At 39.3% G+C, this 69040-nt stretch overlaps 1 protein-coding gene across 1 annotated transcript; it reads left to right on the top strand.

Moving 5' to 3' along the window:
- Positions 1-10636: 10636 nt before the first annotated feature.
- On the top strand, positions 10637-28107 carry ADAMDEC1 (ADAM like decysin 1). The gene is made up of 14 exons (XM_060653233.3): positions 10637-10770; positions 12512-12627; positions 14126-14202; positions 15144-15222; positions 16926-17002; positions 18097-18283; positions 18501-18563; positions 19234-19305; positions 19604-19773; positions 20133-20214; positions 20916-21046; positions 22510-22687; positions 26039-26124; positions 27400-28107. Exons 1-14 carry the CDS (start codon positions 10722-10724, stop codon positions 27404-27406), a joined length of 1374 nt encoding a protein of 457 aa, XP_060509216.2. The 5' UTR covers positions 10637-10721; the 3' UTR covers positions 27407-28107.
- Positions 28108-69040: the final 40933 nt, after the last annotated feature.

Consider the following 69040-nt stretch of genomic DNA (forward strand, 5'->3'; position numbering starts at 1 on the left):
TCTTGTTTTAAACCATGAAGGCTTTAAGATAGTTGGTTATACAGCAATAGGTAAGAAGAACCATATGAAGATTCAGTAAGATTATTGCAAAAAGGAAAGGAAAGGAGTGATGAACACAGAATTCAAGACAATGCTTAAATTTAGATCGGGCAGCAGGCAAATAGATGTGTCAACCTGATGGATGGGGTGAGAGGTACGTTATCGTCAAAGGTTGTAGATTTGGTTTTGGGTGGTGGTTTCTCAAGTACTGACACATTACTAAAAATGAATAACTGACAAACTAAATCTTAACCTTTATTTTAAGTGAGCTATGTGTAGACTGATAAGAATGTTATAAACCAAATGTTGCAATTAATCCAACTTTCATCCCATGATATCCAATAAAAAAAACCGATCACTATCTATGACAATAGTATATTAGGTTGTATAAAATTTCAAGTCTCGGATGTTATTAGGTCCTAGTAGAATTTCGAGTCTTTTTTTTTTTCTTACTCTTTTTGTCTTTTAGTACCTTTTTTCAGGGTCTTTTTATTAGTTAACAGTGCTTTCCCAAGGAAAATAAAATGCACACTTGACTTCCTTAGACTGAAATTGCAGAATGATTATAGGAATTTCAACAGATGGAGAATGTTGGCAGAATTTAATATAACTCTTTCTTGATATTAATATTTGTTTTATCAGACATGTTAATCTTAGGGATAGGTTAAATCATTATGTTCCTTCCAGGAATAAATCTGGATGAAGTATACACATTTGAAAAGATATAGTAATTTCCTTTAGTGAAAGCCTTTATACTAACAGCCTAAAGTGTGTAGAGGCTCATAGAAATGTTTTCTTTTTAAAGAATGAAGATTTCATAACAGCCTCTTTAAAATGCATTCTTTATTGCATAAATAAGCCTGTAGCAATAACAGTTTAAAAAAATTTTAATAAAGTACCCAATAAACCAACTGTCTTAAATTGTTGCTATCCTATTCAAGACAAATATATATACATAAATACAAATGTTAAAAATTTTATGGAGGTGAAATGCATATGAATATTCAGAAAAATACACAAAATTTCTCATGGTGCAGCTCAATGAATTTTTACAAGGCATATATCCCATGTAATAACACCTCCATTAAGAAATGTAACATTAGGGGCGCCTGGGTGGCGCAGTCAGTTAAGCGTCCGACTTCAGCCAGGTCACGATCTCGCGGTCCGTGAGTTCGAGCCCCGCGTCAGGCTCTGGGCTGATGGCTCGGAGCCTGGAGCCTGTTTCCGATTCTGTGTCTCCCTCTCTCTCTGCCCCTCCCCCGTTCATGCTCTGTCTCTCTCTGTCCCAAAAATAAATAAAAAAACAAAAAAAAAAAAAAAAAAAAAAAAAAAAAACGTTGAAAAAAAAAGAAATGTAACATTAGAGCTGCCTCAGTGGCATAGTCAGCTGAGCCTCTGACTCTTGATTTTGGCTCAGTTCGTGATACCATTGTCTTGGGATCAAGCCGTGCATTGGGTTCTGCACTTAGTATGGAGCTTGCCTAGGATTCTCTCTCTCTGCCTCCCTCTGTCCCTCTCCCCCACTCATGTGCGCTCTTTGTCTCTCTCTCTAGAAAGAAAACAGAAAAAAGAAATGTAACATTAACATTGCCCTGGAAGACTCAGTCATATATCTTTGCAGTCACTATAGATCTTCTTTCCCAAAGGAAACAATTATATGATATCTAAAAACTGATTTTTGCTAGGTTGGGAATGCATTACAGTAGAATCATAGAGCCTAGCTTTTTTTTCAAAACATGTATGTGATATTTACCCATGATTCTGCATGTGGCACTTGGTAGACTTTCATTGCTGTCTGGTATTTCACTGTGTGGATATATCAAACTGTACCTTTCCTTCTCGCAGGCGGTTAGTATCAATGTAGATCACTCTTAGTACAACCTGGGACTAAATTGACCAGAAGCTAGTTTTCAACCTCTGTAAAGACTGGAGTATTTTTTGTTTGCCTTTACTAACATGGTGAAGTCTTTCAGAGATCCCAACTAATCCTGGGAAGTTTAGTAGACTCCTCTCCTTGGGGGACACCTAATTCCAATTTTTGCTTTTTTTAGTACTTATAAGACCACTGAGAACTCTGCTCAGCTTCTTAATGTCTTAGCTGAAACCTATGAATTGCCAAGTGCCTGGCTATAAACAATATACTATAGTTTATATATATATAAACTATAAAATAGTATATACATTATATATATTGTATATGATCGTATATAATATATATTATATACGATTGTATGTACTATATATTATATACGATCATATATATAGTATATAGTATATCTATAAAATAGTTTATATATATAAATGTATATCATATATGATATATATACATATGATATATATGTACATATGTGTATGCTATATGCATATATGATATATTATATATATCATATATACATATATACATATGTATATGATATATGTGCATATATATATATATGATATATATATATCACTTGTGGAGGACTGGTCTGATTCAAGTTCATCCACCAGAGCTGGAAGCATTCCTTCATTGATACCCACAATACCCCCTCTTCCCCAACTTTATATTCTCCCCTTTTGTGTTGTTCCACTTACTGTTCAGAGTAATTTTCTCCAAATTCTACTCTTCAATCTCACATCCCCCAAAACACTTGCACAAAACCTGGAGTATAAATAGTTCTACATACTTGTTGACTAAATGAGCAAACCCTACGGAACCCTCTCTCACTCCTTTTACTGAAATATCTAGAGATCTTTCTTCACTGCAAACTTACCCCTCATCTTCAATTCCTTTACCATCCATAATACCTGAAATCTCACTCTCCATGCAAAGACCCTGTTACCTTTCAGGGATGTTTTTCTCACACTCTGCTTATTTCCCACATAAGCGGGAAAACTGCAAGTTCGCTACAGATGGTTTTAAAACTTGCTTTTTCACTTCTATTTCTCTTGAGTTTCACATTGCTCAGCTATATCACCTTCTGTTCTTCCTCATCTGTGGTACCTAACAACTTTTTATTTAACAAACACACATTAGAGCTCTGTGGCATATTTCTTCATCAAACCCACTTTCTTTTCCTCTGAGTCATATAGCTAGACTGTTGTCCCAGCCTCTCTAACTGCTCTGTGGGACCATGCATGCGACCGAGTCTGGCCAGTGGTGTTCCACGGATGTGATGTCATCATTTTCAGCTGAGCCTCGTAAATGCTCTATTCTTTCTCTTTCCCCATCTTCCAGCTGGGTATTTATTTCCATAGTAACATTGCAACTTACATGTGGAAAATGGCACCCCCTTCCCCCCATCATCTTGTGTCTCTGAATGACTGTGTGGAGCAGAGCCCCTTGCTGCTGGTTGGATTTTCAATAAACTATAATCTGTATAATCACTGGGATTTGAAATTTACGCGTCCCTACCCTTAGAATTACCTTTGGTTATGTACCATGCTACTTCTCCATATTGATAAATTCTGCTATAATTCTAGAACTTTTTAGGATTTTAAGACCAAAAAAACACACTAGCATTATAGTTCTTGGACCTTACTCTGGGAAAACGTTCACTCTAATGGTAACAAACTTTATTTCCATTTCTGAAAACTAGAGAACCTAACACATTCTCTAATGTGAAGCTCCTATACATCTAATCCTTCCTGTGATTTGTAACCTTAGTTATTTTATCAATACTAACCACTCCTTTCACCTGTCCTTAGCTCTCCTTCCATTGTTCTCAGCAATTATTCTGAGTTCTCTCTTCTCATCTCAAAATTTTTACCCAGCCCACTAATTCCTACCCTCTCATATTTTCACAATAGGCTTCCTGAGGCATTGAAACCATCATAGATCTCTCCCACAATAAAATAAATATTTGAATGACTTTAGTTCTCATACCAAACCCTCTTCTACCTCCGTGACTTGGGAAATATATTGCAGACTCTGTAAATCATTTGAAGTAAGTCACGTAATCTCTTTGACTCGTCTGTAAAATGGGATCTGAAATCTTTGAACTGACCACTTAGATCTATTATGATGACCAAATAAGGTAATATGTATGAAAATCATGACTTTTTAAGGGATTATTGCAATTTTTATCCGTGATACTGTTCTATTTTCATTTCTAGTTAGACAGTGTTTAAACACGCACCTCCCATTATCCAATATGCTTTATTATGAAAAATTCCAGAATGTGAGTTGTAAGTTTTATGGGAACAAAATTCTCTGTGGTCAGGAAGTGGATCTGATTTCTTAGTTTTATCATGATAGAGTAAGTCCTATGTTTAGTCATTCCTTGGATATTGTACTCATAAGGGTACACATATATGTCATTCCTCATTGCCTCCAGATGCAGCAAATAAACAATCTCTTCACTGTTGTTTTCACAGTTTGAATTTATAGGGTGGTAGTTAACTGTCTAATAAACAACATTCGTATTCCAACCAGAAGGTTCAGTTTACAAACCTCTCTCATGATGTGTGTGTTCAATGAACATATTTGAACATCTATTATCATTGAGGAGATGCACTTCCAAAGGATATGTCTTTAGGAGATATAACTGTGGGAGATATAACTAAAATGAAACTCCCATCAACTGACCAGACTGGAGGATGCCATCTATAAGATTCATACAGTTGCTTCGGCCACCCTTAGAACCCATTCCAGATTCCTCTAGCTCCCTCACTTGCTACACCCCATCAGTGAGCAAGTCTGACACTTTTATGAGCTAGATGTTTCTCAGATGTGTTCCTTTTTAAGGTCTTCATCATTTGTCTCCCCATAACTTGACCCCACATGTATCACAAGTTTTATGCGATATGCCTATTATTTCTAATGTTATATCCAAGTCATGGAGAACATATTATAGTCTACAAATATAATATGATTTTCTACATACCCATGGCTTTGCTCACATAATTTTTTCTCACCAGAATGTCTGTTCTCCTATTTGTTTTTCAGTTAATATTATTTGGTTCTTTCCACCCACCAAATGAAGTGCTTCTAAAATCTACCTGTACACAATGCACAAACCTCAATCATCATGTTTACCATCTGTATAAATTGTATCTGTTTTAAGTTTATCTTAATTAGTAGACTTGGTTGTGGGGATATCTCAATAGTAAAGACAGTATCAGGATCATCTTGGAATGCCCAGAAATGTAGTATTAACTTAGTATGAACTCAAACTTAACATGGTCTCAATAAATATTTAACTTATCTTGTAATACTTAATAAACAAAATAATCTCAATGAATAATTAATTAATAAAATAAATTCCACTTAATAAATTGAAAGTAGAATTTTCAACTCTAACAATAGTTGTCAAAAGATAATAAAACAGCTCCCAAATACTGAAAGACATTAATTGTCATTCTAAAACTGTATTCCAGCTAAACTATCATTAAAGAAGAGGATGAAATAAATGTCCTCTCAGCAAAAATTTAAAAGGAAACAATTAAAGTGTTTCTCTAAGAAAATTTTAATGCAGTGTTTATCAAAGAATACAACTGACCCAGAACAACACAGGTTTAAATTGCATGGGTCCAATCCAAACGCTTTGGGTTGCAGCAAAAGCAGTCCTGAGAGGAAAATACATTGCAATCCAGGCCTATCTCAAGAAACAAGAAAAATCCCAAATACAAAATCTAACAGCACACCTAAAGGAAACAGAAGCAGAACAGCAAAGACACCCCAAATCCAGCAGAAGAAGAGAAATAATAAAGATCAGAGCAGAAATAAACAATATAGAATCTAAAAAAACTGTAGAGCAGATCAACGAAACCAAGAGTTGGTTTTTTGAAAAAATAAACAAAATTGATAAACCTCTAGCCAGGCTTCTCAGAAAGAAAAGGGAGATGACCCAAATAGATAAAATCATGAATGAAAATGGAATTATTACAACCAATCCCTCAGAAATACAAGCAATTGTCAGGGAATACAATGAAAAATTATATGCCAACAAACTGGACAACCTGGAAGAAATGGACAAATTCCTAAACACCCACACACTTCCAAAACTCAAACAGGAAAAAATAGAAAGCTTGAACAGACCCATAACCAGTGAAGAAATTGAATCAGTTATCAAAAATCTCCCAACAAATAAGAGTCCAGGACCAGATGGCTTTCCAGGGGAATTCTACTAGACGTTTAAAGCAGAGATAATACCTATCCTTCTCAAGCTATTCCCAAAAATAGAAAGGAAAGGAAAACTTCCAGACTCATTCTATGAAGCCAGCATAACTTTGATCCCTAAACCAGACAGAGACCCAGTAAAAAAAGAGAACTACAGGCCAATATCCCTGACGACTATGGATGCAAAAATTCTCAATAAGATACTAGCAAATCGAATTCAACAGCATATACAAAGACTTATTCACCATGATCAAGTGGGATTCATTCCTGGGATGCAGGGCTGGTTCAACATTTGCAAATCAAACAATGTGATACATCACATTAATAAAAGAAAAGATAAGAACGATATGATCCTGTCAATCAATGCAGAAAAAGCATTTGACAAAATTCAGCATCCTTTCTTAGTAAAATCCCTCAAGAAAGTCGGGATAGAAGGAACATATTTAAACATCATAAAAGCCATTTCTGAAAAGCCCACAGCTAATATCATCCTCAATGGGGAAAAACAGCTTTCTCCCTGAAGTGTGGAACAAGACAGGGATGTCCACTCTCACCGCTGTTGTTTAACATAGTGTTGGGAGTTCTAGCATCAGCAATCAGACAACAAAAGGAAATCAAAGACATCAAAATAGGCAAAGATAAAGTCAAACTTTCACTTTTTGCAGATGACATGATATTATACATGGAAAATCTGATAGACTCCACCAAAAGTCTGCTAGAACCGATACATGAATTCAGCAAAGTTGCAGGATACAAAATCAATGTACAGAAATCAGTTGCATTCTTATACACTAATAATGAAGCAACAGAAAGACAAATAAAGAAACTGATCCCATTCACAACTGCACCAAGAAGCATAAAATACCTAGGAATAAACCTGACCAAAGATGTAAAAGATCTGTATGCTGAAAACTATAGAAAGCTTATGAAGGAAATTGAAGAAGATATAAAGAAATGGAAAAACATTCTGCGCTCATGGATTGGAAGAATAAATATTGTTAAAATGTCAATACGACCCAAAGCTATCTGCACATTCAATGCAATCCCAATCAAAATTGCACCAGCATTCTTCTCGAAGCTGGAACAAACAGTCTTAAAATTTGTATGGGATTACAAAAGACCCTGAATAGCCAAAGTAATTTTGAAGAAGACCAAAGCGGGAGGCATCACAGTCCCAGACTTTAGCCTCTGCTACAAAGCTGTCATCATCAAGACAGCATGGTATTGGCACAAAAACAGACACATAGACCAATGGAATAGAATAGAAACCCCAGAACTGGACCCACAAAAGTATGGCCAACTAATCTTTGACAAAGCAGGAAGGAGTATCCAATGGAAAAAAAGACAGTCTCTTTAACAAATGGTGCTGGGAGAACTGGACAGCAACATGCAGGATGAAACTAGACCACTTTCTTACACCATTCACAAAAATAAACTCAAAATGGATAAAGGACCTGAATGTGAGACAGGAAACCATCAAAACCCTAGAGGAGAAAGAAGGGAAAAACCTCTCTGACCTCAGCCGCAGCAATTTCTTACTTGACACATCCCCAAAGGCAAGGGAATTTAAAGCAAAAAGGAACTATTGGGACCTCATGAAGATAAAAAGCTCCTGCATTGCAAAGGAAACAATCAACAAAACTAAAAGGCAACCAACGGAATGGGAAAAGATATTTGCAAATGACATATCGGACAAAGGGCTAGTATCCAAAATCTATAAAGAGCTCACCAAACTCCACACCTGAAAAACAAATTATCCAGTGAAGAAATGGGCAGAAAACATGAATAGACACTTCTCTAAAGAAGACATCCAGATGGCCAACAGGCACATGAAAAGATGCTCAACGTTGCTCCTCATCAGGGAAATACAAATCAAAACCACACTCAGATATCGTCTCACGCCAGTCAGAGTGGCTAAAATGAGCAAAACAGGAGACTATAGATGCTGGAGAGGATATGGAGAAACGGGAACCCTCTTGCACTGTTGGTGGGAATGCAAACTGGTGCAGCCACTCTGGAAAACAGTGTGGAGGTTCCTCAAAAAATTAAAAATAGACCTACCCTATGACCCAGCAGTAGCACTGCTAGGAATTGACCCAAGGGATACAGGAGTACTGATGCCTAGGGGCATTTGTACCCCAATGTTTATAGGAGCACTTTCAACAATAGCCAAATTGTGGAAAGAGCCTAAATGTCCATCAACTGATGAATGGATAAAGAAATTGTGGTTTATATACACAATGGAATTATATGGGGCAATGAGAAAGAATGAAATATGGCTTTTTGTAGCAATATGGATGGAATTGGAGAGTGTTGTGCTAACTGAAATAAGTCCTACAGAGAAGGACAGATTCCATATGTTTTCACTCCTATGTGGATCCTGAGAAACTTAACAGAAGACAATGGGGGAGGGGAAGAAAAAAAATGGTTAGAGAGGGAGGGAGCCAAAACATAAGAGACTCCTAAAAACTGAGAACAAACTGAGGGTTGATGGTGAGTGGGAGGGAGTGGGTGATGGGTATTGAGGAGGGCACCTGTTGGGATGAGCACTGGGTGTTGTATGGAAACCAGTTTGACAATAAATTTCATAATAAATAAATTTCATGGGTCCACTTTACTAGGATTTTTTCCAAGAAATACAGTACAGTACTGTAAATCTATTTTCCCTTTCTTATGATTTTCTTAATAACATTTTCTTTTCTCTAGCTCACTTCCTTGTAAGAATACAGTATACAACACGTATAATATACAAAATATGTGTTCATCCACTGTTATCGATAGACTTCTGGTCAACAATAGGCTATCCATAGTTAAGTTTTTGGGTGGTCAAAATTTACACGCAGATTTTCGACTGCATTTAGGGGGTCAGTACCCCTATGCCCTGCATTGTTCAAAGGTCAACTACATGTTTTACTAGGAAATTTCTCTAGAAAAACAAACTGATGTTCAAAGGATTTGTGAAGAAATTGGCATATATGTGATTTCAAATAGCATCATCTGTATAAAACATACAGCTAATGATAATGACTAACTTGGCAGTGAGAATCATGTTGGAACTAAAATACTTGAGAACAACGCGTACGGAGGCAAGGGGTGGGCTGTGGTTAAGTGTTAAACACAAAAAGGCCTTGTGTCCTTTGATAGCGGAGATGTTAATTAAGGCTGTTAAATTTTAATGGCAACCACGCTAGGATGCATATAGAATGTGGACCTTCTGGACCAGCAAAATGTGCATAAAATTACAGAGAATATTTAAATGGCTCAAAAGGATGTAAGAGGACATAAAAGAGTATAGACATGGAGAAGTTTCTACAAAACTTGCATTCAGGAGCTAGCAAGTTCCCAAACCCATTGGTGCAAAGTAATCTCAGCAGTTAAAAAGCATGGCTTTTTAGATTGGGAAAACTATAAATGGAAATGGACCTTGGCAACAATTGTCTGAGAAGTACCAGGTCAATGGATACAAAGAATCTCACGTCGACTTCCCTATTTTAACTACATAATACTATTTCTAGTAATGTATCTGAAAGAAATCATTAGAAATGGTACTCAAAGAAATACACGCAGAGACGTACATGAATGCAAAACTGCTTCATGCTATGCAAAAAAATAACAGGTTCCCCGAGCCCTCTCTTACTACAATAAGAACTAACAGTTATAAATTTTAATTTTCCTTTATTTCTTTTCTTTTACCAGTACATAGAAAAGAGGTAAAAATGCCACAAGGTTAGCAGAAGTCCTTTCTTGAGAATGAGCCATTGGGTGATCACTTTTTTTCTTCAATATTCTCTTGATATTTGTGACCATGAAAAAGCATTATTTTTGTAATCAGAAGTCGACGGTAATTTTTCTGCAGTAGAACTCATAGTATGCTTCGAGTGTACTTCATGTGCAGTATAATTTGGTTGAGTCTAATGCTGCCAAGGGAATTTACATTTGCACATTTCTTTAAAGTCTTACATGTATACGTGTGCATGCACGTGTGTGTGTGCGTTGCCTCCTACAAATTTTATAAGAAGCTTGGGGTAGGTATTGTTATTACCCATTTTCACAGACAAGGAGACTAAAAGATCAGAGATCGTAAGACTTTGCCTCATGCTTGCTGTAGAGATGCTGTGTTCTCTGTGCTGATTTCTCGAAAATGTACGGACCACTAATGTATTTTCTAAACGTGTAGATCAATTTCTATAAGGATACTGAGCGGCAATTGGGATGGTTCCGTGTGGCGAATATGCAAATATGCGCACAGGCATCCCAGTCTCAGTGGGTTCTTTCCCACCACTACAGGAGCATGAGAGCCAAGCAGTTGTCCAGATGGAAATTCCTTCACAAGCTGTAACCACAGATATAAACACCTCTCTTAAATGAGGAACATTCTCATGATCTGGTCACTGCAATTTTTTCACCATTTCCCAACACCATTAGGAAACATTCCTCAATCTCACAGAGAGTACTTGAGGTTTTGTGCTTTTTTTTTTTTTTTTCAATTTGTAAAGAGAAGTAGGGGAAGATAAAGCTGGACAGCTGGGGAGACCACAGTTTCAGGCCGTGTGGGACTTCTCGGCTACCTGCAGTAGGCAACATGCCTTTGGTCCTACTTTCTATCCTCTGGCTCATCACTCCAACTCAAGGTAAGCACCAAAATCCTGACATTTTATACAAAAGTCAAATTGCTTAATGCATTTGAAAGTACTCTTGAGAAAATAACATGCTCACATGACCCAAAGATCACTGCATTTTGCTATATTTACTTAATCTACGTATACTCCACGCTCATCGTCAAGGTGTTATGATTGGTATAATAATTTCATTAGGATGCACCTCAAACTTTACCTCTTGGTCATTAATGCTACTGGATCTATAATTTTATTTTCTAAGGCACACAGCCTAAATGACACCAGAGAATTAACTTCCAGACCAGAAATGAAGAGTTTCCTCACTATCTCCAATGTTATCTGGAATAACATTGATATTTTCTACCCCATAAGGAGAAATCATTTATCCAGACACAATTTGACCAAAAACTGTGCTACAATGGATAACTCTTAAGTAAAATTAGCATCAAATTAGACATAATTGCAGCATTAAGCAAAATTAAAAATTAATTGGCCAACTGAAAATTTCCTAATGGAGTTAAGACTAAAATCTATTAAAATTTATTCTGTTCTAAATCCCACAACTCTTTACGTTAATTGGATTCACATTCTCCATTGTTAAAAAAAATTCTAGTAATAAATTTATAAATGTCCTGTTTTCCTATGTGATGAGTCCTTTCTAAGATAGCAGCATAGCAGAACTTTGGGGACTGGCTAGGAGACATTTTTTTACTTGAGAAGTTTCCTTCCGGTTCTTCACATCAGCCAGGTGTAAAACTGCTTGGAGTTCCCAAGGCCACGCTGTCTGTCAGTGGGAAATTGTCTTTAAGCACAGACATTCATCTTTGAAAATGGGAGCATTTAAAAACAAGACTGATCTTACATCGAACAATTAAAAGTACATAAGGTGTATATGTCATCTTCCTAGACTGGCGCTACATAATTTGGTATATTTTATGTCATTCAATGTTTACACCGACCTCCATTTTTTAAATAAGTAACCTGATTGGAAGGAAAAATAGCTTTTGCAAGGTCATTTGGCTAGGACTTAAGACCACATCTTTTGGCTCCAATATCAGTTCTAGGAAATGATCTATGTAATATTATACCAAGTGTATCAAGAAGGACACTAAGTTCATTTAGTCTACTTGCTATCTGGTTTTCCTACTTGCTATCTGATGCTTTAAAGTTGCTTCGGCAGGGATCACAAAAACTTTGTCTCCCTATGAAATCTGGAGTCTTGAGGGCAAATGCTGATGAGACAAAGAACGTAACGGTTTATTGTTACGCTTTGAAAGAAAATAGCGGTCAGTAGGGTCTTCCCTAAGAATGAAGTATTGTCTGTTTATAAAAATTTGATTTTTGGAAGGGGTAGTCTGAGGTTTCACCACAAAGAGAAAAAGACATAGAAAGAAAAAAGAAATCTCTGAGAACACTGAGAGAAAAATCCTCAATTTTGGACCAGACTAGAGAAGAGAAGAGGAGGGAACTGGACTACAGGGAAGGATTCCTGGCTTCCGTAATCTCCCACATATTGAGAGACCATCCAACGCACTGTCATATCTTTCCAGAATAGGTAGATAGAGCAAAAGAAAAATTCTTTGTTATCCAAGGTGATAAGGAGAAGGAGGAAGGCGTAACTTGTTTCTCCTAAGGTTTACTTTCTGGATGGGAATTCAGTCTTCCATACCATTTCAACAAAACTGACCAACCCAAACCAAAACAATACCAAAGACTTTAAATGTGTTTTATCAAAATTACCTCTCTCTCTTTCTAGCAATGGCCATAAAGCAAACACCTGAATTAGAGCTGTATGAAGTAGTTCGCCCTAAAAAACTACACATTTTACACAAAAGGGAGATACAAAACAACCAGACAGAGAATGGCAAAGAGGTAAGCAGTGTGAATGACTATGGGATTTTACAAAGAACCAGTTAAGAGCCTCTTCACCCATGGAAGCGATGTCTAATAGTTGACTTTTGAAGCCCATATCCACGGATCCCCTTTGCCCAGGAAAGAATGCAGGATTTCTCAGAATGCTTTTACAATTAAGCCGTAAGAAGAGAGTTAACTGTTTCACTTGCTCATAAAGAACAAAGCTGCTTGGACATCTCTCCAAATTTGGAGGACGGGGGAGAGCATAGGAAGGCAGTCATTTCTAGAAGGTGTTTCTTACCAAGTTCACCAAACCTATGTATTCCCCCTACCCTCACCTCCTGTCCCACTGAATTGCCTTTTCCATGGTCATCTTGTCTGTAATGGAGAACTCAACATTATCCCATTAAGTAGCACGATTTACAAAATTTATTAAAGATGGGCGCCTGGGTGCCTCAGTTGGTTAAGCATCAGACTCTTGGTTTTGGCTCAGGTTATGATCTCACAGTTCATGAGTTCCAGCCCTGTATGGGGCTCCATGAGGGCAGTGCAGAGCCTGATTGGGATTCTCTCTCTCCCTCTCTCTCTCTCTCTCTGACCCTCCCCCACTCATTCTCTCTCTTACTCTCTTTCTCTCTTAAAAATAAATTAACTAAAAATTTTTTTTAATTGATTAAAGACATTGACTCTTCGACTATTACGTTGTTGCAAATATTTGTAACTTTTACTTTTAAAATATTTTTTACTTTATTTAATTCTTAGTAGGTTTTTACTTGGTTTTCTTTAGTATATTTGGTTTGGTTTTAAAATAATAAAAATAGGGGCTCCTGGGTGGCTCAGTTGGTTATGTGACCGACTTCGGCTCATGGTTCATGAGTTCCAGCCCCGCGTCAGGCTCTGTGCTGACAGCTTAGAGCCTGAAGTCTGCTTCCGATTCTGTGCCTCCCTCTCTCTCTGCACCTCCCCTGCTCGTGTTCTGTCTCTCTCTGTCTCTCAGAAAAAGAAATAAATGTGAAAAAAAATTTTAAATAATAAAAATATTACCTTATTATTATACCATTAGTGATCAATTAGGCTACATAGGACAGTATAGTGTATAGTAAGGCAAATAATAAATCCTTACCTTACATCTTAGAACTAGTTTAACCTGTGAATATTATTGAACATTATTGAATAATAATAATATAGAATATTATTGCCTATGTTGAATAACTGTATTACTTATCACTATTATTGCATTATTGGACTTTTTGTTAATCCATCTTAATGTACAATTTATGTTTTGTTTTATATATTTTGTATAGATAAAAGAATTATTTTATCCTATATGCATTTGTAATTATTCTTCTATGGATACTACATGTATCATTTATTATAATATAATATAAATTGATATCATTTTTATATCAGACACATAATTGATATCAGAAATATAAATTGATATCATTTTTATATCAGACACATAATTGATATCAGAAATATAAATTGATATCATTTTATTATTAAATATTTTTAGGACAGATATGAACCTGAACTTCAGTATCAGATTACATTAAATGGAGAAGAAGTTGTTCTTCACCTACAAAAGAGCAAGTAAGTTGTACTGCCTGAGTCTAACCAATAGATTATATTAAGAGAATGTGGAAAAATACACCTTCTTGAGACTCTATTTCGTGTGATTTGAGATAAAAGGCATGAAGTATATTGGGTTTTAGATGTTATTAGACTGTGCTAATGTTATCTAAGAAGGTTGATGCTTCCTGAGGAAATTACATGCAAAGTATAAAGAAAGGGAAGAACACAGATAATGCCTTTCTTCCTTCATACTTCCCCTGATTTACTGAAAATCTTTTCTACCCAGATAAACTCAAATCTTTGATGTGACCTCCCATTACTTTTATAAGAACATATGTGGGGTGTCTAGGTGGCTTAGTCAGTTGAGTGTCCAATTCTTGATTTCAGCTCGGGTCATGATCCCAGCGTCATGGGATCAAGCCTTGCATCGGGCTATGAGCTGAGCGTGAAGCCTGCTTGAGATTTTCTGTCTCTCTTCCTCTGCCCCTCTCCGCCTCTGGCGCTCCTTCTCTCTCTAAAAAAGAACATATGGAGGAGTCATTCAGGACACACAGCCTTGAGATAGATCCCTGGGGATGGGGCTCTACCAAGTTCTACATCTGTCAGTAAACTTCTCCCTGAACACAATGGTCTTTTATGCATATTTGTGACCCGACACCCTTCAGAGACGCTGTGGCGACTGTGTCTTTGCTGTGAAGAATCTAAGAATAACCCATTTGAGGATAGAGAATTTGCAGCTGAAAAGTATCTGGGGATATTTCTTCCCTTGGATCTAGTGGGTATAACTAAGGCTTTGATTGGCTTCAGCAGCAGAGTTCCAATGTTAGAAAAGAATCAGTGGGTCACAGTGTTCTTTCTCATCATAGATATAATCATTCTTTTTGTGCTGCAATGCATTTCAAGAACATTAGCCCTTATTACCACCTTACGTGTATCATGCAACTTTTTGAACTTTGCAGACATCTCTTGGGGCCAGACTACACCGAAACGTATTACTCACCTGGAGGGGAGAAAATCACTACAAGCCCTCAGAACATGGTAGGTTCTGAATGCTTTCTGGGACTTTTTCTGGGATCTACTACTTATGTTGTACAATGCATAGATGCAAGGGCAAATAAAAAAGAAATCGAAGGACTAGGAACAAAGGTGCTCATCTATGACCAATGAGAGAACAAATGAAAAAATCATAGTCAGCTTTTTAAAAAGGTAAGGATGGGGCGCCTGGGTGGCTCAGTCAGTTAAGCGTCCGACTTCAGCTCAGGTCACGATCTCGCGGTCTGTGAGTTCGAGCCCCACGTCCGGCTCTGGGCTGACGGGCTCAGAGCCTGGAGCCTGCTTCCGATTCTGTGTCTCCCTCTCTCTCTGCCCCTCCCCTGTTCATGCTCTGTCTCTCTCTGTCTCAAAAATAAATAAACGTTAAAAAAATAAATAAAAAAATAAAAAGGTAAGGATACAGTAGGAGGCTTCCAAGTATTATATTTGTAGAAGCAACTACCAGTCCACTTTCCCTTAGACCATCTTATCAAAAAGTTAGAAATATCTTCCCCAGTAGTTGCTTGAAAAGTCGTGTAGCCATTTATTATTTTTGAACAATGTATGCATATATCCTGAGGTCAGTAATGGGACATCAATTATTTAATTCATATAACACCTGGTTAAACCACCATGCTGTAGATAATGCCAAGGTCTAGAGGTCAAACATACAAAATCAATGCCAAGGAAAGGGCAGGAAGAGAACACAGAAAGTCTCAATCATGGAGTATTAAGAAGTTAAATGAGTTTCCAGAGCCGCTCTCCTTGGGCACCCAAAACATGTCTCTATAAAAAGACAAAACTTCTGTAATAAAATGGCTCTTTGTTCCCTTCTCACATCAAAACTCTCGTTTCAAGGATATCTTGATTTTTGCTAATATTTAAATTAACTCAGGCTCAAATGTGAATGGCTGATGGCATATTAATTTGGTACTTTTTCCAAATCCTCTACAAGAAAATGTTTATGATGACAAGGTTTCTTCCAAATGCAAGAAAAACATAGATGGAATTTCAGACCCTGAGACCAGTTTATTTTGACCAAGAGTTTCTTCAATGGCTTTTTTGGATCGTTCTACATAAGGGACCCCCTACTTTGCTCATATGGAGCATGAACCATGTCTGAATCTCTAGTTGTAGACAGATTCTCTGTGGTTTTAATGCTGGTAAAGGGATTCCACTAGCACACAAATTAAAATGAGGGGTTGGACCAGCTAATATGAGGGGCTCAGGAGTGGTAGTGTGGCTTCTTGAGGAGCCTGGGATCTAGAAAAATGGGTACCTCATTTCATACACATGTGACACACAGTGTCTTAGGGACTCAGCACAGGGAAGCCAAATTCTCAAAAGTTGGTCCTCAAATTCGAGAGCTCTCTGGGAGCATCGTCGATCCCAGGGAGACTTGCCAGTGTCCAAGATGCAGTGTCCAAGTTCACCATGAGCCCACTTAGGTTCATACTCCCTGGACTTTTGTGCCATGAGTGCCAGAAAGAGAACATCGTCGTCAAAGATGGAGTTTCCAGGGTGAGTAGTGGAGCAGTTCCTAAAATCTCTGAAGTTCTCACTGTTTTTGTGTCTGGGAACTGGTCTGGCCACTGCCACTAGGTGAAGAATTTTCCTACATATTCAAAATAACAGCTTTCACCCCAACTGTGATACATTTATTCTTACAGTTTAAAAAAAATGTGTATATTTCTCGTTTCCAACTTTAGGAGCATTGCTACTATAAAGGACACATCCTCAATGAAAAGGATTCTGTTGCCAGCATTAGTACTTGTGATGGGTTGAGGTGAGAGCCATTTGCAAAAATATTGAACAGCAAGCACCATTCTAATGGCACAGAACTGAGTCTTCTTGGACATCATGTCTTCCTATCTTGGTAAAATCTCCTGCAGGGGTAAAACGCCATTAAAATGAAGAGTCAGGTATCACTCTTGCAATCATTTTATAATCGGTTAAAAATTATGCCGAGCGTAATTTTGAGAGTGTATGTGTGCGCACATGCACTTGTGTGTGTGATATTTCTGTTTGCAAAGATAATTCTTGCCAGTTTGGAAAAATTGGAGAAGTAAGAAAAAGCACCACCAAAAAAAAATAATAACCACTGCAAAATTGTGCTTATAAGTGACACTATCATTAACTATTTGTCATGCTTGCAGCCTTTGTGCATATAGGCGTATATTTTCATCATGTGATGTCACAAGCCTCTTCCCATATCACAAAATATCACATATCACCCATATCACGTATCACCCATATCACGTATCACCCATATCACATATCACCCATATCACATATCACCCATATCACAAGCCTCTTCCCATATGACATCTACATTCATAGATGTAATGTTTGATGACTATCTATGTTGTATTTGTCACATTCCATCATATGAATTCACTTTATGTTTCTGAATTGATTTTCTTACCAAAAAAGAAAACTTCTCTAAGTTACTACTCGTTCCAACCTGTTCCTCTGGCTGATTTGCTCATCATTTTTTCTCTTCTCTGGGGTTCTTAGTATCTCAATACTCTTTTACTCCTTCTTCCATTATATTCCTAGGAGCTTTCAAGAAATATTTGTTAAGTGGATAAATGAACTATGGACAAACATTCCCTGAGCTTATGCTCTGAATGTCAAATCCTTTGGGACAGCTTCATCTGAGCAATTCTTGTTTAGAATTTTCTAGTAAATAATATAACCCTCATTTGACGATTGACAAGTATGGATTATAATTTAAATTAGCAAAAGTTAGCTGGAAGGCCTATGAATGAAAACTGTGTGCGTGAGCTTAGGATTTAGGGAGAGGTATACTCCATTCTGGTCAGTTTTGTGACTTTGTGTGGCAGAGAATCTTGAAATACGATTCTCTGTGTTTCACAGAGGATACTTCTCGTATCATGACCAAAGATACACGATAAAGCCTCTGAAAAGTACAGACCAAGAAGAACATGCTGTCATCACATATAACCAGGAAGAGCTTGACCTGGATAATCACACCTGTGGTGTAAGAAGTGTTGGCAGGAAACAAGGCCATATTCGAACCTCTAGGTCACTCAATAGCCTGGAGGTAAGTGTAGCTTTCCTATGTCATCATTTCTTCCACTGTCTCAGCAATGATGTATGATATACCATTGTATTCAACAGTTACTGCTATAGGTAAAGGCAATAATTCACTTACTTATTCTTTGATGGAATTTCCCCCTGGCCAAAAAAAAATATTGTAAGTTTTTCCAGTCTTTAGGATAAAGATGTTTATTAATGATGGTATTTTACTCTTTGTAAAGCAAGAAGACTTTCTTCAGGCTGAGAAATACATTGATCTCTTTTTGGTGCTGGATAATGCCTTTGTGAGTATAAAATATGGGTGCTTCTGGGGCAGTTAGGTCAACTGTTAAGATTTCTTATCGAGTGAACACAAGCCATAAGCTATTCTAGCTGAAAACTCAGGCCCTGCCCACCTGAATGTCCTGTCTTTTCCACCTGCCTTGTGGGCAATGGTTTTCACTTACCCACCCCCTTTAATATCCACCTGCTGCCAGTATATTCAGATATTGGAAGCATACTCAATACCAGATAGCTCCAAGAAATCAACCATAATCATGAAAAATTTAAAGAATGGGTTATTAAAATATTTTTTAAATTCTCACTCCGTTATGTAAACATAAAGCAGATACAAAACTATATATATTTTACAAATTATATTTATATTTATACAAGTACTAGAATCTGTGATTCTGGCTTAGTCAATACTGCTTTATAGTCAAATTTTAATGTTGTTGAATTGGTTAGAAACATTGAAATTGTTCATTTGATTTCTTCATCCTTACAAATGAAAACCACTGAACACTAAAGAATTCTTACATTTAGAAAGAATTTGTTGAAACACAGTGTTATATAAGTCAGACATGAATGAATACACGTTTACTTATGTTGAAATTTGTAATTTTTCTTAAAATGTTAAATTCTGTGCCACATCAACTTTATTTTTTAATCGTGTTCGCATTTTGTATTTTACAGTACAACATATATAAGGGGAATCTAACTTTGATAAGAAGCTTTTTGTTTGATGTGATGAACCTACTCAATGTGGTAAGATATTTGCCCTGTAAACATGTATTTCCACATAGAAGCCTGGGGACTCACCACAGAAGGAGTTTTCACCAAAGAAGGAGTTGGGAGGGTCACAGTGGCTTGCCATCAGCAGTTTTGGGAAACTCAGCAGGCAAGGATCCACAAGGTAAAATCACATACACTGTAGCAAAGGCAACTTCTAGGATTTCTATTTTCAAAATAGGATACACTTATCCATCAGTGGTGATCAGCACAAGATCTAAGATAATAAAGAAACCGTAAACATTTTCATGAAAAAAAGATGCTCTTCCCACAGATCTATAAAACAATAGATGTTCAAGTGGCTTTGGTGGGTATGGAAATCTGGTCTGACGCTGATAAGATAAAGGTGGTACCCAACACAGGTGCCATCTTTAACAACTTTCTGAATTGGCATCGTTCCAACCTGGAGAAAATGAAGATACACGATCATGCACAGCTACTCAGGTGAGCACGTGCTGGCCAGGGCAAGGCGTAGGTAGGCAGGGTGGATAGTTATCCCAAACGGCTCTTGGTAGAGATTTCTGTTCAATTCGATCTCCCCAAGCCGTTGTCGGGGAACCTGAAGTTCTACCATTAGGAATTCACCTGTAAGAATGTGGAGACCCATGTCAGGTCACTAAAATGGACTCCTGGATGTGGGATAGCCATCTGTGATCGTTACAATGCTGTGGAATAGCAGAAGACTTTCTGGGGCCTACTGAATATGAAAAGGGTAGAGAAACAGGAAATCTAGAGCATAACTGACAAAAGCTAATGGTTCCAAAGACTTACGTTGTGACAATATGCCTGTAACTTTCACACAGTGGAATTGACTTCACCAACCGACGTGTAGGAATGGCAGCCACGAATTCCTTGTGCTCCCCATCTTCAGTTGCTGTTATTGAGGTTGGTAAACTCATAGTAAGGCTCCCTGTGGTTCTGTATCCTCTATGATAGGCCAGAATAATGCCTTCTACAGAGTTAGCACAACGAACATTTGCTGAGTCAGTAAATAAAAGTAGAAATTAACCTACTGGTAGATCATTACACTGAAGCTCCCTTAGATTATAAAATAGAATATTTCCTTAGACTGGCCCTCCCAGAAGTATTCATTCTTTAGTTGGTATTAGGGAATAAAAACAGGAAATTGGAACAGAAAGGGAACCAAGATGCCCTCTGTGGCCTGAGCCGACTTCAAATTAATCACCTTCAGTATCAATGGCCAGAGAGGTCAGTCAAGGTGCATTTTGGTGTCATTTGGCCAAGCATTACCAATGCCGACCATTCTGGCAATTGTTCTTGGAAACTTTGAAAACATAGTATTGTACTTCCTATGAAGAATGTAATTACTTCAATTTAATCATGGTTTACCAGGAACTCCTCATTAGCTCAGCAAACATTTATTGAGCACTGACTAGATGGTTGGATTCACAGGAGCCAACCAGTTCAAATGTCAGTTCAACATTTTACGATAGCCAATGGCAGGGAAAAGAGCTTAAAGACTCATTATTTTTCATCTGTCCAACTATTTTTTTTAGCTAGGAAATAACTAAATATCGTAAGTAATAGATGTTTCTGGTTTTTTTTTTTTTTTTGCTTCTTTCTAGGCTAAGAAAAAGAATAGTGTGTCTCTTGTAGGAGTGATGTCGCATGAATTAGGTCATGTCCTTGGTATGCCCGATGTTCCATATTACACCAAGTGTCCCTCAGGGAGTTGTGTGATGAATCAATATCTGAGGTGAGACTTTGTCACGCTTGAGAAAAAAAAATATATATCTCTTAATTCTTCAATTTAAATATTTCTTAAATTTTAAAGAATTCAGATACAGTCTATATAGTGAATGGATTCTTGTGTTTTGGGGGCTTTTGTTTGTTTTGTTGTTTTTTTGTTTTTTGGGGTTTTTTTTTGTTTTTTTACCAAGGGCTGTGAATCCCGTTAATTCACACTCCAACCTATTGATGCACAGGTTTTACTAGCTTATCGGGGCTCATTACTTCAGATTTCCAAATATGCCAAGTTAGAGATTATGAGTATGGTAACCATGTTATTTTAACTTAAAAGACTTTTTAATGGCCAAGATATGGAAGCAACCTACATGTCAAGCAATAAGTGAATGCATGGGGCGCCTGGGTGGCTCAGTCGGTTAAGCGTCCGGCTTCGGCTCAGGTCAGGATCTCGCGGTTCGTGAGTTCGAGCCCCGCGTCAGGCTCTGTGCTGACAGCTCGGAGCCTGGAGCCTGTTTCGGATTCTGTGTCTCCCTCTCTCTCTCTGACCCTCCCCCTTTCATGCTCTGTCTCTCTCTGTCTAAAAAACAAATAAATGTTAAAAAAAAATTAAAAAAAAAGTGAATGGATATATATACATATATATATATACACACATATATATATACAACATAATGAAATATTACTCAGACATTAAGAAGAATGAAATCCTGCCATTCATGTCAATATGGATGGATTTAGAGGGTATTGTGCTAAGTGAAATAAATCAAACAGAAAAAGACAAATATCATATTATTTTACTTATAAATGGAATTTAAAAATCAAAACTAATGAACAAACTAATAAATGAATAAACTAACAAACAGACAAAACCAGAAATATATTCATAAATACAGAGAACAAACTGGTGGTTGCCAGACAGGGGAGGGGAAGGGGATGGGAAACATAGATGAAGGGGATTAAGATGTACCTACTTATTATTATTAAATAGTAATATATTTTCTTAAAATATCTAAGTAAGATGATGACACCTAAGTAAGCCAGTAAGATGATGACAACATTCTTATATATCCCCATCACTAATCACTCCATCCATTTTTATGTTGTTATTAATTACCTTCTAATGCCAGGAAATTTGCAAGGACTTGGGATAGAAAAATGAAAAAAAAAAATACTTTGCTCTTAAAAGTGGTCATGAATAGGAAGAGAAATACGTTCATAGAATTGGCTCATTCATCACTCCTGCCATTTAGGACAGTACGGAATCCACACAGGAATTTAAATTCTTCCAGTTCTACAAGCTCCGTCTAGGAAAACAATTTTCCAACTAGCATAGTATTTACGCCCTTTTGCCCTTCACGTATAACATAGTACTGTCCTGAACAAATACTGAATTTGGAATTTCCATTGAACCCGGGGATATAGTTAGACAAATCAGTTTCTCACTATATATCATGACTTTTCTTCTGGTTACAGCTCAAAATTCCCAAAAGATTTCAGTACATCCTGCCGTGCACATTTTGAGAAATACATTTTATCTCAAAAACCAAAGTGCCTGCTACAAGCACCAATTCCTAAAAATATAATAACAAAGCCAGTGTGTGGGAACCAACTTCTGGAAGTAGGAGAAGATTGTGATTGTGGCCCTCCTAAGGTAGGAAAATATCCACGGTTTGAAATTTATTATAGAGTTATTGCAACATGAGAATTATGCTGTTTTCTTTTCCTTCTTTAAAAATGTTCTTTTGGAAAGACTTTCTAAAGATAAGCTTGGCATCACAGTAAAAAAGTGGGCTTGTGCTTGGGTTTATTTTTTTTATTTTTAGAAAAAAATTTTTAACGTTTATTGATTTTTGAGACAGAGAGAGACAGAGCATGAACAGGGGTGGGTCAGAGAGAGAGAGGGAGACACAGAATATGAAACAGGCTCCAGGTTCTGAGCTGTCAGCACAGAGCCCGATGCGGGGCTCGAACCCACAGACTGTGAGATCATGACCTGAGCCGAAGTCGGATGCTTAACCGACTGAGCCACCCAGGCACCCCTGTGCTTGTGTTTTTAATACCGATTTTAGACATGTTTTGAAAGGCATTTCAAAAGCCAGGATGCACTTATGACATGATTATATAAAGCTCGATGTAAAGAAGTAAATCATTAACTATAACATGTCATTTATAATCTTTCCTAGATATATTAGCCAGAAATCCTTAAATCACCTCAAGTCACAGTTGATCATTTGTTAAGCAAAAGCAATTACAGATCTAGACGTAACTTCTTTCCATAGAGAGAGCTGGCCTTCACTCAACAAGCCAGTGTATAAACCAAGCAGTAAATGAAACAGAGAAGGAAAAAAAAGAGAGAGAGAAAATCGCATAAGCCTGTAGAAAATTAGCTGTTAATATAAAATGTCTGAGATAATTACTATAATTCTGCTAATCTTTACAAAAATCTGACCCCTGTCGGGCATCAGTGTCTCTGAAAGACTATTTGCCAGCTATCCCACATTAAATCCCACGTTCCATTCATAAACACGTTCATAATCGCCCTATGCCTCTGCTATTAATGTAGACATTTTAAGCTGTTGAATTACATTAGAAGATTTCATGGTGTAGCAATCATTTGTAAAGGATATTATAAATATTCTTTTAATTATAATGAGAAATGAAATTTTACAAATAATGTGGTGCTTTATAATGAGTTAGCTTTAAGTTTATCTCATTCCCACCTTGCTTACACTCCAGTAAACCTGCTTGGGTAGAAGACAATTGAAATCAGGGGCACCTGGGTGGCTCAGTTGGTTGGGTGACTGACTTCGGCTCAGGTCATGATCTCACAGTTTGTGAGTTCGAGCCCCACACCAGGCTCTGTGCTGACAGCTCAGGGCCTGGAGCCTGCTTCGGATTCTGTGTCTCCTCCTCTCTCTACCCCTCCCCTGCTCATGCTCTGTGTCTCTCTGTCTCTCAATAATAAATAAACGTTAAAAAAAAAATTAAAAATAAATAAATAAATAAAAGAAGACAATTGAAATCATTTACGGTCTTAGGTGCTTCTAATGTCAGCAGGTGCATGGCATATAGTCAGTGCACACAGACAGATGAGAGAGAGAGAGAGAAAACACTGTTTATATTATGTGAAAGATCTAATATTCTTTAAGTGTATCAGCCAACTCCTATATCGTTTCCATTTTGTGTTGATTTTCTTCCTTAGGAGTGGAATAAAACTAGGAAGTTCAAGCTTATGAACAACTGAGTTTTTCAACAGCTGTTTTCCTATCCAAAAAGTAGTATATAACCTTTATATAGTATTTTTTAGTGGATAGTCCTATTTCCTATGATCTAATATGCTATTTCACTGTTTTGATCTACATATTTAAGCCTTTTTCTAGATCTTAAAAATAACCATAGTATCCATCGGTCTAAATATTATCACAGCATCATATTATTTTAATGACTGTGACTATGCAATGCATTTAAATACCTTCAGTGGCGAGTGTGTTTACTTTTTCTTTTTAGTTTATTTATTTATTTTGAGACAGAGAGAGACTCAGAGAGCACAACTGGGGGAGGCAGAGAGAAAGGGAGAGAGAGGGAGAGAGAGAAAGAATCCCAAGCAGGTTCCATGCTGTCAGCACAGAGACCGATGTAGGCTCGAACTCACCAACTGTGAGATTGTGACCTGAGCTGAAACCAAGAGTCGGACACAACTGACGGAGCCACCCAGGCGCCCCAAATGTGTTGATTTTGGGGGGTGGGATTTGTGTAGTCCTTCCTCAGTGTTCATTCTTCCATATAATTCTTGGTATTTTGTCAGTTTTCCCCCAAATAGAATTGGGATTCTGATTGAAATGCATGAAATTCGTATTTCACTCCGAAGGCCGCTGCCACTTCCACAGTATTATTGTTTAAACTGGTTGCGTTTTGAGTTTCTCAGGACAGTTAAATATAAAGTTCTTGTAGCTCTTTATTATGAAAGCTTATTCTGAAGTATTTTCTATTTTTCTTTTTTCTATTAGTATGTGTGATGTTCACTTTTTCATATTAGGTGATTTATTACTTTTTTAATGTTCTTTTATTATCTTAAAGAGTTATCTTAGTGACTCATCCAATGTTTTTAGAGTCGATTCTCTATTTTTTACCAGGTCAAATATTTTATTACGTACAAGAGATGAAAATGTGATTTATACTTTCCAATTATTGTTACATTTTCATATCTTTTCTTTCTCTCGTGGCATGTCAGAATTTCCATAAAAATATAGACTATCAATAATCCATGTCTTACTGTTGATTTTATTGGATATATTTTTGCTATTTATCAGATAGATTTTCTTTCTTTCTAAATTATCTTTATTTTCTAATCTTTGCCATCTATCACAATAATATTAGTTTTTTTCTACCCTCGGCCTCTTAATATGATGGATTATATTACTTTATTCTGTATAGTTGAGGCACCCTTGTACTTTTGGTGAAAAAAAAACCGCCCTGCATCGTTGTAATGGAGAGTTATTATATTAATAAACTGGTCTTTTACTAATATTTTATTCAAGCTTTTGTACTTCTATTCGTAAATGAGAATTGGGTGTGCATACGTGTGTGTGTGTACGTGTGTGTGTGTGAGTATTCATTACCAACTCTCATTACCAGAATTATGGAGGCTTAGTAAAATAACTTGAGAATTAACATTTTTTCCCCTACCTTCAAATAGTTTGAGTAGTAGAGAAGTATTCTCCCTTGAAGTTTTAATTAACTTACACGTAATACCAGCTAGACCAAATTTATTTGTGGTAATTCTTGGATAATTCTCTTTTTGTCCTTTTAAGAAGTGGTTTTCATTGGACTTAACATGTCTTTCTACTATGACATTTCTTTGGTCATCTCCTCCGTAATTTGTAGAGCAGAGTAATTTAGTTTAAAAAGTGAAATTTCTTTGCCATCTTGTACTAAAAATTGTATGAACCTAGTGTGTAGGAAGAAATGCTGAACCAACTTTCCCTGTCTGTGTGCTTTAAAGAAATGTTCCAATCCTTGCTGTGAGGCCATGACCTGTAAATTAAAATCTGAAGCTGACTGTAGAGGAGCCACTCTGAACCATATCATGTAAGACCCTTTTTTTCATTCTTTGTTCCCAAATATGTTCTCATTTTTATTTCAGAGTTGAGAAAGATGGGCCACTAAGTTCTATAATACAAGAAAACACAACTCACTTTATATCTTCGTTTAATTCATTTGTTAAAATTTTATTTATTTATTTTTTTTTTTACTGCACATTTTTCAAATGACTCCATTTCAGAAAGAGAAAAAAAACCCCACCATACTGAACAAAAACAACTTAGGGTTTCGTGTCTACTAATATGCTAATGAGAAAAGTGGCTATGTGGTCATCTGGGAGTTTAAGACTGCTTCAGTCTATGCTAAAAACTATGAATTTCTCTTAGGTGGTGATGAGTTTAATACAAACTAAGATGAGAGTAAGAAAAGTTCATTTTTAAGAAGCCTCTTTTATTCTTGGTAAAGAGCTGATAGTTGTAATTTACAAGGTAGTCAGAAAATTAATAATATTTAAGAACATACTACACCATTTGGTGATATTTCTTTTAAGGTGTCTCAATAAGCTATAATCCATGTATTATTTTTGTGTTTTATAGAACCCTACATGAGTTGGGTTAGGGAACCCAACTGGTCTGACTGAATATGGTATTTGTTTCAGTGAAAAATAGTCCCTGAACAATGAAAAAATCATAAATGGGGAAAAACTCAGGATAAAATACATGGAAAATAGTAATCCTGCCCACCCCCTTCCCTGAGTCTTTTCTGGAGTTAAACCTGTGGAGAGATTATAAAGGGAATAATCAACTCAGACACCATCAACTATCACTTCCTTAAGAAAAAAACCAGCGAGGTTCTAAGATCAGGAACAATACTCATTTCTTCAGCAAGCCTCATTTAACAAGGCCTGCTCAACCTGACATGTGATCCCCTAGGCAGGGAGTTCTGGAAATCATGCCCAGCTTCTTAATCTGTCACAGAGACCAAAAGCTTAGCATCTCAGAAGATATCCATTCAACTCCTCAGGGACTTGGGATGCTAGGTGGGCATGTTCCATTACTGGGAAGATTGACAATCTATTATCATGGAAAGGAAATTGGGTTTGGAGTCAGGAAACCATTTTTCTTAGTTCGGCCCCAAACTAGCTGTGGGACTTCAAGCCTAGTTACTTAATTTGTTTTCTCACCTGTGAAATGGACCTAATGCTCTTCTCACTCAGGAGGGTCGTTAGTATTACGTACATTTTATAAATGTTAATTATCAATTACGTAACATTTTATAATTTATAATAACCATGACTTCCAAATTTTTTTTTCTTTTAATCAGACAGTGAATCAAAAAATCTCCTTCATTGAGATGCTACTTGCTGGGACAAGAATCAAGAGATCTAAACTCACCAGAAATCTTGTGTATTTTCACTGTTGCATTTAGATATATTTTGCTTTCCATTTGGAATTGTACTTCTTCTATTTTTATCAGCCTAGCCAACAGGTAAATAGAGGAATTCAGAGAAATTGCCTGTTTTCTAAAGCCTGATCTTTAATGTATTTTTAAGGATGGTGAGGCTAACTCTGCTCTTTGGGGAACAAAAGAAATTAGCCTTTGACCAAAAAGCCTCAAGGTGCCGCCGAATTATACAGGCTCAATTGAGAACTGTGAACTCTACAAGTGACTGACATTTTTACCCCAATCTCATTTTGCTTGTATAACCCATGGCAAAGCAAGTCCACTTGATGAGAGAAGCTTTGGCAGAAGAAGGGAGAACAGAATTCACGTGTCATTTTATTACCCTTCAGTATTCTACTTATCTTGTTCTTAGAAGTGTGGTATTTGTCTATATCATGTCAAGAGCAATTACATAGAAATATATTTCATTTTATCATGTATGATCCTTTCTCACCATCACATGTAATGCTAATTTTGAGAAGGCTTCATGCTCACATTTTGATTTACCATCAAAGAATGTTTTATTCATCTATTGATGGAATAGACACCTTACTGTCAATGAATAAAACCGCAAATGTTTGAGACTTTTCTGTGTGGTCATTTTTTTTAAAGTTTATTTATTAATTAAAAAAAAATTTTTTTTTAACGTTTATTTATTTTTGAGACAGAGAGAGACAGAGCATGAACAGGGGTGGGTCAGAGAGAGAGAGGGAGACACAGAATATGAAACAGGCTCCAGGTTCTGAGCTGTCAGCACAGAGCCCGATGCGGGGCTCGAACCCACAGACTGTGAGATCATGACCTGAGCCGAAGTCGGACGCTTAACCGACTGAGCCACCCAGGCGTCCCGTAAAGTTTATTTATTAATTTTGAGAGAGAGAGAGAGAGAGAGAGAAAGCACACAAGCAAGGGAGGGGCAGAGAAAGAGGGAGAGAGAGAATCCCAAGCAGGTTCTGCACTGTCAGCACAGAACTGGACGCGGGGCTTGAACTCATGAACCAGGACATCATGACCTGAACCGAAACCAGGAGTAGATGCTTAACCGACTGAGCCACTGTGTGGCGCCGCTTTGTGGTGATTTTCAAGCATGAGTATTTTCAACCTTCCGTGTAGGTTTGCGTTAGGTGTTAAAGCCTCACGTATTTAGACTATTTTTTTCCTACAGTCCTCTAACAGTGTTGCCATAGGTAACCAGGCATCACAGTGCGGAGATGAGATGGGGAGATGTGGAGATGAGATGAAGGTCACAACATCTTTTAATGTTCACAGTGAAATGACTTGAGGTCAGTCACGTGAGATTCGACTTCTTCCTGAGGTTTCTGTATTCAAATGCTTTTTAACAGTTACTCCAAACATTCCTCAAAATTCCATTGATGCTTATACTAGGAGAACAAGAATTTAAACACACTTCTAAAGATTGAGCTTTGAAAAGAACAGCCTTCCAGAAAGCCCTGCCTACTGGTGTTGACTGTCTTGCCATTATTGGTGGGCTTGGCATTAGCTGGGCTACAGATAAAGCTGCATGTGCGATGTCACTGAAAGCCATGAAACAGTCCCAAGGCATGAATCGTCCATATTTTCATTGTCCGCTGGTCTGATACAAATTTCCAGCCAATTCCTCCAAGGCCAAAAGGGTTTTTTTTTTGTTTGTTTTGTTTTTTTGGCATACTTCCCTCCCCTACCTCCTACTCAGGTAAAGGTTTCTTATAGTAAAACTGCCTGAGCTCCAAAAATTAAAGACAGCGCCATGCTGGAAACAGCGAGTAGGTGAGTGCCAATTGTTAGATTTTCGGGACTATTATGAGCTGGTTATGAAACCCAGGCGTTACTCAAAAGCAACCTGTATAACCGTAACTGTATACATCTGCTCCATCCAGTGATGTCATATTGGTAGCTTGAGATGGACCGTGGTGGGAAAATTTTATTACAGAAAGAAGCAAATGCTACGAATCAATTGATTTGCTTATTGTTTATACTTAAGAAAGTGACGCAAAAGTGTTTGTAATGCAGAGTGAAGTTTTAAAAATGAGTCTTTGTAGCAATTATGATGTGAATCATACAAAAACCTGAGATAATGCTCTTTCAGTATTTGAAAACGATTGTCGAATTTGTTGCTCGCATCTTTGACATGTGAGTGAAATTCCAATATATATCTTTGTCGTTTTGATTTCACTCACTTACAGCGAAAGCATTCTGTGAGAATCTAATGACTGTATGGAATTTACAACAAAGAATTATCATATGTTTTATTTTCTTAAAATTGTATGCCACATATCCTTTATATTAATAACATTTATAGTAAACATATGTATTTATGTGCGTACATGCATTTGTTATTCCAGAGAGTCAATTATTAAAAAGTTACCAGCATACGACTGATTAGAGGACTTCAAACAAAGTTTTTAAGACATATACATGCAGCCATTTCTCCAAAGCACAACGGTGTATTCAGAATGGCCAGGTCATGGAATAGGTTGGATTCTATTAGCCTAGAAATATGATCACCAACCCTACTCCACTCTTTTCTACCCTACTGAGTAAATCCAGGTACATAATCGGGTCCTTGTCTCTCTCTCTTTTTTTTTTTTTTTTTGTCCAAAAGATCCCTTGTGTTTTTCTGAAATTTGTTTTAATCAAGGCTACTCCAGCCTATCCAACATGGAATTATACCTATAAATCTCAAACACAAGGCGTCAGGATTCTGATTCTTTTCCACCTTCAAAGAATGTTCTACCGCAGTTACTTGAGATAGTATAAGATATATGGGCTGGGGAGTGACGTACAGAGGGCACTTTCAAATTCTAATTAGTGGCATCCAAGCATCAAAAACTGGTGTATATCGGGGTGCCTGGATGGCTCAGTCATTTGAGGGTCTGACTTCAGCCCAGGTCATGATCTCGTGGTTTGTGAGTTCAAAGCCCCGCATCGGGCTCCGTGCTGACAGCTCGGAGACTGGAGCCTGCTTCCGATTCTGTGTCTCCCTCTCTGCCCCTCCCCGACTCATGCTCTGTCCCTCTCTCTGTCAAAAATAAACAAACATTAAAAAAAAAGAAAAAAAAAAAAACTGGTGTAGATCGTGGGGGAGGGGCAACACCTACTCCAAGTGGCTTCAGTGTCTGAGTCCCAAGCCCCAGCCTAGTGCCAAAGACCTATTACATTATTTTCAACTTCTTAATGACTCTGCCTTTGTCATGAAAAGATACGCGTCTTCAGAAAAATGGCCTAGAGGTTTGGGCAACTTTCAAAGCTGTGCATAACTGGCAGATCATCAAATAACCAGTTTAAATGAAACTTTTTCCATTGAATTTATCAGGTGTCATAGAACTTTTCAGAAAAAAAAAAAAAAGGCATTGCTATAATAAAGACTTAAATAACTCTTTTTTGAAAACCTCCAGATGGTTGACATATTGGTAGACCAAACATCTGAATAGTTTCCTTTTGGTGTTTGGCAACATGCAAACAGTCTAACAGTTAAATGTGATGTGTTTTTATCAACTGGAAATTACTTTCAAAAGCAGAATTCTGTTTCCAACCAGAGCAAAATCAAAAGACTACCATATATCTGCTCCGCGTTCTAAGTTTTTCAAAGTATGTTTACATCTTTTACCAAGTTTGAGTCTTAATGAAAACATTAAGAGACAGGCGTAACGAGTGGTAGTGTTTTCATTTCATAATGGAAGAATCTGTGGCCAAATAGGTTGTTAAGTGACTTATCCAGGGTTCTATAGAAAACATACGGAAGGCGCACAACTCACTCCAGTGCCCTGAGTCCTGAAGCAAGTCATTTACAAATAATTTAGGCTTCTACCATTTTGTTCTCCATTCTGATGAGACCGTCTCTTGAAATGGTCGAACCTCACGTCTTACAGCACTTTATTTATTGATATTTACAAGATGTCATAAATCCTAAGAGAACCCGGGATCGTGTTGGAAAGTGCACATGAGCACAAAGGACAAATGTCTATGAATAGCGCTCAGTAATTTGCTTTCTAAAGACACTGATTGCTTCCTTCCCTCCCCACCCTTGACTAAATTGCCTGGCACTAGGATTGTATTTTTATTTTTTTCAAAATTTTTAATGTTTATTTGTTTTTAAGAGAGGGAGGGAGGGAGGGCAGAGAGAGAAAGAGACACAGAATCTGAAGTAGGCTCCAGGCTCTGAGCTGCACAGAGACATGGGGCTTGAAGTCATGGACTGAGAGATCATGACCTGATGTTTAACCAACTGAGCCACCCAGGGGCCCCTGGGAGTTTATTTTTAAAGTGAAAAATATGGATTCTTGCAATTTACATATAAAATTGACAATATAGTAAGAGAAGAAAACTGAATTCATACAGGGATAAACAAATGTATACCTGTTTAGTCATTGAAAAACACATGTATTCAAATAGTTTCAACCCTAGTAATAAATAGATTTGTTATATAATGGAAGCTATTTGAGCTAGTATATATCTAGTACATTATACTGAGTATATTACTAAGTAATTAATGAATGTAAAAAACAGGTAAAACATAGTTATTTTTCTCCCTGGAAATTTTTTTTTCATTTTTTAAAATGTTTATTTATTTTTGAGAAAGAGACAGTGTGCGAGCGGGGAAGGGCAGAGTGAGAGGGAACCATGGAATCCAAAGCAGGCTCCAGGCTCCAGGATCTAGGTAGGCTTCAAGCTGTCAGCACAGAGACTCACATGAGGCTCAAACTCATGAACCACCAAATCATGACCTGAACCGAAGTGGATGCTTAACCGACTGAGCCACACAGGTGTCCCTTTTTTCTCCCTGGAAAATTTTAACTTTGTGAGAACAACGGGCAATCCACATAGCCTAGAAGAGTTGAGCTTCTGGAGGAGATACGGCTTGACCTAGCTGTTGAGGAATAACACGATTTGAAAAGTCAAAGTGACTTTTGGGGGTGTTGACACAGTTTCCAAAAAGGAGTGCAAACTTAGAGACAGAAATGAGAATACTAAGCATGGGACAAGGAGGAGCAATGTGTTCCCTCCTGGCCCATTTTCATCGTGGTCTTGAGTAAGATGCCACAAGGCAGAATGTAGAGTTAGGTGAGCCACGGATTGTATTTAGGATCCGTTAGGCAGGGAACAACATTTATTCTAAGTGCCAACAAACACTACATTAGGTTCTGGCCACCCATTGCCTTACTTAATTTTCATCATACGCATTCCAATTTCGTCATTTTTACATTTTGCAGGTGATCGCATTAACATTCAGAAAGATTTAACCAACGTCACACAGCAAATAAATGGGTAACTGGGGTGCACCCCAGATATGACATTCTAGTTCCATGGTAGCTTGCTGAATTTTCAGAACTTGAAAGTTATTCCTTGAAATTTATTGAAATTTATTTATCGTGTATTTTAGACTTTAATAATAAAGTGAAAGATCAGTTAAAAACGTGGCATGAAGGAAATGATTCACGTATTTAGTTGTTGCACCAAATCACCTTTTCAGTGTTTTGTAGAAATTTAAAAAGACAAGAGAGCAGCATATAAAATATTTCTGTGCAGAGGATGATGACTAATTATAGTTTTTCATCCGTGAAGAGGCAAAGAAAGAAATAAGGAGTTAGATATACCAAGTAGCTTTAAAGGCTTTAAAATATTTTGTCCCCTAGAAATCAGGAGAGAAAAGTAGGTTATTATAATGTTTCTTCTAATCATCTTATTCCCTGTAGTAGGGAAGAGATTTAAAATGAACAGTAGAAGCAATGGCACTTGGTCCCTGAGGGTCCCCTCAGTGTTGGAAGGCATCCAGGTACTTGGGCCTGGATTTCATCCAGTTCCTAGGATTCTCTGGAAACGTTCATGTCATAACAGCTGACCAGGAGAAAAGTAGATCTAAATGGCTCTTCATTCATATCATAGTTTTTTATATGTGGTTACTTTCTTGGTCTAGAAACAAACCAGCAAAATGACCTTACTAACTAGACTGGATGAAAAGAGACTGACCTAAGCAAGCCATAGACATCACTAGAGCCAAGGGACTTATCAGTTGTGTGTGTGCGTGCATGCACACAGGCTCATACATGCATAGGGGCGTGTGCATGTTCTCAGAGCATTCCATTCAAACATGGAAAGATCAGGACACAGCCAGACAACGGAGAACTGAGGGACAAGCTGTCCCAGGACATTAGAGTGAGTGAAGACCACAGAAATGATCAAAGCAGAGTACAGTCACCCATGAGAAGAACGCAAGGGCCACGTGGGACCAGGGAAGGGAAGTGGCATTGCTGCAAAGATTTTACTGATCAAAATGATTTCCTGTGGAAGGTGACAGATGAAGAGAGTCCAAAGTACAAAGACAGGGAGAGGTTAAAGAGAGCTTCCTGACTCAAAATGGCACTGCATGGCAGATAAGGAAACAAAGTCAGAGACAAGGCAAAGACCTTTTGGCAAAGGAAGTTGTATGATAGATAGATAGATAGATAGATAGATAGATAGATAGAGATAGATAGATAGTTTTTTTTTTTGAAAAGGAAGTGACAAATAAGACTGTGACCATTTAAAGGGGGAGACTGAAATATTTTAATTATTTAAAAAAAATTTTTTTAATCTTTATTTATTTTTGAGAGAGACACACACAGAGTGCCAGCAGGGGAGGAACAGAGAGAGGAGACACAGAATCCGAAGCAGGCTTACGGCTCTGAGCTGTCATCACAGAACCTGACGTGGGGCTCGAACTCACCAACCGTGAGCCTAAGTCGGACGCTTAACTGACTGAGCCACCCAGGCACTGTGATTTTGAATTACTTTTTAAATACTTTAAGTTTATTTTATTTTTTTTTGAGAGAGACAGAACAAGTGGGGGAGGGGCAGAGAAAGAGGGAGAGAGAGAATCCCAAGCAGACTCCACGCCATCAGTGCAGAGCCCTACGTGGGGTCCGAATCCACAAACCTTGAGATCATGACCTGAGCCCAAACGGGGACTTGGATGGATGCTTAACCCACTGAGCCACCTAGGTGTTCCTGAAATATTTTGAATTCTTAAGGAGTCCATGTTTGAAAAGAAGAAATATGGTTTAGAAGATGATCTTGTAAGGTCGGTTTTAAGATGGTCAAAACCAAACGAGAGGTAATTTGAATAAGCACGGTAGAGAGGACTTTGCCTGCTGTTGACATACTGGAATAGATCATGGAAAATGGCTCTTCATTCATATCATAGTTTTTTATATGTGATTACTTTCTTGATCTAGAAACAAACCGATAAAAGGACCTTAATCACCAGACTACATGAAAGAAGACTGACCTAACCAAGCCATAGACATCACTAGAGCCAAGGGACATATCAGTTGTGTGTGTGCGGGTGAAATGAGCACTGTGTTTTAAGGGACATATTCCTAGGTGAGCATTCTGGAATTTTATACTAGAAGACAGCCCTGGATTGGACTTTCATATGAAAGCTTTCTTTAGAATGAAGGTTTGAGGAAAGCGTAGCATGGTGTCTATAGGCCTAGCACCTTAACACTTAGCACTTACCTTAATACCGAGCATGTAGCTTGGTACCAACCAGGCACAAAGAGGAAGGAAGGAAGAAAGGAAGGAAGGGAGGGAGGAAGGGAGGGAGGGGAGGAGAAAGAAGGAGAGAAAGAAAGAAAGAAAGAAAGAAAGAAAGAAAGAAAGAGAGAAAAAGAGAAAGGGAAGGGGAGGGGAGTGGAGGGGAGGGAGGAAAGGAGAGGAGAGGAGAGGAGAAGAGAGGAGAGGAGAAGAGAGGAGAGGAGAGGAGAGGAGAGGAGAGGGAAAGGAAAGGAAAGGTAGAATGGAAGGGAGAAGGAAGGAAAGAGGGGGAAGGAAGAAGAAAAAAATCATGAAAGAATGGGAAAAGAGAGTTGTACACAATGTCTGAGGAAAATACATTTCCAACGTATAGGAAAAAAGAAAGAAAGAAAGAAAGAAAGAAAGAAAGAAAGAAAGAAAGAAAGAAACATGATTTTGACCTCTCCTGAGAGTGGGGTAGAATTCTCAAAGAAATAAAGTAAAAACCAGAGAACAAATTATGAAATGCAACTCCCTATGGCCCAAGTCTTGTGTTTCAGAGTGAAGGGGGATCAGTTATCTGTTGTTGGTAGAGGCCACCTTCAAGAGTAAGAACAAAGTAGAATAAAACCATGTTCACGTGAACAAATTTAACATTGATAATTTTGACAATTTGTACAGAAATGAAATGGTCCGTGAAAATGGACTTCTGAGGTGTGCATCCCAATCTGTACAAGGGCTGCGGTGGAAAGCAAGCACTTAGCCAGGGACTTAGCCAAGACAAGTGCCAGACTCGATGACCTAACATGATATATTTGGTCATACTAGTGTAGAAGTTTCAATCGTTCCTTAGAAGTGAGAGAAAGCTAGAAGTAAAGGAGGCAGAGAGAGACAGATAGTGAGCAGTAGGGGGACAGAACCCCGAGAAACCTTGAGGGAACCTAGATTGGCTTGTCACCACCAACTGTGGACACAAGTATATGGCAGGAGGTAAGGCCTTCTCTTCTCTGGAGGTTTTTCTGCAGAATATCATATTTGGGGTCCATTAAAGCCTCAGCATTGAAATCTTCTCCCTCACACATCACAGTAAGTATATATACATACATATAGATACGGAGATCTCACTTTTCCTGTCATGTTCTACCTAATGGAGGGAGGAGAGTGGCTTTCCCTCAGCCCTTCTTCATTATTTCTAGAATCTGTCCCCTCTTCTGTGTTGTTTACAGCATCACTTAGTATACCTCTCGGTGGTCTCCAACACCCTTCCATCTGGGTCATAGAGTCAGAGATTGCCTCATGTTCCCCTTCCTTAGCATTTTCCATGCCAATGCTTCGCAAAAGCAACACAAATAATTGCTCAGACATTTTTAACTGAATATACTTCAGACTTCCTTAAAGACCAGGGGCATGCAACTTCACTTCTTGGAGCAAACCCTCGGAGCAAGCCTTCAGCATGTCTTGAATGTCTTGAATACCATCAATTAGAAATGACTTCTTGGGGCACCTAGGTGGCTCAGTCGATTAAGCATGTCACTTCTGCTCAGGTCACCATCTCATGGTTCGTGAGTTTGAGCCTCACATCGGGCTCACTGCTGTCCATGGGGAGCCTGCCTTGAATCCTCTGTCCCCCTCTCTCCACCCTTCCCCCACTTTTGCACTCTCAAAAATACATAAAACATTTAGAAATGACTTCTTTCTAAGGATTTGGAACTGGAACTTGCCTCCTATGACTGTTTCTGCCTTATTTTCTCATGCACTCTCATGCCTGCCTGTTTTATGATGGGATTTGCCTCCATGTACTGATCTTCTTGTAATTATTTATACCTTTTCCCTCTCTTGACTTTCTGACCCAGCTGGAATCCCATAATTCGCCATTTCAGTGCCGTCTCCCTTATTTTAGCCTGTCCTTTCCAGTTAGGCTTATGTTGTGTTACCCACACCTGACTTTGGTATTCTTACCATCCAGTTCTCAGATTGGCTGCAAGTTGCTGGTCAACCAGGCTACCACAAAATCACACCAAATGGAGCAGGGCTCTTGTTACTGTTCAACATTCCTTTTATCGATCTCACATTCAACTCCTGAAACTTTCCCTCATGTTGGCTGTGTTAACTCATCCTCCCTCCTTTTCGGTTTAAGGACCGCTCTTCCCATGATGCTGAACTGAAGCATTGGAAGTGAATTCCAGTCCCCAGATCTTCCTCCACCTATGTTTTGGGCCAGCTCTGGGTCCACATTCTTTCTGCCAGGACCAAATCTCCCTGGCGTCTGTGACGCTCACTCTTCTATTTGCTGCCTCGGGGAGGATGACTTCTCTTCATTTTCGACTCTCCTGTCTGTGTTCTCCTGTTTTTCTGTCCATTTCCTTCTTGATTGTTTCCACGTTGACTTGGATGTTGATTCCATCTGCTCGAATGGCTTTAGCGATCAGCATCCTTCTTCACTATTCCTGACACCCTCTTCAGTTACTCCTCCCCCCCCCACCTCATTCTGTTCCCGTCCCTCCACCCATTCCCAACACCTTCACCATAAGACTCCCCCACCTGCTTTTGTGTTTCCAGTGACCCCTTGCTTCTCCCTCCCTCCACTCTTCTCCCGCTACAAAAAGGCTTAACAGAGAACCAATGGGGGAACATTCTGAGCAGGCAACTAACTGCTTTTCATCAAGAAGAGGAAGAATTAGGTAGAGAGTAGAACCTTCCTTTCAGGTCTGACTGATATCAAAGAAAGAAATTAGACTGCTATGAACTCTAAGTTACCCAAGATGGTGGTCCTGAAAATTACCTGGAGTGGAGTGAAATGTGGCAGGAAGGACCTGGAGTCTTCCTCGGCCATCTACCTGGGAGGGGGCAACTTGGAGGGCTCCCTAAAGGTGAAGGAAGCAGAGAGCCAGTAGTGGCCAAAAGAACATTTTGTAATGCAAATGTCTGTGAGTGTGTTTGAACTATAGTAAATGTTTATTTGTACTGATTATATCCATAAGTTCTTAATGTTTTTAAAATAAAATATTTATATTAATATTGGCACATTTGTATATAAGCCATTACTATTGTTATTTTGTCTCCCTCTTGCAACAACCATTTACGCACAGCATGTCAGGGTCTCCCTGAGCCCAGAAAAATTTGCTCTCCACTCTGAATGCCCCTTCTCCGTTTCATTTAACTTCTGCAAAGGATAGTCTACAATCACTGCCTCATTTTCCTACCACCCTGTCCTTCCTTAGCTCTCTGAAATCATGTTTTTGACCCCACCGCACTACTGAATCTCTCTTCTTTCCAAAACCCCCGACAGCCTCCTCGGTGCCAGAAGCTTTTGGCTTTCTCTGCTCTCTTCCTTTTTTTGCAGCTGAGGACTCTGAATTTCCTTTTTGAAACTCTTCTCCCTTGTATCTCATGATGCTGTAATCACATCTCTTCCTTCTCAGCCCTTTATTCTTGTCTGCAGCTCTTCCAAGTTAAGAAGGCATCGGCCCTCAACCTGACCCACTTGAGCTCTGCTGAAATCAGCATGGGTTTGTGTGGACCCGCTCTCTGAGCTGCAGGCCACCAGGATTCTTTAGCCCTACTAGGCATCTCCACCCAGCTGTCTGGTTTTCATCTCAAATGCAACACCTAAGACTGGATTTTACTGCTTTCCCCCCCACAGAACTTGCTTTTCAAATAAATGCTTCAGGGCCCCTTAAAACATTGGAATCATTGCCTTTCCCTCTCCTTGTGATCGCACACTTAGTAAATTCTAAGAAATGGAGGCAGAAAAAAGCTCACCGAGAGAAAGGAGGTAAGAGAAGGTGAAGAATGAAAAGAAATCCATTCTCCACAATTGCAAGACCAGAAAAGCTCCTTTCTGGGCAGATACCCCTCTGTTGCAGGAGACTATAAAGTCATTCTTCATTTAGACCATTAAATATCAAAATATAATATTAGGGAGTTACAGCTTTTCAGCTTCACCCATCTCCAAAACCACCACCACCACGCGACAACCTAAAACTGACAGAACTTTTCATTTCTGAAGTCACATTAACCTGAACTTTGGTATCTTCATAGACAAATGACAATAATCAAGAACAGATAAACCCATAAGAAGAAGAGATTCCCCCCATACACATCCATCTCCGGAGTAAAAGGAGTACTATTTCCTCAGATAGAACATGGTCCATGGGGTATAAGAAAGGGCTGAGAAATCAGGTAAAGTAAGGGAATAAAGCAGATAGGAAGAAGCTGAGAGGGAGAAACCAGTCTGAAAGATCAGTCGTGTTGAACCAGATTAGAACTCCGCAGTTAGATCAGCTTTATAGTGATTACTTATAAGTAACTGAATCCGGGCACTGGAGTAGCTCAGTTGGTTAAGCAACTGACTTTAGCTCAGGTCATGATCTCCCGGTCCGTGGGTTTGAGCCCCGCGTCGGGCTCTGTGCTGACAGCTCAGAGCCTGGAGCCTGCTTTGGGTTCTGTGTCTCCCTCTCTCTTTGCCCCTCCCTTGCTCATGCTCTGTCTCTCTCTTTCTCACTCTCTCTCTCTCTCTCAAAAATAAATCAAATCAACATTAAAAAAACAGTACGAAAAAAAATTTTAAAAAATAAGTAACGGAATCCATCATTTAGAAAAAATCCATAACTCCTCAACTATTCTCATGAGGACCCCCGGGTATCCTCATGAGTCCTCCTGTCTTCCCGGACTGGACTCGTTTATTTTATGTCTGCTGATCTACCAGGCCAGTCCCTGATATAGTTACTCCTCCTCTGTGACAAACACGTCTTAAATAATGAAAACTAAAGGCTTCTTCCTTGGGTTTCTCTAAGCAGAGCTAAAAAAAAAGTGCTTTCCCCCAAAATTAACTTTATTGTATACTTCATAATAGCAAGAAATAGATAGCAGTATAAATCCATCATATAGGATTTATGCGATGCAAACACAGAAACACAAATATAAACATAGTCATCTTCCTCAAGTGTAGATCTGCTCTTTCAACAAGCTCGAGCCCAAAGGACTGGTACGTCTGTGCCCACCTTGTCCGGTTCCCTCAGCCCTCTTCTTTATTTCCATGGAGAAGATTCCATTTTATGACTTACTAACCTTTCTTCCTCAATCTCTGATCCTTGCTCATCCCTAAAAAATCCCACTTGTGAACCATCTACTAGGCCCCTCCCCATAAATTGACAGGAAAGCCACTTACTTCCCTACAGGAAACACTTTTGACTAGGAGCCCATTTAGCCGGTGACAGAAAGCCTGAAGCAGATTCCCTTAGCCCAGCGGGCCCAGGGATTTGGGGGGCCGATCTCAGGCCCTTCTTCTGGAGAAAGGACTTCTTGACTTCCTGTCTTGGCATCTCATTCTGCTCGACTTTTCTCACGCATTTGAGGGGCTGTGGGCAGTGAGCTGTTGCTGAGCAAAGCAGATGATTCCAGGGTCAGAGCAAGCGGGCTTTAGTCTGAAGCTCTGAACCTTAGAGAGGAGCTCAGCCGGGCCTTTGGTTGTTTTGTGGACTGTCAGCTGACGCGAGCCCTTGTAGACAAAATCTTGGGCTTTGGGCGCCCTCCTGTGGGTGTGATGTGGACAGGTGCGGAGCCTCTGGCAAATTCTCTGTTCCCCTGGTATGTCCCCACGGGCTACCACGGGGAGAATGCCCTTACTGGAGGCCTCAGGGTGGGTTGGTTGGGCGGTGTGCAATCATGGCAGGTGGAAGAAACCCAGCTCCACGGAGAGATTCCGTAGGACCTGTTTCTAAAGCAAGTCAGACCTGCAGCCTCTACCACAGCGAGGTCTGCATTTCCCTCAAGACCCTTTAGCAAAGTTGATCCTTTCAGGCTGAAAGCTGCAGAGCTGGCCAAGGCTTATCCATTCAGTCCGACAGCATCAACGGCTCTCTTGTGAACTATCGAGATGAGTAAGTAGTTGACCTCTGTCTTCACCCAAATGCACTTGGTTCTACACTTGATTTGAAACCACATGGGGGACTTAGAGTTTCCAATAAAGCTCTTCCTTATTCATTTCAGATTAGAATCGCTTTCTCCCTGAGCATAGTTCTTGAAGGAGGACCGAGGATGGAAGGGTCCTGAGTGGCACTGAATCATCTGTGGTCACCACCGTGTTTGCAGATTCCACACAACGGTGCCCCAGGGCCTGTGCGGAGCACGCAGATATTTTCTCCCAGGCTGAAACTTGCGTTGTTTGTTTTCTGAATGCTCTTTCCATGGTTAGAAGTTTTTAATTTTAATGAAGTCTAGTTTGTCATTTTGTTCCTTTATGATGGTTATGTGCTCTGTATTACGTCTTTATTCCCCTTGATTGTTAAATTTTTATCTTAGGTTTTCTTCCAGAGCATTTTTGCAACAGTTTATTACAGTTTATTACAACATTTATTGTTGTAACTTTTACGGGTAGGTCTATGATGCATTTCGAGTTAATTTTCACCTGTGGCATTAGGTGAGCTCCAATGTTCATTTTCACCATATATGTAGCCAGTTGTTCTGACGCAATTTGTTGAAGACAATGTCTTTTCCCCAGTGAGTTATCTGGACGCAATTCAAAGGCAACTGTCAACGAGTATGCACGTACAAGTCAATTTCTGGACTGGGTTCTGTTCCATTGATCTTCGCCTCTGATGTATGATCTTGCTAAATTAACTTGTTAGTTCCAGTCGCTTGTGTCTCCTAATTTTATACACTTTTCCTTGTTGTACATCGTCTGTAGGACTGCGAATGCCAATGCTCTTCATTGACTTGTCACATCATCTAGACACCAATGGCCATTCCTAAATTGGTTTGTGCAGCCGGTTCAGTGACTGCCAGTCCTTATTTAGTCTGGGTTTGGCGTGTGTGTCCTGTTCCTTGTCCTGACACCTCACTTCCCTAATCCTGCTATGGGAGGGCTTTGCTGTTCCAAACCCAGTATCCTCCCACCCAGAACCAGGCTGCTATGATCATCACTCTCTCTTCCCCATCCTCCAGACCACTGGTATCATCCATATTTCGCTTAGGCAACAGCTTTAGCCCAGTAATTCAGTTTAGAGGCTGGATCTTTCAGCTTTTACCCTGGAGAGGGCTATCTCTATGGGAGGAAATATCCCATATTCATTGGTAATTTAGTAATTTAAAGGAGTTATACTTTTTTGCCTTATATTATTATTGTTGACGTGTTTGATTACTTAGGGTAATACTTCTTGTCCTTGTGGAATCAATAGAAGTAGAGAAGAAATATATTTGAGGCAGATGTATCCGTGCCTGGAATACGCCAGGGTATTTTTCATAGCGTGGCTATTGGAGGACATCTTTTTTTGACACAGTACCCATAGATCTCTTGTTACAAAAGAACATCCACCAAGAAGGATGATAGTCTTAGCTAAACTGAGAGACCCAGGATTGAGTGCAGAGATGCATTATATGAAAAATTGAGGGCGAATTTACTTTAAAAAAATGAAACAATAGCAAAACCTTCTCTAAGAATGGGAGCAAAGGAAGATAGAGCCTCTGCTGAACTGAAAGATGAAGTTTCTCCTGGTCTCTTGCCATAGTCGGGATGGATGTTGTCCGAAGATTATAAGCTGGTTTATTTTCCCAGCATTCATTGAGCTCTTAGTATAGGCCAAGTAGCAGAACAGCAGGCACTTGCTACAGGTTCCTGTTATAGACAACAGAGAGAGTTCCTTAAGTTCCTTATTCCTCTCCTACCCATGCCAAAACTACAAATGGAAAGGAGAGTACTAGCTCCCGCGTCCCTCAGCAAATACCCGGTGACCCCTACCACCCTTCACGATCCCCAGCCCTGCCGGCCTCAAGGTTCTCTATTGTTTTCACGAAGCAGTGGCCAGCGGAGGTATTAGCACTCAGTTGGCGCTCTCCGGGATTGGAGTCTCTGCATTGGGAATCTCTGCAAGGAAAATGGAACGGGACAGACGTCTGGGAAACTGGGAAGCAAATAGCACGTGGTTCGTTACTACATTTCCCTGGTGCTAAGGGTGACATTCTCTCACGTGTTTAGGATTTATAAAATTGAGATACTGCTTGTCGTATATACGGATGCGATATACGGTTTTACACACACATGCATGCGCCCACAGACGCACACATCTGATGAGGTAGCATTCCCTTTTTTGCCCTCTATAACTATCGTGAAATCAGTGCTGTAGCTTACCAGCCTGTTGCTTGTCAATGGAGGAAAAGTGCTCATTACCACGTCAATTCTACCATGTCCATGGTACTAACTGAATGTATTTTAAAGCCGTATTTTAAGGTGATTATTGCCTTTCTCTTTTGCATTAAGAAAACACACTGCTTCTCTTTTATTAGGCAATTGTGACACCTGCTGTCAGAAATAGAGAACTTCTCTCTGGCTGCCAACTGGCCTTCCTGATCGCTAAGAAATAAAGATGCCTAGGACCTGAAAACTTCTAGGAGACAATGAGCAAATCACAATTTTTATTTTTGTACTCTATTAAAACAACCCTAATTGTTCCGGACCACTGAAATTCCAGTTTTAAGCAGGTAGCATTTGTGTTGGAACACTGTAGGCAGCCCAAGGCCTGTCTCTGTCCTGCCCCGATTTTTTTCCCAGAGATTTGGTGCTGTGATTGATTTAGTGACCACAAGACGGACAAATATTTGCAGGCATCTACCCATGCTTTGAGCTTTAAGTTCGGGGGCCCCTTGTTTGTTTCTGTTTTTTTTTAAATAAAATTTTATTGGGTATGATTTACATAAAATGTACTTGCTTTAAGATGCAGTTCAATGAATTTTGACAAATGTCACCACTACCAAAATCAAGATATAGGAAGTTTCCATTGAGCATTCTTTTCTACCTCTCTCTGGTGAGCCCTGACCTCCCCTCACCGCACCGCCCCCCCCCAAACCAGATCCCAGGCAATCACTGATCTGCTTTCTATTACTATAAATCAAGTTTGTGCTTTCTAGTTTCAAGTAAAGGGACTCATACAGTATGCATTCTTTATGCTCAGTGTCCTTCACTCAGCATATTTGGAAGATTCATCGAATCCGGTTATTATTAATGTTATAACTACTCACCTCAACACTTAGTGGCAGAAAACATTTTAGTGTGTTCCCTGACTCTGGGGGTCAGGATTTCAACAGGGCACGGTGGAAACAGCAAGGCTTGAGTGGCTCCTGTGCGCACCAGCTTCTGTTGTCATGGAATTGGGGTGCATTGGTCTCCTGGGATATGTTTATGGGTATGTTTACCAAGCTGGAAACCTATCAAGCCACCTACAATTTGGATTTTATGGAGGTTTCCTCATGTAGGCAAGATCAATTTTTAACTCCTTTTCTAGCCCCTGTCCCCTCTCTGGAGAAGTGGGGGGAGGGGGGAGGCTGAAAATCCCAAGCTTCTGATCATGATTTTGTCTTTCTGGTGACCAGCTCCCCAGGCAGGAGTCCTCCCAGAGTCACCTCAAGAGAATGATCCTCTTACATTTAGTGAGCCTTGTTTTGTGTCATGATGTGATCTATCTTAGAGAATGCCCCATATATACTTGAGAAGAATGTGTATTCTGTGCTTCTGGCTGAAATGTTCTGTATATATCTATTAAGTCCATCGGGTCTAATGTATCATTTAGGGTCACAGTTATTTATTTTATTTTATTTTATTTTATTTTATATTATATTATATTATTTTATTTTATTTTAATTTTATTTTTTAAAGCAGGTTCCAACCTAGCATGGAGCCTGACACGGGGCTTGAATTCACCACCCTGAGACCAAAACCTGAGCTGAGATCAAGAGTCAGATGCTTAACCAACTGAGCTACCCAGGTTCCCTTATGGTAACAGTTTCTTTATGGATTTTCTGTTTGGATGGGATATCCATTGATGTAAGTGAGTATTAAAGTTCCCTACTGGTATTGCATTGCTTCCATTTTCTTCTGTTAGATCTTCTAATATTTGTTTTATATATTTAGGTGTTCCTATGTTGAGTACATAAATATTTACAAACATATGCTCTTTTTGGATTGACCCTCTTATCATTATGTAATGTCCTTCTTTGTCTCTTATTACAAACTTTATTTTAAAGTCTATTTTGTCTGATATAAGGATAGCTATCCCAGGTTCTATTGGCTTTCATTTGCAAGGAGTATCTTTTCCCATCCCTTCCCTTTCAGTCTTTATGTGTCCTTATATTTGAAGTGAGACTCTTATGGGCAGCATATAGATGGGTCTTGTTTTTTAATCCATTAAGTCACTCTATCTTTTGATTGGAGAATTTTGTCCATTTACATTTAAAGTAATTATTGATAGGCGTGCACTAGTAAATATGAATATCAATCAATATTTGTTGTTTCTCTTTCTCGGTCATCTAATGTATCGTTCTATCTACACCAACTTACATATTCCTAACTACATAGTTAAAATAATTTAAAGGTAACTCATGATACATGATGTACAAAACAAAAATATAAATTTGAAGTAGATAAGAAGAAAAAGTAAACCTTTGAGTTTTTAAATATTCCTCATTTTAATTTTATTCCAAATGTGAATAAGAGGCATTCTGGATCAGTGAAAGATTGTTTATTATTATTTCTAGAATAATAACTGTTGCTTCCTTTGTTTCAACTCCTGTCCTGAGACTGGACAGGAGTCTCAGAAAGAAAGAACCGGGTGGAAAAATTTATTTGGGGAGCCAAAATACCTTTATGCAAGGGCCAGAGAAAAATGGACTTTTTCTGCTTATGTATAGGAGAAAAATACATCTGTCTTTCTCTCCACTCCATAAAGAAGGGAGAAAATACCTTGCTCCTTAGAGACATAATAGAAAGGATCCTGGGTTCTCACTCTAATCTTTTGAAATATAAATACACCACTCCAGTCGGTTAAGCTTCTGACTCTTGGTTTCAGCTCAGGTCATGAACTCACTGTTTGGTGAGTTCAAGCCCCATGTCAGGCTTTGCATTGACTGTGGGGAGCCTGCTTGGGATTCTCTCTGTCTCCCTCTCTCTGCCCCTACCCCGTCCCCATGGTCTCTCAAAAATAAATGTCTTTCTCAAAATGTCTCTCTCAAACTAAACAAATAAACTAAAACAAATCAACGTATGCAGAAAAAGCATCTGACAAAATACAGCATCCTTTCACAATAAAAACCCTCAAGAAAGTAGGGATAGAAGGAATATACCTCAAGATCATAAAGGCCATATATGAAAGACCTACAGCTTATATCATCCTCAATGGGGACAAAACTGAGAGCTTTCCCCCTAAGGTCAGGAACAAGACAGGGAAGTCCACGCTCACCACTGTTACTCAACATAATGGAAGTCCTAGTCTCAACAATCAGACTACAAAAGGAAATAAAACGCATCCACATCAGCAAGGGGGAAGTCAAAATTTCACTCTTCAGAGACGACATATTCTCTATGTGGAAAGACTTCACCAAAAAACTGCTAGAAGTGATACATGGATTCAGCAACGTTGCAAGATATAGAATCAATGTACAGAAATTGGTTGCATTATCTATACACCAATAATGAAGCAACAGAAAGACAAATCAAGGAATCGATCTCGTTACCAATTTACAAAAACCCATAACATTCCTAAGAATAAACTTAACCAAACAGGTGGAAAATCCATACACTGAAAACTATAGAAAGCTTATTAAGGAAATTGAAAAAGACACACAAAAAAATGGAAAAACATTCCATACTCATGGATTGGAAGAACAAATATTGTTAAAATGTCGATATTGTCCAAAGCAATTTACATACTCAATCCAATCCCTACCCAAAAAGCACCCAACATTTTTCACAAAGCTAGAACAAATAATCCCCAAATTTGTGTGGAACAGAAAAGACCCCGAATAGCCAAAACCATCCAGAAAAGAAAACCAAAGCTCGAGGCTTCACAATCCCAGACTTCAGGATGTATTACAAAGCTGTAATCATCAAGATGGTGTGTTACTGGCACAAAAAACAGACACTCAGATCAGTGGAACAGAATAGAGAACCCAGGAATGGACCAACAAATGTATGACCGACTAATCTTTGACAAAACAGGAAAGAATATCTGATGGAAAAAAAGACAGTCTCTTCAACAAATGGTGTTGGGGAAACTGGACAGCAACATGCAGAAGAATGAACCTGGACCACTTTCTTACACCATGCACAAAAATAAACTCAAACAGGATGAAAAACCTAAAAGTAAGACAGGAAGCCATCAAAATGCCAGAGGAGAAAACAAGCAACAACTTCTTTGACTTCAACTGCAACAACTTCTTACTAGACGTGTGTCAGGAGGCAGGGGAAACAAAAGCAAAAATGAGCTATTGGGACCTCATCAAGATAAATAGCTCTGCACAGTGAAGGAAACAATCAGCAAAACTAAAATACAACCAACAGAATGGAAGAAGATATTTGCAAATGACGTATCAGGTGAAGCGTTAGTATCCAAAATCTACAGAGAACTTGTCAAACTTGACACCCAAAAAACAAATAATGCAGTGAAGAAACGGGCAAAAGATCTGAATAGACTCTTTTCCAAAGAAGACATCCAGGTGGCTAACAGACACATGAAAAGATGCTCAGCATCACTCATTATCAGGGAAATACAAATCAAAACCAATATGAAATACCACCTCACACCTGTCAGAATGGCTAATATTAACAACTCAGGTAACAACAGATCTTGGTGAAGGTGTGGAGAAACTGCTGGTGGGAAAATTAAAAATAGAACTACCCTATGACCAAGCGTTTGCACTACTAGGCATTTATCCAAAGGATATAAAAATGCTAATTTTAAGGGCACTATGGACAATAGCCAAGGCATGTAAAAAGCCCAAATGTCCATCGACGGATGAATAGATAAAGATGTGGTGTGTCTGGTCTGTGTGTGTATGTGTGTGTGTGTGCGTACACACATATATATTGTATGTATACATATACATAAAATGGAACATTGTATTCATTCATAAGAATGAATCTTGCTATTTGCAACAACATGGATGGAACTTGCATGTATTAGGCTAAGCAAAATAAGCCAGTAAGGGAAAGACAAATATCATATGATTTCACTCATATGTAGAATTTAAGAAACAAAACAGATGAACATAGGGGCAAGGAAGCAAAAATCAGGTAAAAACAGAGAGGGAGACAAATCATAAGAGACTCTTTTTTTTTTTTTAACGTTTTTATTTATTTTTGAGACAGAGAGAGACAGAGCATGAACAGGGGAGGGGCAGAGAGAGAGGGAGACACAGAATCGGAAGCAGGCTCCAGGCTCTGAGCCATCAGCCCAGAGCCCGACGCGGGGCTCGAACTCACGGACCGTGAGATCGTGACCTGAGCTGAAGTCGGACGCTTAACCGACTGAGCCACCCAGGCGCCCCTATAAGAGACTCTTAAATACAGAGAACAAACTGAGGGTTGCTGGAGGGGTGTTGGTGGATGGGTGGGCTAAATGGGTGATGGGTATTAAGGAGGGCACTTGTTGGGATGAGAACTGCGTGTTCTATGTAAGTGATGAATCACTAAATTCTATTCCTGAAATCATTATTACACTATATGTTTACTGACTTGGATTTAAATTTTAAAAAAACAAAAAGAAGACACACACACACACACACACACACACACACACACACACAAAATCTAAATAAATAAATAAATAACTCCAAAAGCCAGATATGCTCCAGACTTTCAGGCTTTAATGACCTACAGGACTATCTCCCAAGCCTCATCTTCCCTTCAAATATAAACTCATATCTATGGTATAAATTAACTTGTCAAGACTTGCTTTTAGGTCAGAGTATGAAGTTTCTGCAAAATTGATTCAGAAAGCCACACATCTGCAGAAACGCAAAAAATATTCACTCACATTCCTTAGAAACATAATGGTAAAGTCATAAAATGTATATTCCCATGAAACATAGGAGAAAGTAGTTTTAGGTAAAGTCCTTGAAGTTGCTCTCTTCAACTTATTGTTCCAGTCAACCCCAGACATTTCAACTAGTTTCCTAGTTAATTGACTCTTTTTAGAGTAAATACATATATAGATCATCCCACGCATGTACACATACACAAAACAAATAAGCAGAATAAACCCGTTATTTTTACACCAAAAAAATGACCATGTTTTGTTTTTTGGTTTTTTGGTTTTTCTGGTTTTTTTTTTTTTTTTACTTCCACTTGGGAAATTAAAATAAGCTTCAGAGAATTAGAGACCCCAACTACTTTATTGTAAAACGAGGGAAAACTCATTAGGTTGCCTTAAAATGTTCTTTTGGTGATTGTATTCTTTCAGAATAAGTGCTTTTGCCCAGGGCATGTGGTTGAAGTCAGATTTCTTTATTAGGAACGGAGCATTTTAGAGCTAGGAGAGACTTTCAATATCTGACAACGCTAATGGATTTAGAGCTAATTTTAGAATAAGATACGTCTGGGACACATATTGATTTGCAGTACTGATGGAGTTTGCCTTTCTTCAGAAATATCTACTTCCAGGTATTTTTCCATTTTCCTATAACCCAGATGAGATTTCTAAAAGCTTTGAATCATAATTCTTGACAGAAGGTAGACGGTAGAGGTTTTGTTTTTAAGTTACCTTTGTTAGAGACAATGCGGTATCCTGAAAAGGATTGGCTTGGTAGAAGATACACTTGGCTTGGAATCCTTACTCTGCCAGTTACTACTTGTGTGGAAATTGGAAGGTGCAATTGGTTGAGTCATCTGTGAAATCGTACCCCTCACCCCTGCCCCACCTTTTACAGATGAGGACGCAGGATGCACACCCGCTAAGTGAAGTATGGTTCCATGCTGCAGTCTTTTGGAAGTTTAACAGAGATGTACAAATTGCCTAGTAGTGTGAGCAGTCAGCATTCAACAGGTGAAAGGTAATATATAACAATAATCAAAGCGTTTTCCTCTTTGTCCTATCTCAGATGGAATATCTAAGCACTGCTTATCTTCCATAGCACCACCATCTCCGTCATCAACAGGAAGGGAACTCAAGATGCCACAATCATTTGTACACTTTCAACAAAGAGTGGTACCCCAGAGTCCATGGAAAGAATGCCTGGAAACCTTATTATAAGGTTAGATATTCTGAGACACAAGTTTTCCTTTTTTTCTTCCAAAGAGATACAGCATTAGCTGACCCAGTGGACAAAACAAATAGTTCCATCCAGGTTTCATCGTGCTTTTTTTTTTCTTCTTTTTTTCTTGTCTTTTCTGTTTGTTTGTTTGTTTTCTCTGTGTGTGTGTGTGTGCACATGCCTGTATGCATATGTGCAGTACTCTGTAACTTTGGCTATTTGAGAGGCCTTTTCTTCAGATTTCCATTTCAGCTCTTCTTAAGAGCTCTGGTTTGGGGCGCCTGGGTGGCCCAGTCACTTAAGTGTCCGACTTCAGCTCAGGTCACCATCTCGTGGTCCGTGGGTTCGAGCCCTGTGTGGGGCTCTGTGCTGACAGCTCAGAGCCTGGAGTCTGCCTCGGATTCTGCATCTCCTTCTCTCTCTGCCCTTCCCCCACTCATAGTCTGTCTCTCTCTCTGTCTCTCAAAAGTGAATAAGCATTAAAAAAAATTTTTTTTAGAGCTCTGGTCAGTAAAAGGCAATGCAGGGACCATCTAAGTACAATAAATAGTTTGAAACAAAACACATCTTTAGAAAAAATGATTCCTTCTTCTCTCCCCTATGCCTTCCATGTAATAAAATAAGGAGTTATGGCTGTACCTGCGTAATTAGCAGAAAATCTATTTTAGAAGAAATAACCTGAAGCAAAGAATTTCATAGCTATACGTTTATGCTGGATATTTATTTCCTTGGAGTCTCATTTGCTTGGCGTTAGTTTTTCTCCTTTGACTGGACCATTGCTCTTAGAAACAACTAAGAGCAGATATTTTTATAAATCGTAGGTCCACACTTAGTTTAAAATCCTTCATAAGTCTGCCCTTACTGGAGTTAACCTGAAGGATTACACTCTTGCCTGACTGCCAAACACATTTATCTTTCACTTGTGTCTTGAGAGTAAGGTCCCGAGAGCATAGAGCATCTGCTTTTGGATTAAAATACATACCCCTAATCCCTACTTTTAATTGCAATGCTTCACCTGGTCATCTCTGATTTTAATTTAATCAACAAATATAGTCTCTACTATAAATTGTCAGACAATCTCCAAGCACTAGAGCTAGGACAGTAATCAAGCTGACAAAATTATCTTTAGGTGATAAAGTCAGGGAAGTAAGCAGGGGTCAGATAGGCAGGGCTTTGTGAATCAGGATAAGACATTTGGCTTTTGTTTTCAGTGTGTTGGAAAGCCTTTAGAAGGTTTTCAGCCATAAAATAAATTGACGAGGCTTATATTTTAAGGAAATCATTTAGTTGCTGAATGCAAATGACTTCTTGGGAAGGGTTGGAGGGAGTGAAAGACTAAATGCCTTTGTGGGCCTCCCATAAATGGAAGGACTGCTCATCTCCCAGGATGCAGGATCGCACCATGTTTCCAGGCAAGGGCTCTTGAAGCTGGTTATAGATACAAATACTGGTTTATTGCTCGCTATTGACCTCTCGACTTCATGACCCAAAATGGAGATAACAATTTTACCTTCTACCAAGGGTTCATATTTGGATTTAATGCTGATATATATCAAGCTGGAGCAGTTCCTGGCACACAGAAAACTTCAGTGAACGGCAGCTTTAAGAAACTTGATCCTTAAAATCTATTGGCTTACTTTCTGTTTTTGTTGTGTGGACTTTGGAATATTTTACCACAGAGATTGCAATTCCTCCCAGCTTGCTTAATCTCTTAATACTCACTCGTTCTTGCCTTGTCTGAAACATCTTTCTTGGCTTGACCGATTGCCCAACTATATGATTAGTACGCTGCAGTCATATTCTTCATCAAAGTCGGGGCTTTAAACTTCCTTTTTTTTTAAGTTTACTTATTTACTTTTGAGAGGGAGAGAGAGCATGCGCAGGGAAGCGGCAGAGAGAGGGAGAGAGAGAGAATCCCAAGCAGGCTTAGCTCTGCCAAAGCAGAGCCCCATGTGGGACTTGAAGTCACGAACTGTGAGATCTGAGTCGAAATCAAGAGTTGGCTGCCCAACCTACTGAGCCACCCAGGCACCCCCAGGGTTTTACACTTCTTAATCCAACCAGGGCTTTGCTGCCCCCACTGGAAATCTACACTTACACTCTTTGCATGTTTAATATTAGAGATATGTTATACAACTTTTGCTGCTATAGTAGCTTTAGTGTCTGAGAGTCATGTTCTCATTTTAACCATACATTTTCTCATGTCCGTTTTATAATGAATTGTTTATACCATCAGTTTAGTTGCTGATTTTCCCCATTTGTGTCATTACTTTTCCCCTGTAGACTTGAAGACAAAAGTTCTAACTGTTTCCTTGTGTTTGGGGTGTTTTAGAGGCTCAGTCTAGCAATATGTTAATATAAAAGTCATTGATTTAAATATAAAGGGGGTGTATGTAAGTGATCTCATCCAGAAAGCTCTGACGGAATAGGCTGAATTAAATCACAATGTAAGAATGGGCCTCCCAGATGAGATGCCTGAAGTTCAACTTGTCTCCTAATTTCACTGTCGTGACCCTCCAGTGTAGCCCAGCTCTCTATGGTGGTTCATGGTCTTGAAAAATTATAATATTTTGTTCTTTTCTCTTATCCTGAAAGTCTGGAGAAGAGAATGCCTTTTGTGACTACAGTTGTCATGCACATTGGAATTTGAGGTTAGCAAGAGATTTTCTGATTAAATAAGTTCACATTTGTTTTTACATCGACTAATTGGGTATGATTTAAAATTCAATGCAAGTCGTAAAAACAATTTTTAACCTTTTCTTACATCACAAGCACTGTACTGTGCATTTTATATGCATAGTGACATTTAATTCTATTTTTTTTCAACATCATATAAAAAGTTAGTAGAGATTGAGCAGCAAATGTAATTATCTCCATGAGAGCTCCAGTGTCAAATAACACAATTGCATTACGTCTATCTGTCCTTGGCCTGAAATGTATTCGCAAAAGCTGACCCAGGATCTCAACAACGTAACTGCTGTCGAATATTTATCTTTTCGCTGATTCAAAACTCTTCCAAACTTTAGAAGAAGAGACAAAAAGAAAAATAACACGCACATATAAAAACAATATTGCTTAAGACAGGAATTGGTATACATTTTCTGTAAGGATCTAGACGGCATATTAGCACTTCATGGGCCACGTGGTCTCTGATCCAACAACTACTTGGCCATTGCAGCATGAAAACAGCCATAGAAAATACACAAACGAATGGGCGTGGCTGCGTTTCAATAAAACTTTATTTACAAAACTGGCTGTGGCACATAGACCATAGTATTTTGACCCACTGGCTTAAAAAATACAGTGAATATGATCTTATTTCTTAATTTTGTAGAAAATCATAGGGCAGGGGCGCCTGGGTGGCGCAGTCGGTTAAGCGTCCGACTTCAGCCAGGTCACGATCTCGCGGTCCGTGAGTTCGAGCCCCGCGTCAGGCTCTGGGCTGATGGCTCAGAGCCTGGAGCCTGTTTCCGATTCTGTGTCTCCCTCTCTCTCTGCCCCTCCCCTGTTCATGCTCTGTCTCTCTCTGTCCCAAAAATAAATAAAAAAAAAAAAAAGAAAATCATAGGGCAGTCTTCCAAATCGTGTGTTCCAAATCATTGCACTTAGTAGCTCATACTAAGTACAGCTGGGATATGTTTTCTCTAACAAGGAAAAGTCCCAGGAATGGAATTCCTCAATCTGAGGGATAAGACTAAAAACTTCTCAAGGTGAATGAAACCAACATTATTCTTCCTGGAAGGAAGGTCTGGCCCAATCAAAACCACTTTCTCCTTTCCGCCCTCCAATGCATTATCCTAAATACCCTTCTCATTCAAGAGAAAGAACCAACAACGTTATTTCTGTGTTTAAAACTTTTGCGAATATTGCCTTCCGGATAAATTAGCACCTTCGTACTCTGGCAAACAGACCTCTTCCCAATCCATCTCCAACCTTCTGGAGAGCTTCATCTCATGGCACGGCCCACCTTCCCAATCCCATTTAACCTGGCCCTTTACTAAACACATCTCCACCGAGCACCCAGCTCCAGAATCGGTCAGAGTTTCAGATGTGAGTTGACTTCATGTACACTGTTTTTTAAACAATTTCACTTCAATTCATACTCGACCAGAGAATACATCTCAGCATCTTACTAATATCTAACTAATATTTGTTGGCCCTGTGTCAATGACTGTTACAATGGCTACAAGTATGTGTTGTTCCGTGGAAACAACCGAGAAAGTTCAGCAGAGGAAATGGGAGGCACAAAGACGGGAGGATCTCGAACCATAACAACAAACAGAAATTAGGGACGGTGCCACTGTTCCACACCACACCACACCACACAACACAGGCAGGCTTCCTGACTTCATAGGGGGAGAGAGAAAGGAAGTGGTTTTCTTGTGAATCCTCCTTAACAATTAGGGATAAAAGAGTATAATTTTTTTTTTTTTTTTTTTTTTTTTGAGAGAGACAGAGTTTGAACAGGGGAAAGGGACAGAGGGAGTTAGAAGGAGGAAACCCAAGCAGGCTCCACATTCAGCGTGGAGTCCTACATAGGGCCCAGTCCTACGATCCTGGGATCATGACCTGAGCAGAAATCAGGAGTCAGCAGCTCAACTGAGCGAACCACCCAGGCGCCCCACCTCCCCCACCCCTTTTTGGAGTATTATTTTTAAAAGAAGAAACTCTGATGAAAGAAAAGTTTCCTTTTTGAATGTTTGTTTATTTCTGAGAGAAAGAGAGAGCACACATGCACTAGTGCGGGAGGGCCAGAGGGAGAGGGAGACAGAGGATTTGAAGAGGGCTCTGCGCTGACAGAAGAGAGCCTGGGGTGGGGCTTGAACTCGTGAGGTGCAAGATCATGACCTGCACTGAAGTCGTACTTAGCCAACTGAGCCACCCAGGTGCCTCGAAAACAAATTGAAAACTCTTGAATTTTTATTTCTGTCTCTAACCATAGGCACGAACAGGCAGCACAACAGAGTGGAAGACAAAGGTTCCAAATACGTTACATGACTTGTGGCTGATATTTAATGTTAATTTATTTTTGAGACAGAGAGAGACACAGCATGAGCAGGGAAGGGGCAGAGAGAGAGGGAGACACAGAATGTGAAGCAGGCTCCAGGCTCCGAGCTGTGAGCACAGAGCCTGACACGGGGCTCGAACTCACGAACTGTGAGATCATGACCTGAGCCGAAGTCGGATGCTCAACCGACTGAGCCACCCAGGCGCCCCTTTGTGGCTGATATTTAAAGTTGAAGGGGAACGCGTCCCTTGATTTCAAACCTCCTGCAGATGCTGATTACTCTGAGACTTTAAAACATTTTTCTGTGTGCGACTGTCACTAGCACAGACAGGCTCTCTCTGTAATCCTCAGAAATGAGAACGGAAGCGTGGGAACCTCATAAATTAATAGCCTAAGATAATTGGGTCTATGCAAAGTTCCACCAGTCGCTGGTTACCTTTGAGCAGGCAAATTTCCCTCTTGTCAGAACTGAATGTCCAAGTGCCCCACAGAGTAAGTGCTCAAGGGGTTAAGTTTTATTGCATCGTGAGGTCGTAGGGCTCATTTCAAGCCTGAATCAAGGCTTGAAAGTGTGTTCTGAGCGAAGGAATAGCTGGGTGCCAACATTTCCTGCCTCAACTTTCCCTTTGTAAGGAGACAACCTGGATGCGGGGCGTTTCTGGCGCGGGTTCGAGGGCGGTACCAAGCCACTTCCTCATGGTTAATGGAGCGCTGCTGGTACAGACTGTACTGGAAGGTTCAATTGTGGGTGAAAGCAGTCTGCCGAATTTGAACGGACAGACTGTAGAGATGCTATCGTATTCATTCCTACTTTCAGAAGAAAGGCATGATGGATAGTCAAGCTATTAGAAATCCGAATGTAGCCTCAACTCCCAGTCCTTGAAGAGCTCTTGGTCACAGGTGTGTCTGGAGCGGTTATGCAGCCTTGGATTAGCTATAGAGAGACCCAAAGGAACTTGATTTTCGGGAAAACAAGAGTTGTGGAAATTTGTTTTTGGGCACAGGAAATCTATAATGTTTATCACCTTTCTGCAAACTGAGCGCAGCAGCAAAGTTATGCTAAAGTAATCACCTCCTTAAACCACTGTTTATTGAATCCCGACAACGTGCGAGGTCTAGAGACGTTGGACCCCGCAGGGACACGTGCATCTTAGCCCAGACCTCTGATTTCAACAGGTGTGTACATATTTCAGAAGATACGGTAAAAATTTCACGAATAATTCCCGACTTTGCAAATGTTAAGAGGCAGAAGGCAAGCAAGTTCAGATATATCGCTTAATTAAGGTCTAGCTACTTCGAAGATACCTTTGGCTTGGCACATAAACACCTTAGCCTTCACTATATTTAGCCTACAGAAACAAGCAGACAAAAGCAACAAAACTCCCTCAGAGGTACTCACACCCCTTACATACAGACTGTAGGGCAGAAGTAAGCATTCTTAGGATTCAGCGAAAGGAGGGGGCAGCATGGGCTATGTGGGGTAACAGAAGTATCCTGAAGAATGTAGTACTACATGTGTGGATTCAGGAAGGGTGGGCAGGCCCTCACCCCAAAGTGACTTATCATATTTGTCAAATTGGAGGAGGAGAGTGGCCTGGAATAAAGAATATGATTAAGCCACAAGGACTGATAGGTATACTGAGTTGTGTTCAACCAACCCTGAAAAAGATGGTTCACTTGAACCTGTAGGAAGATGAAAGGAGAGCTCAGCAGGTGTGCTGATAAGAAAAAAAAAAAAAAGCAGGGGAAGGGGCGCCTGGGTGGTGCAGTCGGTTAAACGTCCGACTTCCTCTCAGGTCATGAACTGGCGGTTTGTGAGTTCGAGCCCCGCGTCGGGCTCTGTGCTGACAGCTCGGAGCCTGGAGCCTGCTTCAGATTCTCTGTCTCCTCCTCTTTCTGCCCCTCCCCTGCTCATGCTCCCTCTCTCTCTGTCTCTCAAAAATAAATAAATGTTAAAAAAATTTGAAAAACAAAAAAAAAAGCAGGGGGAGCAAGACCTGAGCAGGCCAACTAATCAGATGATCTGTTGGCTAAAAGCAGTCTCTAGTCTTTTCTAGTTTGTAGTCTTAAGGGGCACCTGGGTGGCTTGGTCGGTTAAGCGTCCGACTTCGGCTCAGGTCATGATCTCACGGTCCGTGAGTTCGAGCCCCGCGTCGGGCTCTGTGCTGACAGCTCAGAGCCTGGAGCCTGCTTCCGATTCTGTGTCTCCCTCTCTCTCTGACCCTCCCCCATTCATGCTCTGTCTCTCTCTGTCTCAAAAATAAATAAACGTTAAAAAAAAAAAAATTAAAAAAAAAAATATTACACATACAGTGTCTGGTTATGACAACTTAGGTTTCCTTACATTTAGCCACCCAGGCTACTGGGAAACCCTCTTCAAAAAGGCAGAAGAGGACAGAGTCTCAGTCATTCATTGGTAATGTTCAGTTTCTTGGAAAACAAACAAACATAAACCATAAGGACAAGATCTTCAAATGAACTTACCCTAAAAATATTTATTGAGAGTCTCCCTTGTGTGAGATACAACTCTAGATGTCGGGGATATAGCACTGAACAGACACAAAAGATTGTATTACATCCTAGTGCAGGTAGATAAACAAACAAACAAACAAAACAAGTGCATAGTTAAAAGTCTTTGTGCTGATCATGTGCTGACTCTTCAATGACCAAGTGGGAAAGCAGATAAAGAGATCTTAGATGTTTTTATGAAGAGTGTGCATCTAAAATTGAGCAGGCAAAGAAGGACTTGCTGAAAAAGCATATTTTTTAAAATTTTATTTTTTTTAATTTACAACCATATTAGCATATAGTGCAACAATGATTTCAGGAGTAGATTCCTTAGTGCCCCTTACCCATTTAGCCCATCCCCCCTCCCACAACCCCTCCAGAAACCTTCAGTTTGTTCTCCATATTTATGAGTCTCTTCTGTTTTGTCCCCTTCCCTGTTTTTATATTCTTTTTGTTTCCCTTCCCTGTGTTCATCTGTTTTGTCTCTTAAAGTCCTCATATGAGTGAAGTCATATGATTTTTGTCTTTCTCTGACTAATTTCACTTAGCATGATACCCTCCAGCTCCATCCACGTAGTTGCAAATGGCAAGATTTCATTATTTTTGATTGCCGAGTAATACTCCATTGTGTGTATATATATATATATATATATATATATATATACACATATATTCATATATACACATGTATATATACGTGTGTGTATATATACATATATATACATATATATACTATATATATATTGTGTGTATATATATACACATAACATACATGTATGTTTATGTGTGTGTGTGTGTATGTATATATATATATATCTTCTTTATCCATTCATCCATCGATGGACATTTGGGCTCTTTGCATAATTTGGCTATTGTTGATAGTACTGCTATAAACATGGGGCTGCATGTGTCCCTTTGAAACAGCACCCTTATATCCCTTGGATAAATGCCTAGTAGTGCAATTGCTGGGTCACAGGGTAGTTCTATTTTTAGTTTTTTGAGGAACCTCCATACTGTTTTCCAGAGTGGCTGCCCCAGCTTGCATTCCCACCAACAACGCAAAAGAGATCCTCTTTCTCCGCATCCTCACCAACATCTGTTGTTGCCTGAGTTGTTCATGTTACCAATTCTGACAGGTGTAAGATGGTATCTCATGGTGGTTTTGATTTGCATTTCCCTTATGATGAGTGATGTGGAGCATTTTTTCATATGTTGGTTGCCATCTGGATGTCTTCCTTGGAGAAGTGTCTATTCATGTCTTTTGCCCATTTCTTCACTGGATTATTTGTTTTTTGGGTGTTGAGTTTGATAAGTTCTTTGTAGATTTTGGATACTAACCCTTTATGTGATATGTCGTTTGCAAATATCTTCTCCCATTCTGTCGGTTGCCTTTTAGTTTTGCTGATTGTTTCCTTCGCTGTGCAGAAGCTTTTTATTTTGGTGAGGTCCCAGTAGTTCATTTTTGCTTTTGTTTCCCCTGCCTCTGGAGACGTGTTGAGTAAGAAGTTGCTGTGGCCAAGATCAAAGAGGTTCTTGCCTGCTTTTTCCTCGAGGATTTTGATGGCTTCCTGTCTTACATTGAGGTCTTTCATCCATTTTGAGTTTCTTTTTGTGTATGGTGTAAGAAAGTGGCCCAGGTTCATTCTTCTGCATGTCACCATCCAGTTTTCCCAGCACCACTTGCTGAAGAGACTGTCTTTATTCCATTGGATACTCTTTCCTGCTTTGTCAAAGATTAGTTGGTCATACGTTTGTGGGTCCATTTCTGGGTTCTCTATTCTGTTCCATTGATCTGAGTGTCTTTTCTTGTGCCAGTACCATACTGTCTTGATGATTAAACCTTTGTAGTATAGCTTGAAGTCTGGGATTGTGATGCCTCCTGCTTTGGTTTTCTTTTTCAAGATCGCTTTGGCTATTTGGGGTCTTTTCTGGTTCCAGACAAATTTTAGGATTGTTTGTTCTAGCTCTGTGAAGAATGCTGGTGTTACTTTGATAGGGATCGCGTTGAATATGTAGATTGCTTTGGGTAGTATTGACATTTCAACAATATTTGTTCTTCCTATCCAGGAGCATGACATCTTTTTCCATCTTTTTGTGTTTTCTTCAATTTCTTTCATAAGCTTTCTATAGTTTTCAGTGTATAGAGTTTTCACCTCTTTGGTTAGATTTATTCCTAGGTATTTTATGGTTTTTGGTGCAACTGAAATGGGTTCGATTCCTTGATTTCTCTTTCTGTCACTTCATTGTTGGTGTATAGGATTGCAAACGATTTCTGTGCATTGATTTCACATCCTGAAATTTTGCTGAATTCATGAATCAGTTCTAGCAGTTTTTTGGTGGAATCTTTTGAGCTTTCCATATATATAGAGTATCATGTCATCTGCGAAGAGTGAAAATTTGAGCACCTCTTGGCCTATTTTGATGCCTTTTATTTCTTTGTGTTGTCTGACTGCAGAGGCTAAGACTTCCAATACTATGTTGAATAACAGTGGTGAGAGTGGACATCCCTGTCTCGTTCCTGACCTTAGGGGGAAAGCTCTCAGCTTTTCCCCATTGAGGATGATATTAGCATTGGGTCATTCATATATGGCTTTTGTGATCTCGAGGTATGCTCCTTCTATCCCTACTTTCTTGAGGGTTTTTACCATGAAAGGATGCTATATTTTGTCAGATGCTTTCTCTGCATCTATTGAGAGGATCATACGGTTCTTGTCCTTTCTTTTATTGATGTGATGAATCATGTTAACTGTTTTGCAGGTATTGAACCAGCCCTGCATCTCAGGTATAAATCCCACTTGGTTGTGGTGAATATTTTTTTTAATGTATTGTTGGATCTGGTTGGCTAATATCTTGTTGAGGATTTTTGCATCCGTGTTCATCATGGTTCTATAATTGGTCTATAGTTCCCCTTTTTAGTGGGGTCTCTGTCTGGTTTTGGGATCAAGGTAACGCTGGCTTCATAGAAAGAGTTTGGAAGTTTTCCTTCCATTTCTATTTTTTGGAACGGTTTCAGGAGAATAGGTGTTAACTCTTCCTTAAATGTTTGGTAGAATTCCCCTGGAAAGCCATCTGGCCTTGGACTCATTTTTTGGAAGATTTTTGATTACTACTTCAATTTCCTTACCGGTTATGGGTCTGTTCAAATTTTCGATTTCTTCCTGTTTCAGTTTTGGTAGTGTATATGTTTCTAGGAATTTGTCCATTTCTTCCAGATTGTCCTTTTTATTGTCATATAATTGCTCATAATATTCTCTTATTATTGTTTCTATCTCTGTTGTGTTGGTTGTGACCTCTCCTCTTTCATTCTTGATTTTATTTATTTGGGTCCTTTCCTTTTTCTTTTTGATCAAACTGGCTAGTGGTTTATCAATTTTGTTAATTCTTTCAAAGAATCAGCTTCTGGTTTCATTGATCTGTTCTACTGTTTTGTTTCGTTTTGTTTCGTTTTGTTTTGTTTTGTTTTTTGGTTTTGGTAGCATTAATTTCTGCTCTAATCTTTATTATTTTCTGTCTTCTGCTGGTTTGGGGTTTTATTTGCTCTTCTTTTTCCAGCTCTTTAAGGCATAATGTTAGGTTGTGTATCTGAGATCTTTCTTCCTTCTTTAGGAAGGCCTGGATTGCTATATACTTTCCTCTTATGATCACCTTTGCTGCGTCCCAGAGGTTTTAGGTTGTGGTGTTATCATTTTCATTGACTTCCATATACTTTTGAATTTCCCCTTTAACTGCTTGGTTAGCCCATTCATCTTTAGTAGGATGTCCTTCAGTCTCCAAGTATTTGTTACCTTTCCAAATTTTTTTTTATGGTTGATTTCGAGTTTCATAGCATTGTGGTCTGAAAATATGCACGGTACGATCTCGATCTTTTTGTACTTACTTAGGGCTGATTTGTGTCCCAGTATATGGTCTACTCTGGAGAATGTTCCATGTGCACTGGAGAAGAATGTATATTCTGCTGCTTTAGGATGAAATGTTCTGAATATATCTGTTAACTCCGTCTGTTCCAGTGTGTCATTCAAAGCCATTGTTTTCTTGTTGATTTTTTGATTAGGTGATCTGTCCATTGCTGTGAGTGGGGTGTTGAAGTCTCCCACTATTATTGTATTACTATCGATGAGGTTCTTTATGTTTGTGATTAATTGATTTATATATTTGGGAGCTCCACATTTATATATTTGGGTGCATAAATGTTTACAATTATTAGGTCTTCTTGGTGGATAGAGCCCTTGATTATGATATAATGCCCTTCTGCATCTCTTGATACAGTCTTTATTTTAAAGTCTAGATTGTCTGATATAAGTATGGCTACTCCGGCTTTCTTTTGGCGACCATTAGCATGATAGATGGTTCTCAATCCCCTTATTTTCATTCTGAAGGTGTCTTTAAATTTTTTTTTTTTAACATTTTTATTTTTGAGACAGAGAGAGACAAAGCATGAACATGGAAGGGTCAGAGAGAGGGAGACACAGAATCTGAAACAGGCTCCAGGCTCTGAGCTGTTAGCACAGAGCCCAACGCGGGGCTCGAACTCACGGACCGCGAGATCATGACCTGAGCCGAAGTTGGCCACTTAACCGACTGAGCCACCCAGGCACCCCTGAAGGTATCTTTATAGGTCTAAAGTGGGTCTCTTGTAAACAGAATATAGATGGATCTTCTTTTCTTACCCATTCTGTTACCCTATGTCTTTTGATTGAAGCATTGAGTCCATTGACGTTTAGAGTGAGTACTGAAAGATATGAATTTATTGCCTTAATGATTCGTGTAGAGTTGGAGTTTCTGGTGGTGTTCTCTGGTCCTTTCCAATCATTGTTGCTTTTGATGTTTATATATATATATATATATTTTTTTTTTCATCTTTTCTCCCCTCAGAGAGTCCCCCTTAAAATTTCTTGCAGGGCTGGTTTAGTGGTCATAAACTCCTTTAATTTTTGATTGTCTGGGAAAATTATAATCTCTCCTTCTATTTTGAATGACAGCCTTGCTGGATAAAGAGTTCTTGGCTGCATATTTTTCTGATTCAGCACACTGAATATATCCCACCACTCTTTTCTGGCCTGCCAAGTTTCTGTGGACAGGTCTGCTGCAAACCTGATGTGTCTTCCCTTGTAGGTTAGGGACTTTTTTTTCCCTTGCTGCTTTCATCATTCTCTCCTTGCCTGAGTATTTTGTGAATTTGATTATCATATGCCTTGTTGATGGTTGACTTTTGTTGAATCTAATGGGGGTCCTCTTGCTTCCTGGATTTTGATGTCTGTGTCTTTCCCCAGGTTAGGAAAGTTTCCGCTATGATTTGCTCACATAACCCTTTTACCCCTATTTCTCTCTTTTCCTCTTCTGGGACCCCTATGATTCTGATGTTGTTCCTTTTTAATGAGTCACTGATTTCTCTCATTCTTAAATCGTGCTCTTTTGCTTTAATCTCCCTCTTTTTCTGCTTCGTTATTCTCTATAAATTTGTCGTCTATATCGCTGATTCTCTGTTCTGCCTCGTCCATCCTTGCTGCTGCTGCATCCATCCGTGATTGCAGCTCAATTATAGCATTTTAAATTTCATTCTGGCTATTTTTTACTTCTTTTATCTCTGCAAAAAGGGATTCTAATCTATTTTCGACTCCAGCTAGTATTCTTATAATCGTGATTCTAAATTCTGGTTCAGACATCTTGCTTGTATCTGTGTTGGTTAAATCCCTGGCTGTCATTTCTTCATGCTCTTTCTTTTGGGGTGAATTCCTTCATTTTGTCATTTTGAAGGGAGAAAAGGAATTAACGAGGTAGAAAAATTGAAATTAAAAAAAATTATAGTTAAAAAAATTAAAATTAAAAATTAAACACACACAGGGGCGACTGGGTGGCTTGGTCGGTTAAGCGTCCGACTTCGGCTCAGGTCATGATCTCTCGGCCCGTGAGTTCGAGCCCTGCGTCAGGCTCTGTGCTGACAGCTCAGAGCCTGGAGCCTGCCTCAGATTCTGTGTCTCCCTCTCTCTCTGCCCCTCCCCTGTTCATGCTCTGTCTCTCTCTGTCTCAAAAATAAATAAACGTTAAAAAAAATTAAAAAAAATTAAACACACACACACACACACACACACACACACACACATCGAATAGATGATGCTAGATCTTAGGTGTGTTTTGGTCTGGGTGTTGAAAGTGGTTTGACAGATTAGAGAAAAAAAAAGGAGGGGAGGAGAAGAAAAAAGAAAAAGAAGGAAATCATTTGAGAATTTGAAAAATGAACACACTGAAGTAGACTAAACTGAAATAATGAGGGCAAATAGAATTTGAAAAAATATACACAAAAGTAAAGAATATAGTAGAAAAAATAAAGAAAAATATTTTTAATAAAAATTAAAAATAAATATGAATTTTTCGTTTTTTGTATTTAAGAAAAAAGAAATGAAAAAGAGAAAAAAGATTAAATAGGAAAAAAGAAAAAAGAAATTGTTTGAAAATTTGAAAAAGTGAATACACTGTAGTAGACTAAAATAGAATGATGGAAGTAAACAGGATTTAAATATATATATATAAAAGCAAAAACTATAGTAAAAAAATTAAAGAAAAATATTTTTAATAGAAATTGAAATTAAAAATGAAGTTTTTCTCTTTCTGCATTCAGGAAAAGGAAAAGAAACAAAAAACAGAAAAAAAGAAAAAGAAAGGAAAAAAGGAAATCGTTTAAAAATTTGAAAATGTGAATACACTGAAGTAGACTAAAATAAAATGATGGAAGTAAAAGAATTTGAAAACAAATTGCTCAAAAGTAAAAAGTATAGTAATAAAAATTAAAGAAAAATATTTTTAATAATAATTGAAAGTAAAAATGAGTTTTTTCTCTTTCTGTATTCAAGAAAAAGAAAAGAATTATAAAAGAGAAAAGAAAGAAAGAAGAAAATTGAATAGATGGACCTGCTAACAGATTGAAGTAGGACTGAAATTATTTCGTTTTCCCCTAGAAGTCAGTCTATGTAGCACTTTATAGTTCATAAACCAAACCGGTGTTGAGATCTGTGTTCTTGAGAGCGAAATTGGCCCAGGTGGGCGGGGCTCATTGTAACAGCTCCATTCTCCACTAGATGGCGCTGCTAGCCCACTGGGGTGGATTGTTGTGGAGCTCGTAGGTGTGTATGCCCATGTGCAGGAGTGGTGAAAATGGCACCACCCAGCTTACCCAGTCTGTTCTCCCGGATCAGCAATCGTGCACCCATCCTCTGTCTTCAGCTTTTGTCCACTCCCCACTTTTTCACTCTCCGTGACCAGTCCCCAGGCAGTACCTCTCTCCTGAGTTTTGTCTCAGATGCGGCTGTTTTCCCCGGCCCCTTACTTCCGAAGGACTGCGGCTTTGACCCATTCCACCCCTCTGCAGGAGGGTCTCACCGAGCAATGGCCAAATGAGCAATGGCTGAATGTCGGCTGTACCCAGGAATGCCCGCTGGACCCTGCTGCTGCCAGTGCCCTGAGACTGGCCAGGTGCCGGCCCGTCCCAGAAAAGTTCGCGAGACAGTGTAGCTGCAACGTTTCAGGGATGATGGAAAATCACAACACACACCCGGCACCAGGCTTCACCCTTAAAGACTTTGTTCCAGCACCAGCGAATATGGCTGTTTTCTGGGGTCTGCTGGGACCAGGTGGCTTCAACAGTCCTTCCAGCAGTAGAACTACTTTTCCCCGTGTGGCCCGAGAACCTCCCAGACCCCACTCTGCTCCTGGGGATTCGCCCTTCCCACCAGGGCACTGCCAGGTATGGAGCTGCAGAGTTGCAAACTTTGCGTTCCCCTTGTTTACAGTCTTCATGGAATTTAAACTCTCTCCTTTCTCCTTTCTCCCTTTTTAGTTTAGTCCCTGCAGCTGTTTCCAGTTTTCCACTTTCTCTCCGGCTGCTTTTGGGGAGGGGTGCTTTTCCCGTATTTTCCCCCCACCCCAGTCTCTGTCCTCTCTCCGTTCACAAAAGCACCTGCCCTCCTGCACTTTCTCACTCCCCAAGTTGACTTCTTTGCACCGTGTACCTGCTGAATTCTGTGGTTCAGGTTGTGCAGATTGTTGTGTTAATCCTCCAGTTGGTTTTTTAGGTATGTAGGATGGTTTAGTGTTGGTCTGGCTGTATTTCACGGATGCGAGACACACAGAAAGCTTCCATGCTGTTCCGCCATCTTGGCTCCTCCTCTGAAGAAGCATATTGGAGGAAAGAACTAACTGAGGTAAGGGATGGAGCCCTGAACTGACAACATGTTGGCATATTGGTTCTGGGTAGAGCAAAAAGGACAGAGTAGCTGAAAAGAGCCAAGGAGAAGAGTAAATGATGAGGTTTGAGAGTAACAGGGCACCAGATCATATAGGGACTTTAAGAGTGTTACAAGGAATATAGCTTCTACTTGGTTAGGTGGTAAACCACTGAAGGATTTTAAACAGAGGAATGACATGTTACTTCTTCCATTTTAAAAAGATTTCCAGGGGCGCCTGGGTGGCTTGGTCCGTTAAGCATCTGACTTCGGCTCAGGTCATGATCTCACGGTCCGTGGGTTTGAGCCCCGCGTCGGGCTCTGTGCTGACAGCTCAGAGCCTGGAGCCTGTTTCAGATTCTGTGTCTCCCTCTCTCTCTGCCCCTCCCCTGTTCATGCTCTGTCTCTGTCTCAAAAATAAATAAACGTTAAAAAAAATTAAAAAAAAAGATTTCCAACTGCTTCTGGGAAATAGACTATTAGGGAGAGGCAAGGATAGACAATGAAAGCACTGATCAGGGGTCTATGGTAGTCCTCCATGCAGGAGGGAGATGATCGTGGATTTGCTCAGTGTGGTATCAGTAGAGGCGATGAGAAGAAGTTAGATTCTGAGTACGTTCTGAAGAAAAAGCCAGCAAGATGTCCTGACAGGTTATGTATGGAGTGTGAGAGAAAGAGAGGGCCCAAGGACAGCCCCACGGTCTTTGGCTTGAGTGGTTATATTGATCTACAGCATTGTTATTTTCCGAGATGAGCAAGACATTTAGAGGAACACTTTTGCGAATGCAGACGAGGAGTTTGGTTTTGGTATAAATTAAATTTGTGGTTCCCAGTACACATCAAAATGGAGATGCCAAATAGACAACTGATAAGGAAATATCTCTGGGACATATTAATTTGGCAGTCAACAGCATAGCCAAAGATTTTAAGACGTGCTTTAAAAAAAAAATAATGTTTATTTATTTTTGACAGAGAGAGAGAGAGAGAGCATGAGCAGGGGAAGGGCAGAGAGAGAGAGGGAGACACAGAATCTGAAGCAGGCTCCAGGCTCTGAGCTGTCAGCACAGAGCCCGACGCGGGGCTCGAACTCACGGACCATGAGATCATGACCTGAGCTGAAGTCGGATGCTCAACCAACTGAGCCACCCAGGCGCCCCAGATTTGTGATTTGTTGAGATCTCCAAGGGAATTAGTGTAGACAGAAAAGAGAATATGTTCAGACAGTGAGCCCTCCTAGGACTTTCCAATGATTAAAGGTCTAGGGTGTGAGGGAAAGGAGTGCAGTAAAGCAAGAAGAAATGGCTAATGAGGGAGAAAATGCAGGGTAGAAGTCCAGTAATAAAAGTGTGTCAAAAAAAAAAAAAAAAAAAAGACAAAGACAAAGAAAGGCTCAAATAAGAAACCAAACATGGCAAAGAAGTGAAATTAAGACTGACACTTGACCATTGAATTTAAAATGTGGAAGTCATTGGTGACATCAATGAGTCAGTTCAGAAGAGTGGTGGGGACAAAAGAGATTGTCTCTTGTCCCTGATAGGAGTGGCTTAAAGAAAGAATGAAGAATCAGGGGCAGTGACTGTATCGAGAGCATTTTGTTGTAAAGGGATTCAAACACAAATATTGAAACTGCTGGGCGGGCAAGTAAGAACAAGAAACTTACTCTAATTTGTTTAAAGATGAAGAAAATCACAGCTTGTTGAGGAGTGAGGAGAAGGTGTGGCATAGTTGTGTAGGAAAATGGGACTGATGAATGGAAACATGAGAGCCATCATCTTGTGCCTGGTTATCCAACAGGAAAAAATCTAATTAGACTGCATTTCATTTTCTATCCTACCACCAGTTAGTTTTATGTCTATGTTCTTTAAACCATTTTGGCCTTGCTGAATTTAGTGCATTTCTTAAAGCTGGTATGAAACAGTTAGGTTGAGAGTAAGAAATAATGTCAACCCTTCAGTAACACAATTCATTATCTCAATCTACAAAACAATCCTATGTAAAAAAAAAAAAAAAAAAAAAAAACACACTCTCATCCTTAGTTTATCATGAGGAAACTCAAACTCTAGGAATATCAAGTGATTTGTTCGATGTCACTAGCTAAGCAATGTGATTATCAGAATAAAGAGGTGAAATGACTACACCTTCTGTTCACTCTGGGACTGCCATTCCCCAGGAATAACTTTGTCCCTCTGGGTGACAGAGTGAGTCAATTTGTTATGACTCTTGTTGTATTTGTTACATGATGTTTCCTATGCATATTATTGATAAACCTGTAGTTAGAAATAAAAAAAATATGATAGTGATAAAAAAGTCCCAAATTTATCATTATTCTCCCAAATCAAAATTCCCACTTACAGTGAAGGTGTTAGAAAAGGGGGGGAAAGGGGCGCCTGGGTGGCTCAGTTGGTTAAGCGTCCGACTTCAGCTCAGGTCATGATCTCGCGGTCCATGAGTTCGAACCCCGCGTCGGGCTCTGGGCTGATGGCTCAGAGCCTGGAGTTTGCTTCCGATTCTGTGTCTCCCTCTCTCTCTGCCCCTCCCCCGTTCATGCTCTGTCTCAAAAATAAATAAACGTTAAAAAAAAATTTAAAAAAAAAAGAAAAGGGGGGAAAAAACCCCAACAAGTGAAAGCATGGAAATAGCATTTTGATGTTAAAAAAATAATCTTAGACTTCAAACAGTCTGACAATCCCAATTTATAAATTAGGCAGTGGAGCCAAGAAAATCGGTGATTTGCCAAAGGTAGTAGAATTAGTCACAGGAGAACACAGAGCTCCTGATTTTGAACCTAGTGTTCTTTTCGATGCACCTAAAACACAATTAATAGGCTGAAATCAGCGTCTACAAAGAGAATTACAAGTTTCCTTTGATTACTGTGGTTTTGGAGTACTTTATACTGCTATTTCTTTCAAAGCCGGACAGAAAAATGCTCATTTTTATTCCAGTATTTCTCTGTGGAGCTTTTTCCTTGTTACAATTTAAATGTTTTTCTATATTCACCTTCTTCTCTTCATTCGCTTGTATTTAGTGCCCCTTTCCTTCATGATTCTCTTCACAAAGGTAGTCACAAGAGTAAGCATTTGGGGTCTGCTGCTCATTTCTGATTTAGAATACATTCTGCACCATCTATCATCCTTCCTGGGGCCTCCATTGTGAACACACTCCTTTAAGTTTTTACGAGGGTCTGGGGGTTGCTCTTTAAGTCACTAGCGAGGAGAGTGGGAACAACATTGAGGAAAAGAACAGCAGAAGGGAGCCCCAGAGGGCAAGCCCGAGGAGTATC

The sequence above is a fragment of the Panthera onca genome, chromosome B1, assembly GCF_046562875.1.
Source record: "Panthera onca isolate mPanOnc1 chromosome B1, mPanOnc1 haplotype 2, whole genome shotgun sequence".
NCBI lineage: Eukaryota > Metazoa > Chordata > Mammalia > Carnivora > Felidae > Panthera > Panthera onca.

Bases quoted from the DNA above. Each gene is read 5' to 3' on its own strand.
- ADAMDEC1 (XM_060653233.3), top strand. From the start codon at position 10,722: ATGCCTTTGGTCCTACTTTCTATCCTCTGGCTCATCACTCCAACTCAA. The intron at 12,628-14,125 runs GTAAGCAGTGTG...AAATATTTTTAG, and splicing joins AGACAGAGAATGGCAAAGAG to GACAGATATGAACCTGAACT. The intron at 18,284-18,500 runs GTAAGTGTAGCT...CTCTTTGTAAAG, and splicing joins GGTCACTCAATAGCCTGGAG to CAAGAAGACTTTCTTCAGGC.